The 72,089-nt window shown below is 46.2% G+C and overlaps 1 long non-coding RNA gene across 2 annotated transcripts; it reads right to left on the bottom strand.

Annotated features, from left to right (window-relative positions):
• Positions 1–41,532: 41,532 nt before the first annotated feature.
• On the bottom strand, positions 41,533–53,636 carry LOC144370295 (uncharacterized). 2 transcript variants are annotated; one of them, XR_013430239.1, is made up of 5 exons: positions 53,501–53,636; positions 44,931–45,015; positions 44,368–44,451; positions 43,772–43,919; positions 41,533–42,626 (listed from the first exon to the last, which is right to left on the bottom strand). It is a non-coding gene; the product is annotated as an uncharacterized LOC144370295 (long non-coding RNA). The 2 variants fall into 2 exon arrangements; XR_013430240.1 differs by lacking the exon at positions 44,368–44,451.
• Between the last annotated feature and the right edge of the window lie 18,453 nt (positions 53,637–72,089).

Genomic DNA, 72,089 nt, shown 5'->3' with positions numbered 1-72,089 from the left:
GGAGACTAAAAGACCAGCCCCAAGTCGTCTGGCTGCTCAGAGACGAGCCCTCTACTTGCACCACGTTCACGCTGCTCCAGATCCCATGTGCTCATTGTGAACGGACAGCAGGGCCTGGGCCAGAGTGAGGTCAGCAGGTGCCTGATGCAAGATGGGATGAGGTGCTCGCGGGTGGGCAGCATCGGGACCTGGGAATAAGGGCCAGGCACAGCCCAGGCCTCCACTGCAGCAGCTACTTCCAAAAGCCTCAGACGGACTCCCTGGGGACAGTGGGGACAGAATTGTGGCTGCCTGCTCCCACAGAGCCCTGCAGAGCTGACTGGGAAACAGACTGTCAGGGACCAAGAAAGGAAGAATTGCACATTTGTTACCAATTGCTCAGGTGAGTTTTCCCTGGTGGCCACCCTGTAGGGGCGTTTGCCACATCAGGATTGGCTTCTGTTCTCCACCACAATTCTCCTCCCACTTACCCAGTGCCTGAAGCTGGAACACTGTCCCTACCTTCCTTCCTTCATTCATTCTTTTATGTCTATTCCTCCTCTCCTCGCAGACTTAGTGAGCAGCTACTTTAAGCCAAGGCTTGTGCTGGGCAGTGGAGATACGGAGGCGATGAAGCCCAGGGGCCCCCATCCCTGGACACCAACCAGGGAGGCAGATTGTGGGGTGGTAATTAGAAGTAATTAGCAGATTTCTTCCAATAAGGACATGCAGATGCCAGGATTGGGTGCCAATGTTCTCTGGCTTTAGGGAGTCCTGTGAAGGAGAGCTTTCTCAGCTGGACACCATGGCCTCTGAGTCCTCACCTCATGAAAGTCCTATCTATAAAAGGCGGTTCAGAAGCCTCTCTCCCTATAGACAGCTTCTGACACGGAGTAGAAGTATAGGCTCTTACTTCCCCACGTCAGATAACTCCAAGTCTCTACAGATCCATAATTTCTGCTTTTTTCCCCCTAATGTCACAACAGGTCAAGGAATTTCTCAGATTCAAGTACCTATTGAAAGTTGACGACCAACACAAACTCGGTCACACGTCTCCCAACCTGATCTTGGTCTAGTGTTGTCTTCAGGTTCATCCCATTCCATGCCTAAGAGGCCTTATCTATTTCCAGAGCTAGCTAAGGGTGCTGCTAAGGCTCGTAGCCCTGTTTGCTGGGGATTGATTGTCCCCAATTTCTCCCTGGGGACAAGGACTATTGGGGGAGAAGGTGGTCTGGCTGGGTCAGGGCTGCTCTCTGTCAGTCCCAGGACCAGTCCCACAGGAAGACGGAGCCTGTGGGCTTGCAGAACTGCTAAACCTGGTCAGAGCAGTTTTCTCTGTGTTGGGGAACGAGGCTGCACACTCCAGGACTGGGAGACCCCAGACGCCGATTTCACTCCACTCTATGCAAGAATCTGGTCACTTCATGGGAAGGAATCATGGTGGCCCATGCTGTCCCCCTCTGCCATTCATAGGTGAAGGGCAGTAAATGGCAATGTATTATGGGGACATCACTCAGGTTGCAGGAAGCATACATAGGCATTGACATTAGAGCTGGGTTCAAATCTTGCCTAAAGTGTCACAGCAGCAGTGTTTTAGGAAAAGCAGTTGAGGCTTGATTTCCTTCTCTGAAAAAAGAGCACAAACCAGCCCTGCCCTTCAGGGTTACAGAGCCCATTAATGATAAAGTACAGGTGGCTTGGCCCTTTTTGTGCCCAAGACAGGTGAGCAGTGGAAGTCACTGCTGGAATTGGGACTTGACATAGTGACTCGAGTCCAGGATTGTGTAAGAACGTGACTGATCTCAGAAAATACTACAGGGAGCTGTCCTTGGGCCCGCAGAACCAAGGTTTGCTGAAAGCTTCCCATTTCCTTTCAGAACAAATCTAAATTCCCAGGCTTCTCATTTTCTAGACAAAGTGGGTTTTTCACAGGTAACTCAATAAAACATCCTACCATGAACTTTCAATACCAACCTTGGCCCCGATGACAGTCCTGTTGCCTTCGAAACTGATAGTCCTCCATTTTTTCCCATACACTAGAATCACCTGGAAAGTTCATCAAATATCCAAACTCCACTCCACACCCCAAACCAATTAGGTCCGAGTCCCAGTCACAGGTATCAGTGAAGCTGCTGGAGCCAGTTTATCCTACTGGTGACTGTGGTTGTCTTGGCCATCCTTCACCCCGCCCTCCCTATTGGACCTCTCCTAATTAAGTACTTTTAGGCCATTGCATAGCTTTGCCTTTTTAGTATGTGCATCTCACTGTTCCAGACTTTATATTCAGGAAGTCTTTCCTGCAACACATTTATCCACTTACAAGAATATATTGAGTTTGTGCTCTAGAAACTAAGAGTGCGTTGTTGGCCTGATCTGTGGTTTCTTACGGGAGTTTCTTATGGGCCTCCCCCTCCCCACCTACAAAGCTCCCTCCCTCCCTCTGTCTGTCAATTAACTCGTGGTTCTAGGCAGAGCCAGAGGGTCCCACTGTTTCCTCCTTTATTACCAGTTCCCTGCCCACCAAGAGCATGCTCAGAGTCCTTCCCCTCTTTATGTGGGCCCACATGTAACTATCATAGAGTCAACTATCCATTTTCAAACATTTTGACCATTTTGTAGGGAATAACTTTGAATTTTTTTTTAGGCAAAAAATAATTCCAGGAAGATGCCCTGAAGCGTCAGGGTCCCCAACATGGGGATGCAGATCCCTGGGTCCCAGTAACCACGAATGAGTCCTGGCTACTCAAATGGGCTCCAAGTTCCCCCATAGCAGTGATTTCCATTCTCCAAACGACAAGGTGAAACATTTTCCCAGGTATCTACTGAATGAAATGTAACAGACTGTGTGTGTGGAGGTTGATCAAAAGAAGAAAGGAAGGAAGAAGAGATGGGGGAGTTAATAGAAAGGAAGAAGAGAGATAAAGACAGATCAGAACTGACTGTGGGCCCTGCTTTTCCCACCTCGCCAAGTAGGGAGGACAGAGGAAGGGGCATTTGGACTCACACTGCCACCTTGATCTGTTCTGTGCAGTCTCCCTCCCACACCCCCCACTTGAGCCCATTGAGGAGTTAGCCCCCTGTAAAAGCCTTCTTCCGAGTGACGGCATCTGACCTCTTTTTCCCTCTAAACACCCTGTGTAGTGAAGCACTTGGTCCCTCTGGGCTCTCGGCCCCTCTGGACTCTCCCACCAAGCCGCAAGAGTGCCCAGGGACACTCTTCTGCTATCTTGACTGTCATTACCTGCATTGGTATTTTCTTTATTACTTTTCTCTTGCCCAGGTTTGCCAGTCTGTTTTATGTTGTGACTCTAACTGGTCATCAAAGTACACAGCACAGGGAAGGAGTCACAGAGCTCATGTCCCCCCAGACAAGCTGAGGTCAAGGTTGAAGCACCTATTCAGGGTCATCTAGCTCCAGGGTCTTGCAGATAAGGTCTCATCTCTAAATTTACTACACTTCTGTCAGCCCCTTCTTGACTTGCCCCGAGAAGCAGACTCCTGTATAGGTGTGACCTGTCACTCACTTGTCCTTCCCTGAATTGTAAGCTGAGATGGCTTCCTGTGCATGTCAAAGCACCGCAGAGGAGGGACCCCAGCTGTGCGTCTCTGAGGGGGTGTGCAGGGCTGCGCTGGGCTCAGCAGAGAGACCACAGCTGAGCTGCCAGATTCCGCTTCCACAATGGCACGTCCTCGGGGAATTTCTGTAGAATTAGATATATTGCTGGACGTGAATAATTAAGGATTCTGATGTGGTCAGGTAGATTAATGTCCCTCTGAAAGCTTCGGATCAATGTTGGAAGGGAAAAAAATAAAAGACATGCATAATTTAAAAAAACCATCAGAAACTTTGCTTGACATGATGACATTACTGATTTTTTTATGATCTTCTCAAATATACTCTATAACCGTTATTAATTTAGTATCGTTAATAGCTCATCCTTCAAATGTCAAGCAAAACCCAAGCCTGAGAAATAGAACTGCTTAGGACTGGAAAAATCCCCGGAAGGAGCAAAGGATGCTCCAAGAGCCTGAGGCCCTTGGTTGCCACCAACTTCCCCAGAATACCCAACCACGGTCCCTGTCACTGTGGTTTCTCTCTTGGCTACTTAATTTGTGGTTCACAAAAATAGCCAAATCTGGCCCACTTGCTGAATGTCTGCCCCAGCATTGGCCAGGTCCTGTGCATGACGAACACTGACCAGGTTTAGGTTGGGAGAAGCTGGGTGTGCTCCATAGTCTACATTCAAAAATAAAGACCTCTGATGGGGCATGGTATTCATGTGCTCAAGAAAGGCTTAAGGCCTCTGCTGGGTTAAGCATCATCCTCTCGTTCTCAGGTCACTTTGAAAACACAGATGCCTCTAGAGGCAACCTAGTCATAGTATGAGTAGCGAATGTTCACGGGGTACTTATTAGGTGGTGGGCACTATTTGAAATACTTTACATGAAATTCCTCATTTAATCTTCACTGCAAGCAAGAATCTCACCTCTTGGTTGAGATTCTCTATCAAGAAAGCACTTGACTCTTCCAGAAAAAAGGGGAGTTGAAAGCAGTAAGGGCATGGGTGTGTGAGATGGGATGGGGTAATGAAGGCGTATTGGACAGAGGTGCAAGAAACAGTCCTGTCCCTTTTTCCAGCCACAGCCCCATCTCTAAAAGATTGGGGACGCTCATCCCATGAGGTGTCATGGTGGGATGGAGCTGCCCTCCCCTCCTATGTGCTCCAGCCTCATGGATAGCTGTTGGTAGTAAGAGTTGGAAGCTTAGTTTCATGCTTTTATGATTATGTCAAAATTAACCCCAGTATAATGTATAACTACAGTGTGCTGATAACACACACACACACACACACACACACACACACACACACACATACACCATCAAAAACTCCCAAGAAAATCTAATTATTTCAACATTGGAGACCTAAGGTGTGGCAAGGTAGGAACAGAATTTTAAGGAAGAGCATGGTAAAGGGTGAGCTTAAAATCAGAAGCCTTGGAGATGAGTAGAGGAGGTTGAGCAAACTCTCTGGACTACAGTTTTTGCAAAATGATAAAAGATTGTGGTCCTGAAGGCGTCCACCACCTTGTTCTGTGGCCTGAGTAGTTCCTCAAGGAGCAGAGTGAGCTCCCAGCCCAACCCAGAGCTTGGACCCTGGTGCAGAGGAACTGTGGGAAATCAAGGTAGGAAAAATGGTGTTCTCGGCTTGGCTTGCCCAGCACAGTGGATCACGCAGCCTTGTCGTAGAGGACCTCCCGGTGTTGTGTCCTCCCGGGGACAAACTTGAAGAGTCCTTAAGAGGAAGAATGATTCATCCTACATTGAGCCAAAATACAGATTTAGTTTATCTACTCAGTGCAATTCCTCAGGGGGGGAAAAAGCAGAGTAGTCTGACAGATCTAAAGAGTCTTCAATACAAATGAGCAAGCAGGGCTGCTCACATGGACCCAGGCTGAGTCAGCTGGGGAGTCCACTCCTGCGAAGCTGGCTGGAAGTCTCCAAAAATTACAGTGTATGTGTATACACATGCCTATGCACGTGCGCGCGCACACACACACACACACACACACACACACACACACAGAGTCTCTTACTATTAAATTAACCAAGCTGGATCTCAGCTGTAGGATATCTGCATTTTAATATTAAATCAGTAATTAATAGCCAAGGTACTTATTGCACTTTCCTTTTATTGGCTCACCATAGATATGGAACGGACAGGGTTGTCCTTTCTCCAGGCAGCAAGCTGTCCCCCCCCTCCCTGCACAAGCCCACCTCCCGAGTATGACTATGTTCCTATCTCATTTGCATCTGATTATTAGTGCATCGAAGCAGCAGTCACGTACACCCTCTTTATATTCACTGGAAAATTAAATTACAAAAGTTTTTCTACATTGCAATTTATGTTCTGGTTGGAGACAATTGTTTTTTTTTTTTTTATTCCAGCAAATATCACAGTCTCCAAGACTTAATGAATTCATGAGCATTGATTCCTAGAGGGAATAGCATGCATAGTATATTGGAAAATAGAGACGCTCAGTCTAATGTCAAAATGTTTTACTTTCTCCCACCAAGCCTTACATACACTTGGGAAATACTTGTGGATGCCAGGCAGCTGAGGGCTGCAGGCACCTGTCGATACTGCCTGCAAAAGTAGAGGGGGTGCCTGCAGACAGCCATGTATTTTGAATGTATCAAGTGATGGATGCTATAGGACCTAGATATGTTTATGCAGTCTATTGTTTTAGAGAAAAATCAGTACTCCGTGACAGTCCTCACTCTGGCCATTCTTCAGTTCCCAAAAAACAAAGGTACTGCTGTTGCCAGGAATGGAAGTCACAGTCCTGCTGCCTACTGATATATTTCGTGGTGCTTTCCCTCTTAAACTCAATATTTAAAATCTTGGAGATCTTCTAAAACAAAATCCAGATCTGACAGTCATCAAAAAATCTGAAGGTCTAGAGCACTGAACTGATGTCCAACAGGATAGCCATTCAGTAGAAACAAGGGGCTCCCTTTAAGCAATATTTTGGCCAATCTACTATTTGATCTTTGGCCCCAGTTCCTGACACAGAACTCCTAAGCCTTTTGTAATTTCCTGAGTGACAGGAACTTCTGACACGGGGCTCCTAAATCCCTTAACATCTCCTGGATGATAGGAGCATCTTTTGTTCTAATGAAGCACTCTTTGGTGGGCTTCTGGTAGCCTCAGAATGGGTGTTGGATGCCAGGAAAAACGACCATGTGATTAGAAGGTTTAACTTTCAGGATCCCTCCATCCGCCTTGGGGGATGAGAGGGTCTGCTGGTGGAGTGGATCCTCAGTGGCCAGGCAGTCACGTCTTCCTAACCATGCCTCCACAGAAACCAAAAAGGACAGGGCTCGAGGATTTCTGGGCTGCAGAACACGTACAGATTCCCTGTTCCCTGTCCCCATACATGCGCTATGTGTCCACCTTATCTGACTGGTCATCGGTATCCTTTAAAGTACCCTTAGTCATAAGTGGATAAATATAAGTAAGGGGTCCCCCGAGTGCTCTGAGCCATCCACCAGGGGAGGAGACTTGGGAGCCCTGATTTATCGATTTTCGATGCTAAGTCCAAGTCCAAGTGTGGGGCTTTCACTGGCATCTGAAGCAGGGGCAGACTTGTGGGATGAGCCCTTCACTGTGAGACCTGACAGGGGTGTGACAATTGGATTGAATCCTTAAACTCTCAGGTGAGCCACCTGGAGAATTGCTTAGTGTTGGGGAAACACCTTCACACACCTAGTGTCAGAAGTGAAGTGTTGGGTGAGTACTGAGCGTGAAAGAAGGACAAACGGTTTGGTTTCTCCTGCCACTTGTACTTGCAGACATCCTTCCACTGGTTCTCTCCACTTGCACTCAGACCCAAGACCTTGCATTTCTTTCACCCGGGTCATCCTGAGCTTTTAGTACTTGTCCTACCTCTTTGCCTATCTCAGCTCACTGTGCATTCATCTCTCCACCCCTTTTCCTGCTGAGTGTTGCCAAGGAAAAATGTCATGAGGCAGAAATCCAGGGAGGATAAGAAGAGGGGTATCCTGGAGCTGCAAGAAAGTATCAAGTTCAACCCAAAGAAAAAGTGACTGGCAAGAGGCCTCTCCAGGTGTGCTACAGAGCTCAGGGCTTCTAGCTCTTTCTATGGTGGTCTCTGTCATCTCACATTCCTCTGCGCTCCAGCAAAGAGTGCTGGGCATAAGAACCTCCATCAAGATGATAATGCTGCTCTTGAACCTGTTTTTTTTGCCAGCAATGACAGCTTCCAGGGCAGGTCCACATTCCAATAGACTTGGAGCCTTATGAGGGACTTCTGTGCCAACCCTGTCTGCCCACTTTTCTCTGCATCTCCCAAGGAATCGGTGCATGATCTGAAGGTTACATGGTTTAGACCTGGAATCACAGTGGCAGAGAAGTGTTTGTTCTCTCTCCTGGAAAGACAGGTACTCTCAACTGACTCTCAGCTGAGCCACCTCTCTGCTGTGCTCTCCTTGTACCTCCGACCAAACATCATGGCGGACCCCAGCAGCAGCTGCCATGATTCTTGAAGAGGAAACTTCTGTAGCAGAGTCTTCATAAGATATTTTGAGAAAGAAGCCTGTCAAGGCATAATTTCTCATTTGTCTCAGCCCAGTGCGTTATGGGAAAGAATCCATGCTGCAAGTGGGCGTCTCTGCCGCCTCCTGTCTGGCACCATCTTGTCAGGGCAGAAATTCCAGAGACAAACCTTGGGGAGATTTCAGCACTGCTGGCCATGTCTCCTACATGGCAAGAGTGGGTGTCCACTAGGAGCCTACAGCAAGTAAATTATAGGACAAGTTATCTGTAGATGGAGTTGGTATTGGCAAGTACACATCCTGGTTGAGGATGCCTAATTGTTTTTTATCTAGGAAAGCCAATCCAGCCTCCTACTGACAAGTCCTCATCAGAGCTACATGGCACAGAAATGGCTGCCCCATAATGCTGAACTCCATTCTTGCTCTTGGTCTTTTACAAAGAACACTTACTGTCTATACCTATAAGGAGACCCAATCCTCTTTCTATTGAGTCTCTTGGTTTTGCTTTATTTCTTCTCGATTTCTAACATCTGACTTTATCTACGCTGCCTCCTTTGTCTCTTTTCTTATTTGGCATCTTTCCTCCCACCTAGCTGCATAGATATGGGGATTAGTTCTACCCCATAAAATGGCAGTAAGTATCTCCTAGCTGTGTATCCAAGAAGTCTATCATATTACACAGTTGTCCCTCATACATACTTCCATGTCCGTATTTATGTATACAGCCTCCACAGGAGTTTGGTTCCAGAACTCCCCACTGATAACAAAATCTGTGGATGTTCCAGTCCTGGTGCTGTCTTTGCATACAACTTATACCCATGCTCCTGTACTCTTTAAATCATTGCTAGATTGTTTCTAATATGTTAATGCTGTGCAGATAATTGTTATTCTATGTTGTTTAAGGAATAATGACAAGAAAGAAAAGTCCATGCATGTTTAGTACAGGTCTAATTTTTTAAAAATTATTTCCAACCCACACTAGGTTTCATCTGTGGATGGAGAACCCAGGGAAACCCTAGGCTGAATGGACATGCGCATACAAATATTTGTTATTTCTTCAATAGCTGACTCAGTGGGCACAGACCTTTCTCCTTATTCTTACTCTTTCTCCCTGAGCAGAATGGACAAGATATCTAGGGATACAGAGTTCATTTTCTGGCTTTCTAGGAAAAGCACACAAAATGAATGGTGGAGAGGAATGATTGAAGGAGACGGGCTCCTGCGTGGCATCTTGCAACCGCAGATCCAGTCCTAGACTTCATCCTAGAGTTCTTATTGGGTAAAAAAAATAGTTTCTATTTGTTAAGCTTCTGCTGTTAGTCTTCTGTTAGTTGAGCTGAAAATCTTAAGGGATACATAAGTCATATCCATTTTTCCAAAGGGTTTTTAGAAACACTGCCTCGTATGAATTGTTGACTGAATTGTGTTCCCCCAAAATTCTTACGTTGTAGTTCTAACCCATAGTAACTCAGAATGTGGCCATATTTGGAGACAGGGTATTGAAAGAAGTCATTACATTACCAGGAGGTCATTAGGACAGACTTTAATCCAATAGGACAGCTGTCCTTATAAAAAGGGACATTTAGACACAGACACAAGGACCTAGAGGAAACAATAAGAGGTCACTGGGAAAGGATGACCATCTCTAAGCCAAGCAGTGAGGCTAGGGAAGATCCTGCCCTCACTCTCTGAGAAGACCAGCATGGCTGACAAGTTGATCTCTAACTTCCAGCCTATAGAATCGCGAAGAAATAAGTTTCTGTTGTGATTCACCCCGTCTGTGGCACGTTATTATGGTGAACTTAGTAAATGACCCCAGAGACTTACATTTCCTCCCCCTGGGCTTCAGATACTCTACCTGTAGCCCTGGAGGTACCTGCTGCAGATGGGGTGGGGTTCAGGAATCCGCATTTTAGCAAAGCCCTCTGGGGATTCTTCAGCGCACTGCAGTTCAAGAACCACTTGAAATAGCTTAATTCTGAAAAATCTTATAGAACAAAAACTATGTAGAGGAGAGGCGGCCATGCCACTGACAGGTTGGGGAGGGAGAAGTATTGGGGGCAGGAGACAGGCTGGAATGAGACCAAGAAAATGAGAGACTCCAGACAAATAGCATGAGAGGAGACTCCGAGGTGGGAAAGACAGGTGTGCTTAGGACCATGACATTGGATTTTATAGAGACAAGACAGTCTTGATTACATTATTCCTTACCTAAGATCCTTGCAGATGAGGTTGTAGGTGAGGGTTATCTGTGAGGTTCACAGGTAAGGCTTAGAGATGAGCATTCCAGGTGGGGTTAGAGGTTATTTTAGACCTACGAGGAGACTCATATTCCATCATCTCCATTCTACACGGGGAGGGAGACAACATTACAGTCTAGATCCTAAAAGAGTGTGCAGGGTGTTGAGTTCTGCATGAATTTTTAGGCGACCAGGAAGTACAGAGGTGAGTGCCAGCTCAGATCATGCCGTCCCAGATCACGGTGGCAGAGAACCCCCTGGGCCCCCTCTCTGCCTGCACAGTCCAAGGTTGACAGGGGAGAAAGGAGCAGAATGAAAGAGTCACAAAAGTGGTCCCTTCAGAGTCCTAGACTAGACAGAACTTCAGTGGCATGGGAAGAGGTGGCTTTCTCTGCTCCATTGGTATATTCAGGATCCCTTTTAAAGAAGGGTTTGTGGCAGCTCTGGTGACAAATACACTGGCAGCAAGTGGCACTGATGGGCAGAGAGGGACCGGGCGTCCAGGACTGATGGGTGCACCCTACTCCCTAAGGAAGTACCTCTTCACTAACGTCCTCAAACCAACCCACCTGGGGTCTGGGGGTAAAGCCGGCCTTCAGCCTAAGGTCAGTGTTCATTCATACCCATGTGCAGCAGGACAAAGTCCACTGGGAGTGAGGCTGGCCATGGAGCAGCTGTGTTACTGTGCCCATGCCATGGAATTTGGAAAAATAGACCCAGCACTACTGGAGAGTAAGTCAGTCTCTCTCTCTCTCTCTCTCTCTCTCTCTCTCTCTCTCTCTCTCTCCACCTATATATCTGTCCTTGCCTCTTGCTATAAGTATTTGAAGTACCTTCTAAAATGCCCACAATATAAAATATTACTGGCCTAAGAAGACACTGAGGGGAAAATTGGGGAGTGAAAATCAAGGGTAAAATAAACTTACAGACTCTCAGATGCTGAGCGTAAGATCTGGTATGCTACCACCAACAGCTCCAAAATGTGACCCAGGGCCTCCCAACAGCCAAGAGAAAGACAGGAGAAAATACACAGTTACACAGTTACACAGTTACAGAAAGCAAACTCTCTGTAATAAGGAGAAAACAATTTTGAAAGAAAGCCTGTCGTCACAGAGAATCAGAACTCAGCTTTTCAGGCTGATAGGCCCAGGAGACTCTCTCCCAAGGGTCTTCCTGAGGGAGACACAGTCCACAGAGGAAGCATTCTTGGCACTGTCGCCGCAGTGACGTTTGTGGGACTGTGAATTGGAGCCTCTCCATGGCACAGTGCCAAAGCGTGGGACAGAAAAGCCTGAGTGTCCTGGAAAGGAAGCATTTCCATGGTGTTCTGGAACAAAGCAACACTGAGGGGGCATGTGGCCTTGGGGACTCTACAGAAAAGTGTGTCACCTCTACAGATGAACACAGGCATTTCCTAACCTCAAAACTTTACAGATGACTTAAAAGATGGGTAACAGGCAACTCACACTCCAGAAGAGCACTCACAGACCTTAAATGGGGTCAATCTACCCACTTTGGGAGGATGAGGCTAAAAATTCTACCTGAAATGCTGCTGGACGGACGTGCCAAATTCCACATTTTCTGCCACTCTTTTATGTATTCTTCATAGTTTTTCTCTAAGAATTTGGCTAATTAATTGAAATTTCCCTCAGGAGAGGAAAAATATATATATAGCTGGGATTTTTATAGATGACACATGGTTTTCCCTTTTCATCCAAATAAGCCTAATGAAAATCCCTGGACATTATACACAGACAAAGCATTTTTTAAAAAAATGAAAGGTGGAGCAGAGAAGGCAGACTGGCTTGGGGCCTCGGGACCTGAGGAACAACATGGTGACGTGTTCCCTGGATCTCCTTGTGCGTGAGTGTTCATTCTTAGAGCTGAAGAAACCAGCAACCCAGAAAAGCATGTGGGTGGGGAGAAATAAAAACCTTCAACAAACGTCTGCTATCTTTAGTCAAACGACCAAGAAAGGGATACTTTAGAAAGACAGAAAATTTTGGATAATAAATGCTTTATTCCAGTGAAACACTATAGGAAAAGCATCTGCGTCTCTGGTCCTACCCATATTAGTGCGCCTAGGTTTATGACCTTCCTAATAATGGGCACCTCTAACTCTGGGTGGTGTCAGAGAAAATAAAGCAGGGAGCCAGAACTTCGTCTGGGATGGCTTGTGAAGAGGTAATAAGCCACCCTGGACCTTCCACAGAGTCTCAGTGGAGAACACAAGAGGGAAGCCTTAGGAGTTGGCCCAACCCCTCCCAAGCAGGATTTTATCAGTGGGGCCTGCAAGGGGCAGAGCTGCCACTCAACTCTAACAAGCAGCACTCTTCTTGGATATCCTCAGAGGATCAGTGCAGAACCCAGACTACTTCCACCAGGCAGTAAGGAGATGGGCCGCCGTATTAGAGGAAGCTAGCTAAAATAAGAGGTTCCAACAAAATCCATCGTCACCGAACGTGACACCTAAAATGTCTAGGTTTCAATGGGAGATTATTCGTCATACTGAGAACTGGGAAGGTCTCAAACTGAATGAAAAAAGAACATCAGTAGATGCCAACTCCAAGTATGACAGAGATGGCAGGATTATCTGACAAAGAGATCAAAGCCGCCATCATAAACATGTGTCGCTAGGCAATTATAAGCACACTGACATGAAAAATAGTCTCAGTAAAGAAATAGGAGCTAGGCAGAAAAATAATTGCAATTTTAGAACTGAAAAATGCAACGATTAAAAAAAAACTCAATGAAAGAGATCAAGGAAAGAATCCATAAACTGGAAGACAACAGTACAAATTACTTCATCTGAACAAAGAAAAAATCTACACTAGAAGAAAAAAACTTAAAATAGATACTCAAAGACTTGTGAGATTGTGGCAATGATCTAAAGTTCTGTTATGGGAATGTCCAAGGGAAAGGAGGCAAGGTGGAAAAGGTACTTAAAGAATTACTGGTTGAATAAAAGAATCCCATACTGAGGAAAAAACACCAGCCTACAAAGTCAGAGAACTAAGGGAATCCTAACGAGGCCCTCCCCTGAAACCACTGTGATCTATGAAACTTCCGAGTCAAACTTTTGAAAAACCAAAGGCAGACCTTGAAGGCAGTGAGAAAGGAACCACAGCTTACCACGAGGAAAACCCACGTACGTGACACCAAAGCCACAAAGAAGTGATTTATTTTTCAAATGCTAAAAGAAAATAACTCAATCGGAAAGCTACATCCAGAATACAACAGAAAAACAAAAATCTTCATGAAATAAGACATTCTCAGGTAAATGAAGACTTGGAGAATTGGCCAGCAGATGTGTCCTAAAAGAATGGCCAAAGGAAATTCTCTAAAGAAAAAGGATTCAGGAGAAAGAAAGAACATGGTAAGGAAAAATACCTTAGCATTCCATTTACTTCCTGAGTTTTCTAAATCATGTTTGAAGCAGTTCTAAATGCATGCAGACACAGCACTTAAAATAATCATATAATAACTAGGATATAGGGAAGTAAGTTTTCTTTTCTTGAACTGGTACAATGGTGCCAATAGACTGTGATAAATCTACTTGACATAATACCCAGGGAAACACTAAAAAGCCTATTCATTCAAAAACACTATAGATAAATCTCAAATCAAATTCTATAAAATGTTCACTTAAATCACAAGAAGGCTGGAAAAACAAAACTGAAAGGTAAACAGAGAAAAGAAATAACAAAATTTCAGGCTTAAGCCTCGAGCATATCAATAATTACATTAAATGCAAATGATCTAAATATACCAAATTCTTTTAAAAAGAATTTGCAAAATCTATTAACAACATGACTCCAATATACACTGTGTGTAGTTATATCTCCAGTATAACTACATAAGTAAGTAGAATGTAAATGAAAAGGAAAAAGATAAATCATGCAAGCTTTAATCAGAAAAGTATAGGTATGGCTATTGATATTCAATAAAATAGAATTCAGAGCAAAGCAAATTACCAGAGGCAGAGGCGTTACATAAGAATAAAAGTGCAATCCCACACATGTCTGTGTTGCCAATAGGGCTGCAGTTCAGGGGAAGCAAAAACTTATAGAAGTGAAAGTAAAAATATACAAATCTATGATTATGGTTCAGGGCTTCAATATACCTCTCTCAACAATTGCTATAAAGGCTGGACAAAAAAAAAAATAGAAAGAGAATAAAGAACTCAATGATGCCATTAACCAACAGAATCTGATCAACATTTATAACACTCCACCAAATAACAGTAGGACACATGTACTTTCCAAGCTCTCCTGGAACTGAACCAATGCAGACCATATCCTGGGCCATAAAATAAACTTCAACAGTTTTAAGAGAATTGGGATCATAAATAGTGTGTTCTTTGACCACAACAGAATCAAACTAGAAATCAATAGCAAAAAAATAAAAATAAAAATAACCAGAAACACTCCAAATACTTGAAAACCAAACAATACACTCCTAAATGCCCATGGGTCAAAGAGGAATTGTCAAAGGGTGCTTTAAAAATACATTTAGCTAAATAAAATCAAAATACAGCACATCAAAATTTGTGGTACATAGCTAAAGTAGTACCAAAAAGGTAACTTATGGAACTAAATATATCTATTGGGAAAAAGGGGAAAAAGTCTCAAATCAATAATCTAAGTTTCCACATCAACAACTTTGAAAAAGAAGAGTGAAATAAATCCAAATCAAGTCAAAGAAGAAAACAACGAAGAGTAGAAATCAATAGAATCTAAAACAAAACAACAACAATAAAAAAGCAAACTCAATGAAACAAAAAATCCTAATTCTTTGAAAAGATGAATAAAATCGACAAACCTCTAGCTAGCTACAACAGGAAAAAAAAAATAGAGAAGACTCAAAGTGTCATTATCAGGAATTAAACATGGGCTATCACTGCACAGAAAAAATAATTCAGAAATACAATGTGCAATCTAGACACATTGATTTACTCATTAGATAAAATGGACTGATACCTCAAAAAACGCCAATGACCCACTCACCCCATATGAAATGAGAAATTTGAATTCCTATAACAACAAAAGAGATTGAATGTGCAGTTCACAAACTCCTAAAACAAGAAAACTCCAGATCCAAAACATTTTACTAGAAATTTACCAAATATTTGGGGTAGAATTAACATCAGTTCTACATCATCTCTTACAGAAAATAGAAGTGGGATGAAAGGGAAGTCTTCCCAATTCATTTCATAAACATGGTATTACTAATACCAAAACCAAAGAAAGACCATAAAAAGAAGGAATAAAAAGTGGAAAGAGTAGAGAAGTGAAGGAAGGGGAGAGGGTGGGAGGGAGATCACAGAACTATACCATTAATAAATATAGATCACAAAATATGAGTGTATAGGGTTCAGCAATATAAAAATAAATTTTATACCATAACCAAGAGGGCTTATTCCAAGGATAAAAGATTAGCTCATATTAAAAATCAATGTGACTAAAAAAGAGGAAAAATTATATGGCCACATAAATTTATGCAGCAAAAGCATTTGAAAAATTAAATAGTCATTTATGATAAAATCATTCAGAAAATATTTCAATAGAAGGAAACTTCAGCTTCATAAAGAGTATCTACAAAATCTATCGATTATATTTCACTTAATGGTGAAAGACTGAAGAGTGAGAGACATTTTCTCTTACTCTTCCTGTTTGATATGGTGCTGGATATTCTAGCTAGTGCAATAAGGCAAGAAAAAGAAATAAAAGACATACAGATCAGACAGGAAGAAATAACACCACTCCTACTTACAGGTTACATAATTGACTACCCAGAAAACCTTCAAATGAAAAATAAAAGTACAAAATCATCTCAAAAAAAATCAGTGAGTGAGTTCAAGATGATTCCAGGATATAAGATAAACATACAAAATTTGGTTTTCTTGCAGATCAAAACTACATTCATATTCCATTTCACCCCAGTCAGAATGCCAATCATAAAAAATACATACAGCAATAAATACTGGTGAAAAGGCTGAGAAGAAGGAACTCTTGCACATTGTTGGTTAGGAATATCATTGGTACAGCACTATTGGAATCAGTATGAAGGTTCCTCAAAAATGCTGAATATAACACTAGCACATGATTTGGCTCTACCACTCCTTGGTATTTCGCTGAAAGGATTAAAGTCAGTGTACTTTAGAAATGCAAACAAACCTATGATTATCACAGCAAAATCACAATAGTCAAGTTATAGAATCAGTTTGGGTGTCATCAACAGATGAATGAAAGAAGAACATGTGGTCTATTTACACAATGGAATTCTATCAGCATACAAAAGAACAAAATCATGTCATTTACAGGGAAATGGATGAGACAGGAAAACATCAAATTAAGCAAAATAAGCCAGACTCAGAAACCCAAGGATCACCAGACATGGTGGCACACGCCTGTAATCCCAGCAGTTCAAGAGGCTGAAGCAGGAGTTCAAAGTCAGCCTCAGCAATGGGAGGCCCTATGCAACTCAGTGAGACCCTGTCTCTGAATAAAATACAAAACAGGCTGTGGATGTGGCTCAGCGGTCAAGGGCCCCTGAGTTCAATCCCCAGTACCCCCCTCCCCCCAAAAGAAAAGAGACACACGGATCACATACGTGGAAGTTAAGGACAGAAGAAAGAAGGAAAGGATTGTGAAGGGAGATCATCAGGACAGAGCAAGGGGACCAGGAGGGGGCAGATGGGAGCAAAAGGGGAAGTCCTGGGGTGAGAAATTGACCAGATGTATTATATACATGTATGAATATGCTGCAATGAAACCTGTGTAATTGTTGTACATGGATAAAAATGGAAAAGCTAGTCACATTCCTGTACAAAGACCACATGGACACCAAAATGACAAACTTAATGCCATTTACAATCTCTCAAAAAGCACTGAAAATTTAGGTGTAAGTTTAGTAAATTATGTACAGGACTTGTATACCAAAAACTGTTGTATACCAAATGCCATTGAAAGAACTCAAAGGTCCATGCACACAGAGAGACGTGGACCAGGAAACTCCATGTAGTAAACTATCAATTCTCTGCTTATTGGTTTACAGGTTTAGTACAATGCCGATTAAAATACTAGGAAGACCTTTTGAGGTTGTAGAGAAGATTATTCTAAAATTTAGTTATATTAAACTTACATGGAATTTCTATAAAATGAAAGTATACATGGAAATAAATCTGTCTATTTAATTTTGAGAATTATCACATTGTAGTAATCAAGACTTGTGTTGGGACAGACCCAGACTATATGCAACAGAGCAGAGCGTGCAGAACACAACTACACAGATTCAGCCAACTGACACTGGGCAAAGGTACAAGAACAATTCAGTGGGGAAATGACGGACTTTCCAACAAATGGTGCTGGAACTATTAGATTTCCACAGCCCCCCCCCCCCCCCAAAAAAAAGAATCTTGACCTTAAACTTGTGTTTTATAAAAAAAAAAAATAGCTCAAAATGTTCTACAGACTTAAATATATAACTAAATATTTCAGAAAAAAAGGAAGAAAGAAAGAAATCTGGGATTGAGGCCAGGCAAAACATCCTTAGGTTTGGTGTCAAATGTACAACACATTAAAGGAAAAATTAATAAATTGCATCTCATCAGAGTGAAAAATCTTTCTCAGCATAAAATCTGTTAAGACATGGGAAAGATACTCCACAGATGGAGCATACACATTCACAAACCATGTATCCAACAACAGACCAGCATCTAGATTATACAAAGAACTCTCAAAACGCAACAGGAAAATAATCCAATTAGAAAATGGGCAAAATATACAAAGATATTTCACCAAAGAGGACATACAAATGCCAAGTGATCGCATGAAAAGATGCTCCACATCATTAGCCTTCGGCAAATGTGAATTAAAACCACAATAAGATATCCCTAAGCACCAATTGCAATGGCTGAAGTGAAAACTAGAGACACCAGCAAAAGCTGGCGGGGATGCTGAGGACCTGACGGGAATGTCAAGTGAAAGGTTCAGCCGCTCTAGAAAGAAGTTTGGCAGTTTCTTAAAATAAAGCGAAACATGCTACTACTGCACTCCTGGACATTCATCACAGGGAAGTGAAAACTCATGTTGACACAGAAGCCTGTAGGAGAATGTTCATAGAAGCTTTGCCCATAACTGTCAAAACCTGGAAACAACCCAGATGTCTGTCAACGGGTGATTGGTTAAACCAATAATGGTGCGGTGAAATACTCCTCAGCTGTAAAAAGGAACAAATTATTGATACGTGCAACAACCTGGACAAACCTCAAAGGATTATGCTGTGTAGGAAAAAAAAAAAACAACAAACTTACAAGGTTACCTGCTGTGTTATTCTATTTATAGAAACTTCTTTAAAAAATTTGAGAAAGGGAGAACAGATCCGAGGTTGCCAGGGGTGGGAAGAACATCACTGGGTGTGGCTATATAAAGATACCTGGTGAATATTTTTTTTAAAAAAAAATTTAACTTATGATACTACATAGTATTAAAAAAAATACATGGTGGATCTTTGCAGAGGGGTTAGTGCTCTGTATCCTGACTATAGCAAGGTCAGTTCCCTGGTTGTGGTATTATACTATGGTTATGTGCAAAATTACCATTCAGGGAAACTGGGTAGAGGGTACAAGGGAATCTATCATTTCTCACAAGGACATGTGCCTCCATAATGACCTCAAAATAATAAAAAGTTTAGTCCCAAAACATAGAGTACACGGCCAATCTGCTGTCTAATACTTCTAATGGAAGCGAGGGGCATGAGGACAAACTTCTTCACTGCCTGTAACAGGGCATGCCATCTGAATCAGACCATGGACTTCCTGGGTCTCAGAGGACTCACCTGTTATAGGAGCCATTCAAGCCATCTCGTCTCTACAGGCTTTCCATTTCACATAGAGCCATGAAGACAGTAAAGGATAAATAATAGAGATACACTTCAGAGTGACCCAAATAACAGCAGGGTTCATTTTGACATAATCATAAATGCATAAAATATAATTCCCCATTTTAGACACCAGTGCTTCCTTTTTCCTTCCCCTCCCTCTATCCACTATTTTTCTTCCTCTGCTCTTTTGGACTTCCTTCTATTACTTTATTGTTTTTTAATTGGTACTTTCTAGATATACATACAGGTGGAATCCAGAGTGGTATATTCACATATGTGCACAGCATAATTTGGCCAATTTCATTCCACCATTCCTCCCTTTTCTTCTTATAGTCAGTGAGGAAAATGGGCCTTGAAAAGACTGTGTAACTTGACCACAAATGTATGCTTTGTTAATTGCAAAGTGTGAATTAAAAATCCTCCATGTCACTTGCCAGCAGAATGGTAAATTATTCAACCTCTGTAAACCAGTTTCCTTATTAGTAAAATTGACATGAAACTGTTTCTGTTTTCCTATGAAGATTAGTTGGGATTAAGTATGTGAAGCCTGAATATAAAATCTGGAGTATTATGAGCATCCAAAAGTGTAGGGAGATGGTGGTCATCAGCTTCATTGCCACCATCCTCATCATCATTGTCATCATCCCAGAAAGCAAATGACAGACCAGAGCTTCAGCCTGGGATGTTCAGATTTTGAATCCCATATTTTGAACCTTCATCCCTGAGAGCTGATGAATTGTCTCTTGGCAACCCCACAAAGCTCCTCCTGCTAAGATGAGAAAGAGAGAAGTATAGAACACCAAGTTCCAGCTAGCTGGGCTCCCAGAAGTGTTCCCAACTCCCACTAACAATGTGAGATCCCAGAAACCAGCATTCTGCAGAGCTTCTCCCACACCTCTTCCCTGGATGCCCGGCTCTCGCTTCCACACTTACTTCATGGATGAGGGAACAGGAATGGTGAAGTTCAGGGATTGATGCAGGCTGCACAGCTTGTCAGAAGATCCAAGCTAGAGCTCCATCTTCTTTTCTCTTCCGTGTTCCCTGCCACTCCAGCAGCCAGTCTCCTGACACCGCCCCCCCCCTCCTGGTACAGCATGTGTCCCTGGAACCCACAACATTCAGGGAAATCCAGGAAAGAGGAGATGGATGGATACCACTGTAATCACTCAAGACCTTCTGGGAAAGAGGAGACTTGAGTTGGGTCCTGAGCAAACAGAGGACAGGGGCATGTGCAGAGAACAGGGAAGACAGAGCAAAGCGACTTGCAAAACAGTATCAAAGAGCTGTGAGCACGTCCTGCTGAAGGCACCTGCAGACCTGGTTCAGGATCACGCTCCTGCCCTTCCATGCAGATGAGCTGACCTGCACCATTCTCCCTCTGTCCTCTCCCATCTTCAGAAGGACAGACTAGCATTCCTAGTGTGGCTTCCTCTCATGGTGGTGGCAAGGAAAAAAAATGAGGTCAGATCTGGAGTCAAAATATGAACCCCTAGGCACTGGGGGAGGACAGGGCTCCATCTAGGCATCAAGTCCAATGTAAAGATCTTCAAGGTCATGGGTGGATCCTCTGGGCTTTGATTTCCCAGCAAACGGAGCACCAGCATCTCTTCTGCCCCTGGCCCTGTGGAGTGCAAAGTGTGAAGACCTGCACCTGGGAGGAGCCTGGTCCCTGTGCCCGTGGTTACAGATCCCACTGACACTCCCAGGCTTCCTTCCTGGTCTTCAAAACAGGAATAAAAACACGTGCCTTTGCCGCACATTCAAGGGGACCTGGAAAGCTCTAAAGTGCTGTCCCAGCGGAAGCGATGGTTACTTCTGGGATAGCAGAGACATCTGAGCCTCTTTGATGCCAGGTGCCTGCCGGTGCTGGCCCTCCTGGCGCTCCTCTGGGAGCCCAAGCTTGCCCAAGTCCCAAAGGGGATTACGCTGCCGAAGAAGGCAGAGTGCTGCTCAGGCTTAACTGAGCTCACCGGCTGGTACTCTCCCCCCATCTTCTAATTAATAGTCAGGATTAACAGCTGCTGCTGCTGGGCCTAAGCCATCTAATCACAGCCGCACAGACTCCTGGGTGCTCAGCATTCCCTCTCCTCCCGGACTCCCCCCAGCTGGTGGGGGAAGGCTTTCAGAAATTAAAACAACAAAACAAGAAGAAATCCATCCCGCTCTCCAGACTCAGAGCCTCCTGGGATTGGAATGGTGCTCGCCTTCCTCCTCTCTGAGATGAAAGAAGGTTCCAGACCCTCAGGGACCCTAGGAGTGGGGAGCGTTTCTTGAAGCTGCACTAAGAAAGGACGGGATGCCCGTCTCTCCAGCTCCCAGAAAGGCATATCCCAAGACAGCAGACTGTCTATGTAAAAGTTTAAGTAATAATAATAATAGTGCTATCATTCTGATGGTTAACATTTGTTGGGTGTTTTCTAGATACTGATAATAATTCTGTTTTTCATGAAATAACTCATCTCATATATACAAAAGACTAAGCAATATATGCCACAATTACATCCCCCAACCGTTTGTAAACCAACAACTGAGCCACAAAGAAGTAAAAATCACGTGACCAAAGTCCTCTGCTGGTCATGTCAGCTGTGTCCTGGAGTCAGGCACAGTTCTCCTGAGAGCTGGGCAGGAGACTCTACTGGAGACCACGAGTGATGGGTGGGTGGCTGGGCCTGCACAAGCACTTACAGATGCCCCTATCAAGGCATTTCCCGCTCCTCCCAGGGTCCTGCCCACCACACTTCATAGTCTACACTCAGAATGGAGAGAACTCTGTGGCGTTCTTAAGGACTCCACTTCCTCTTGATTCACCCTCCCTCTCTGGTACTGTCTGGTGCACTTGGGTTCCCTCCCTCCCCCGATAGTCAAGGACCATTTACCAGATACTGGACACTTCTGAGGGCCGATGGTAAAATGACCAGCCAGTTCGCCCTCAGTCGGTGCCCTGCTGAAGGCTCCAGTTCTTCTAATCTGGCTTCTCTTCCTGCCCTCTGTCTCTCGGGGCTTCCACTGGGCCACTTCCCAGTGCAGGTTTTTCGATTTCTCATCTGGTGCTTTGCATTTCCCCGTGGGAACGGCTCAGGGCCTGTTTTCGACCAGCACCAACTGATAATAATGTGGAGTCACCCTGTATCACCCTGCATTCTGTTGGATCAACCTGATGAGCTGATTGGAAGTGAAGTGCTGCCTGTCAATAGAGAATCCATGAGGTCCCTGAAAGCAGCAGGAAAACACGAGATGGATTTGATGTCAAGGAGAAAAAAACGTTGGGAGCCCAGCAAAGGCACTTACTCACTCGGAGGGGCTCCCATGGATCCCTGACTCCTGATGTTGGCATCCGTGTGTTGTTCCCTCCCCTGGAGTGTGACAGGGCTCACTTTCTTCCTTGAACAGAATTCAGTAGAAATGATGGGTTGTCACTTCCAAGACTAGGTTGTGAAGGGCCGTGTTTTCCATCTTCGCCACAGTTTCCTTCTCTCTCATGGCTCTGGCTTAGAGGAAGCAGGTTTCCATGCTGTTGGCAGGCTTCTGGAAAAGTCGACGTGACAAATAATTGATACCCCTGTACAACAGCCAGGGAGGATCTGATCCGGGTGAGCTTACAACTCTACCCCGCCCCACCAGCCAATGAGAGATGGCTACAGCCTCAGAAATACACTGACAGCAGCCTGCGAGACCCCAAAACAGAGACCCCAGCTAAGCCAAGCCCAGATTCCCAATCCACAGAAAATGAGATGACAGTTGTGTGCTGTATTGAGTGATAGGGTTTCAGATAATTCGTTATGCAGCAATAGAGAACTAATACACTACACGTTGGCAGGAGACATGTTTCTTATTTTATTGTAGAAAAACCTCAAACACAACACATTAAAAATTGGGGAGTACAATTGACCCTCCAGATTCACAAGTTCTATATCCATGAATTCCATCAAATTCTGATCAAAATATGGGGGAAAAATCACAATATAATAAAAATAATACAAAGTTTAAAAATACAACTATTTTTATAGAATTGACATTGTATTATGTATATCATAAGGAATCTAGAAATGACCTAAACCATATAGGAGGATGTGTGAAGGTTATCTACATATACCATGAGCTGCCATTTTACTTAAGGGACTTAAACATCTACAGATCTGGGTGTGAAGGGGGTGGTGGCTGGAACCAATCTCTCACAGATACCGAGAGGTGACTAGTAGCCAACTCTGTTCACCCATCACCCTGTTTCAGCAGTTATCTACACATAGCCAATTTTGTTTTATCTCTGTCCCTGATGGACAAGTTGTTTAACCTTCTTTGGCCCCAATTTCCTCTTCTTTAAAATAATGTGGTTTAAAACATTTACCCATCAGTGATCACCTGATTTAATGTATGTAAAGTGACTGGTGTGCCTGCACATACACAGTAGAAGATCAATGAATGTCTACTCCCACCTGCTCTTCCTTTCACATCTTGGATAACAGAATTTGCAGAGTGATTTATTCTAAAGGAGTGACCCATAGGTCATCATAGATGACAGGTTAGTGGAGATGACCTTACAATGACATAATGGGAAGGCCCTCGCCCAAAAGTTTTTTTGTTTAGATTTCTTATATATGTATCATGATAAAAAATATCATGAAAATCCCATTCTCTTATTCTTCCATTCATTTAATTACAGCATATTACCTGAATGACTATCTTTCCAGAACTCAATACCAAAATGACTAAGAAAGAGTCCCTTGCTTTCATAGAACACAAAACCTGGAAAGGTAGGCCTACTGTGATAGCGCTTTTCTTGCTAGGTTACAGAGGTGTGTACAAAATCCTATGAGCTTTTCAATTGTACCTATGGGGAGAAAGAGTCTCTCCTGGTGCATTGGGAGGCATAAGGGAAGAGGCAATATTTAGACTTTTAGAAGAGGCCCTTCTAGAAGAAGCATCCCAATGGCCCGTGGAGGCTGAGAGTACGTAAAGTGTGTGACATTTCAGCGAAACAGCAGAAGATGAGAAAGCAGAAGCAGGAAAAACAAAATACTCTACAGAGAGCTGGATGCTGTGTTGAAGGTAGACTAGGAGGGGAAGCAGAGTAGGATAGAGCGTTCTTTGGGCATGTGTGTAGACGAGGAGCCACAGGAGAGAAGACAATCAAAGGTGCGGGAGGGGAGCTAATCATGGAGCTAAATCCAGATGGGGATGTGACAGTTGGGTGAGGAACAAGGTAGGGCACAGCAGGTCCCCGCTCTGAGAGTGCTGAAAGGACCACTGGTGACGTGGGTATCTTCAGAGCTTCCTGTCCAAAGGATTCTATTATGGGAGGTAAGTCATCTGCTGAAAATGAGGAATGGGTCAGAGATGGGCAGGGAGACCAAGAAGCATTCCCCATGGACAAAGAACATGAGTCAGTTCATCAGTGCCACCTCCTGGGTCACCTAGTAGGAGACAGGCAATGAGAAGCACCAGATTCCATGGACTTGGAAAAAGGAAGATGCATGGACCGAATGTTTGCATCCCCACAAAATTTATATGTTGAAGTTAGAACCCTGATCTTGGACTTCCAGAACCATGAGATGGACATTTCTGTTTTTATAAGCCATTCTGGCCATGCTATCTTGTTACACCAGCCAGAAATATGACAGAAGAGGTTATGTTTGGAATCTGAGACTAACTAACTAAGGTAGTTAGGGAAGAGAGACAAGGTGGACGCTCTCTTGGGTAGAAGGAATAACTCTAGGTTGAAAAGAGAAAGAGCATGAACCGAATATTTGTATTCTATCTCAAAATCCCTATGTTGAAGCCCTAATCCTCAGTGTGATGACATTTGGAGGTGGGGACTTTGGGGATGTCATTAGGCCATGAGGGAGGATTCCCTCATGGATGGGTTTAGTGCCCTTATAAAAGAGATTCCAGGGAGATTCTTTACCCATGCCACCTTGTAAGGACCCAGGAAAAAAGGAGGCTATTTGTTAATGAAGAAGAGAACCCTCAAGAGAAAAGAAACCAGCTGGTACCTTGATCTCAGGACTTCCCAGCTTCTAGAACTATGAGCAATAGCTTTCCATCACCAAAGCTGCCCTGTCGTGGTATTTATTATAGCAGGCCCAACTGCTGAAATGGTATGGAGAGACATGAAGAGGGACAAAAGACAAGCCTCTTTTCCCCCAAGAAAGTTTATATGGAACATGCTTTGAGACATGGCAAAGAGAAAGGTTTCTGAGCACTTGGGGGACTTGCAGAAAGCTGCCTGTCCCGTGGGGGAGGGGATGCTGGTGCAGGACTGGATGTGAGCAGCCCCAGAGGCTGATTGGCAGGGTAGAGAGGGGTGCGGACCATCTCCCACAATGCACTTCCCTCGGTACACTGGCACAGATGAGCCCAAGATGCTTTATCACTTTCAATCCTCTTTTTATGATGCTCGGAACTTGTCACCATCTGCTAGGCAGGGCTTTAATGCAAATCTGAGTTTTCTTTTATGGTTTCAATTAACCTAATAATAAAGCAGGGCAGGCAGCCTCCCGGAGAATCTTCTCCTCCCACCCACTTCCAAGCAAATTTCCTCCCTCCTCCTCTCGTGTAAAAGACCGTGATGGTCTGGTCCTGCAGCTAGAGACCCTTCGCCATGTTAACCATGTGCTGTCTGTACAAATTAGACACCTTGTCATTGTACCATAATTGCCACTGGGGATCCCCATCAGAGCCCATCTACCCCAGGGTTTTGTGTGACAGATATTACATCAGCCCAGAGGCCACTCAGGCCAGGAAGGGTTTCCCAAAGCACAAGGTAAGGGAAGACCAGGATCCCCATTTCATAGCAGGGTCCCTGGGACCATTCTGGAATAAGAGGGCAACTACAGACTCCTGGTGGGATGTTGAGGGGAATAAACGTGTGACAACCAATAAGTCCGTTTCTGCTTTCCATGGGATCTAGGAACAAGGTAGGAGGGTGTGTTAGGCATGACCAACCATTTCAGTTTGCCCAGAACCAAGGAGTTTCCAGGCTTACAAGACTTCTAGTGCTAAACTCAGAAGATCCTGCACAAACTGTAAGAAGCTTGTCACTCTCAGTGTCTCCTCACCACATGTTCTCCTCGCCCTCCATAGGTAAGTAGGTGATATAGGGTCCCAGTTCCAAGCCATTCTCTTACTCGCTTATGACTTGCTTTGAAATTTAACAAAACTTTTGGTAGAAAACTTTCAATAGTAGAATTACTATCAATTCTTCCCTCAACTACAATTTTAAATGATGTTATTAAGATCCTTTGCATTTGTATAGTATTGTGTATAACTCAAGCTGCACTTAAAACTAAGAAAATCTCTGCAAGGTGAGGCCAAGTTATCCAAAGCTACATAGCAATAAAATTATAGGAACCCTCAGTCTTGACTTAGTGATTTAATCACTCTTCTTCCATATCCTCAACTCTAAAGTAGAGCTAAAATATCTACCTCGGTAAGAATGGGAGATAATGCATTTAAAGTGCCTTATTTTTGTAGGTGATTCATTAAAAGGTGGCACTGGCTCATTATTGTTTTTAACCTAATAAAATTGCTATGTGTATCTATAAAAAAATATCTGGCATTTGGCTTTAGGTGTTCAACCATTCTTTCTTTGGATGTGTATGTCCTAGTATTTCTAGCACCTGTTTGATTAGGTAGGAGTCCGACAGTGTTTTTCAGATAAACAACAGTCTTTGATTATAATTTCCGAATTATCTTCTTTTGAAGTGCAGGTGAGATGTGGGCCCCTATTTAAAGCATATAGTCATTCATTCACTCACTCTGTGAATATTTTACTGGGTCTCTTGCTCCCAATGTGATTGTCTAGGCTACACATTCCTTCACTCACCAATAATACCCTGGACTTAGGGGTTTTTGGCGGTTTTTTTGTTTTGTTTTGTTTCTGTGCCACTTTATTTATTTATTTTGCTTGTAAACAACATCATTTTACTCACAGACCAAAAGACATGTGTCCAATAGCAGACAGACTGTGTCATCGATTGAGTCAGCAGGGGGTGTCTCCTTGGACTGGGTCTTCCTATGCCACTGTGTGCTCCTTCCTTTCTTTTTTTTTTTCATTATTTGTTCTTTTTAGATACCTATGTATTTTGACATATTATACATACATGCAGGATGACTTCCCATTCTTGTGGCTGTACATGATGTGGAGTTTCACTGGTTGTGTATTCCTGTTGAACACAGGAAAGTTATTGGACTTCGGTTTTGAAGCTGAAATCACCTTTGGATCCAGATGGTCTCCCAGCTAAAGACAGCAGGCCCAGAAGGATGAACAGGAGCACTGTTTGCATCTGGGAGCAGAGATTAGCTTGAAGGAATGCTTTCAACTTTCATCACTATAGGCATAGAGCTGAGGTCCTTAATAGTTTTAGGGCTCCGCAAAAACGATTTAATTTCTTTTAAAGTCAGAAGTATCAAATGAATATACTGCATAGTATTTATCTTTATACTATCACAGTTATAAATATTCATACACATACATACATAATTTTTGAATGTAGGAAAGGAGTTGAATGAAGACCAAATGCCTTAGGTCCATGAAAGTCAATACAATACTGATCCCCTGGTTCTTTGAACTACATTGTGGCTAGCAGAGGGACCATCTTGAAGAGTGACTCATTAATACCAGGCTTCCTGAAATATAGAAAGGGCATGGAAGCTATAGAAAGATGGATGGATAGATGGATGGATGGATGATAGAGAGATAGGTAAACAGAAGAACAAACAAATATTTATGAAGGTGCAATGATGATAAATTATCAGGACCAGACGTAGAGGAGATTTAGTACCCTGCAAATTCAAAGCAAGGAGACATGACCTTGTATTCTAACTAGACTCAGCTAGAAATGGTATCATGATTCTTACTTCATCCTTCTTAACCAGATCTGCACATGCTCTTTAAAGATCATACTCTGAAGCTGGTATGTAAAGCAGGCATACAAGTCTCATTCAGGCATGAAACCTAGTTGTGTGTACAACAGTCACTCAGATGAGGAGAATTGGCCCCAAGGCAGGTAAGTGCCAGGTACAAGCCCCGGGCATCCGGTTCAAATCTTGTCTTTCCACAGGTACAGTCTGCCGTTAGGGAGAATGCCCTCCCAAGGTTTCCTTCCCTTAATATTATACACCCTTTCACTTGGATTGAAGACAAGAACCCGTTTCAACTTGCAGGCAGGAAGAGAGTAGTGATGGTACCAAAATATAGAGCGTGCATCTGCATGAACACTAGAGAGGATTTTCATTCCTATTTGGACATTTGTGGCTTCTCCCTCCCCTCTAGAATAATCACGGAACAACAGCCCTCTGACTCCCATGCACTCGACCAGGATCTGCCTGGGAGTTCCCAGAAGCCAAGAACTCCAAGAGACCCGAGCCTGTTGCTTACCTAGCTACCCTCCCTTCATGCCCACCTTTGTCTCCACATCCACACCCCCATTCCTACTCCCACTGTCACAAGTCATATTTAATAAATTGGAGACCACCCAGAATGCTATGGTGAATGATGACAACATCTCTGATCATAACTCGGCATTGAAAGGGACGCATTAGCTCTAATGAATAAATGGGCCCATCTACACTAACATGCAGCTGTAAATAAGCAACCTCAGAAGCGAGAAGGGCAGGGGCTGTTTGTTCTCATTCCCAGGAAAAGGCAGAGATAAATTGGGTGCAAATCAAGATCCAATAGGTGCTGACAGTAACAGATGAGGATCTATGAAAATTGGGAATACTTTAATGAGTTAGGTTGAACAGATTCAAGAGCTCAGTAGCCCTTCCTGGGCTGGGGTTTGTAGTGTGTCTCTCGGTCATGAGGTCTTGGTAAATAAATGCTCAAATTTTATTGCAGGAGCCTCTGCTGGTCTCAGGTTGAGATGCCAAATTTGTGGCTTTCCTCTGTTGCAATCCGCAAAGTCTTATACACATTATTTTTCTCCCCATGTACCTCAATTGTGTTATCCCTACAATGGGAATAATTATAATTGTGCTTCCTAACTCAAGGGCTTACACAGGAATAAATATGACAACTAATATGCAAGCTTCATCTGCATAGCGGGAAATGTCCTAGGACCAGGAGAAAGCTCTAACACAATCTAGTCATGCGACTACTGGGGGGCTATTTATGTCACCTCTGGAGGCCTAAAGTTTCCTCATCTGTAAAATGAAGAGCTTGGATTTTTCAGGAGTTCTCAAATCTGGCTGCATTTTAGGATCACTCTGGGAGCTTTTTAAAAATTGTGATGTCTGGATGCTTCTTCCAACCAATTAAAGTGGAACCTCGGGGGAAGGCCCAGACATCAGCCTACTTTAAAGCTCCTTCGGCGACGCCGTTGTTCAGCCAAGGTTGTGAACTGCTGAACCAGGGGGTCTCTGAGGTCCCTCTCTCTCTCTTGCACACCATGATGCTGAAATTTGTTTTATAATTGATTGAGATATATTGGCTTTGATCCAGAGCCATTCCTATTTGAAGGGGATATGTCCACCAAATAGCAGTGGAAGGGCACAGAAGGGCAAGCTGACCAATGGACAGTGAATTCCATCTGTTCCAGAACCATGGTCCCTGTAGATAGTTAGATGTGATAGTTGGCTCACAGAAACACTCTTCAGTATTTTCTCCTAAAAAGGTTGGAATTTTATAAAAATGGAGTCACACAGCATGTACCCTGTTGAGATTATTTTATTCACTCAGCATAGTGTCTTTGAGATGTTGCTGCATGTATCAATAGAAGGTCCTTTATATTGCTTACTAGTATTTCGTGGTGGGGATATACACAGTTTGTTTAACCATTCATCCACTGGAAAACTTGAGTCAATTTTAGTTTTTATTGTTAAGAATAGAGCTGCAGTGAACACTTATGCACAGGTGTTTGCATGAACACAGGTTTTGCATTTGGTGGAACAAAGGCCCAAGAGCAATTTATACATCTTAGGATAAGTGCATTTTTAGCTTTCTAGGAAAGCACTAAACTGACCAAACTAAATTCCAGAAAGGCCATTTAACATTTTCACCAGCAGTGTGTGAGTGATCTACTCTCCCTGGATCCTGGCTAGCACTTCGTATAGCGTAACATAAGGGCATAGTCACCACTTTAAGTTTCTTTTATTTTAGCCATTCTGGTACGTATACACTCATATCTCACAATTTTAGTTTACATTTTCCTAATGGCTAATGATGTTAAGAATCTTTCATGATTTCAATTATTTCATACTTTAAACTTTTATTTCTTTTGTCCTGGCCTATAGTTTATCTTGATGAATGTCACAAGGATATTTGAAAATAAAATTATATTCCACCATTGCTGGATGATGTTCTCCATGAGCCGGTTAGATCCTATTGATTTGTTATATTGTTCATTTCTTCTATATCCTTGTTGATATTCTACATAGTAGTTTTATTAATTGCTTAGAATGTGGTGGTAAAGTCCCCAACCATAATTGGAAGATTGTCTGTCTATCCTTGGTTCTAGATCAAGTTTTGTTTTTTCTTTTTTTTAGTACTGGGTATTGAACTCAGGGCACTCAGCCACTGAACCACATCCCCAGCCTTATTTTGTATTTTATTTAGAGACAGGGTCTCACTGAGTTGCTTAGCACCTTGCTTTTGCTGAGGCTGGCTTTGAACTCTTGATCCTCCTGCCTCAGCCTCCTGAGCCACTGGGATTACAGGAGTATGTCACTGTACCTGGCAGGTTTTTTGTTTTGTTTCATTTTGTTTGTTTGTTTGTTTTCCATGGGTTTTTTAGGAGACTGTGTTGTTTGATGCACACACATTTAAGATTTTAGCTTCTTCCTGGTGGATTTATACATTCCTCATTACATAATGTCCTCCTTTGCCTCAGGAAGTTTCTTTTCTCTGAATTTTACTTTATATTAATTTATATAACATACTAATTATATATTTATATAGTACATTAACATATTGATTCACATAAGGTTTTTGATATGGCATAATTATAGAGATGAATAACAGATTGGTAGTTTCCAGAGGTTATGTGGCAATAAAAGGAAAGCAGGAGGGATTCCTGGAATAGAACCATGCTGTGTCCCAGTTCTGGTGCTGGTCATATGAATCCCAGAACATGCAGAATTCATACACACTGTAAATTATATAACTAAATTCATACGCACAAATCAGTATTCATAAAATCAACAAATTGTGGGTAACCTCAGCAGGTATATCAATGTTAACTTCCGAGTTTCTCTATCATCCTGTAGCTCTGCCAAGTGTCATCTTTGGAAGAAACTGGGTGAAGCGTGTACAGGATATTTCTGTACAATTTCTTACAGCTGCATGTAAGTCTATAATTATCTCAAAATATATCTTTAAGAGTTCGATGGGATTTTTTCCTACTTTTGTAGGTATTTGAAGTTTTCCGTGGTAAAATGTTTTGAAAAAAATGATGTGAAGTTAGCATGAATTCTTCTGTTTTCCATGTTCCTGGTGTTTGCTTGGTATTACAGACACTGCGTGAAGACATTTAGCCTAGGAGTTTGTGTGTTTCCCTAAGCATCTATGTCATTTTGATATTTTATTCTCAAATTCTACTTGGTCACATATTAAGCCCACTGTCCCCTCAGCCTGGGCAGGGGCTCAAATTGGAAGTGAACTTGCTTGGGGACCTCCCACGACTGCGATCCCTCCACTTTGGTGCCAGCCTTGAGCTTGTTTTCTTTGCTGGACTTGCTTCTCTTCTCTCACCTATTCATGTGAGTGTGGGGGGAAGGTCCTCAGGATTTGGAGTCCAAGGGCATGAACTCTGGATCACGGCTCACTGCTGAGTCCAGAAGGAGGCAAGTCACTGGCCCTCTTAGAACTCTGGTTTCCTTACCTGTCAAATGAGGATTACTGTATAGTCATCGCCCAGGGATGTCTTGTCTTAATAAACCAGTGAAAAGGTGTAAACCAGCAAGCCCTGCAGATTCAGACTGTGCTTACGGTTCTCCTGTCTCTACATAACAGCTCACTTAGAACACACAGATCACCCTGCGGTATTTACTTGGGGATTATTTGGTAGTCCTCTCATGTTGTTTCCCCAAACAGAGTGTGCGTTCCAGAGGGGAAGAACTGCGTCTTCTTTTTCGGAGACACTGTGGCAAAGCACATCCTCCTCAAGGTCAAAGTTAGGGATTGAAAGAGGGAGTCTAGGCCAGCCAGCTCATGAGAAGTGAGTGCTAAGCTACCCATGACCTACTGATTGACCACGGGATGTTCACTGCTGGGTGCCTGGGAAATGGGCAGAGTTAGTTAGAAAGAGACGGTCTCACAGAGAAAGTGAGTCTGGAGAGATGTAGGAATAACTCTTAGTGGAAGGACTGATTGTGTCTGGATGCAGGCAGAGAAATTGAGCAAGACTAAGGAGACATTCTTCAGGTATCTCTTCCTGGTATGAGTCGGGGTTCTCTAGAGAAAAAGAACCAACATGACATGTACAGATACATGGGAGGAGGTTTAGTATGAGGTCTTGGCTCACGTGGCTACAAAGCTGAGACGTCCCATGATCTGCATCTGCAAGCTGGAGACCCAGGAGAGCACCGACATAGTTCCAATCCAAGTCCAAGGCCTGAGAACCAGGGGACCAATGGTAGAAATCCCAATTCTAGACTGGAGGCCTGAAAACCAGAACTGCCCATGTCTAATGCAGCAGAAAATGGGTGTTCCAGCTCACGCAAACATGGGGAATTTCCCCTGTCTTCACCATTTTGTTCCTTTTAGGCCCTGGATAGATTAGATGATGCTCACTTCCATTTGGGGAGGGCCATTTGCTGTATTTAGACTGAAAATTAAAATGCTAATCTCTTCTGGAAACATTCTCCTCACAGACATTGCCAGAAATAAAGTTTTACCAGCTATCGGGCTGCCTTAGCCCACTCATGTCAATGTGTGGAATTAACCAACACAACCCTTCTGCCTCCTTCATCTGCAGCAAGACAAACTTCTGTGTTTTCTTTTACTCTTAGGCCACTCTGCCCCCTTATGTGCCTCTGTCCCCAGGGCCACCTGGGTTGCAGAACTTAACTGTGGGGCTTGGTCTTTTTGTGTTTTACTTTTCAGTCCTTTGAGGGCAGAAGGGCTGACTTTTACATCTGTGCCTCCCTTTCCTTGAAGACAGTGTGCTCCGTACATGTCTGTTGAATGAGTTCAGGATGACGAAATCAAGTAGGAAAAAAAAAAAAAAAACAGGAGGGAGGAGAAACAGAGAGCCAGAGAGCGTAAGGAGGAGTACAGAGAGCAACAGGGGTGCTCTGTCCAGGGTGGACACTCCGTGAGGAGAGCTGCTCAGTGGGCCGCTGGCCATTTCTCCTGGTCTTCTCTGTGCTTGTCTCTCCAGCTCTTCACAGCCAGGATCAAGGCGTTCTTCTCCCGTAGGCCCAGAGGGACTGGGATGATGGATGACCAGCCGACTGAGCACAGTGAGGGTCATGAGCGGTGGCCACTCTCCGCTCCTCACATCTGGGGCTTGGAAAGCAGTCACTCAGGGACCCCCAGTTCCCAGCCCTTCCTCTCCAGACGTCCCTTGCTGTTGGCACCCCTAGGTTCCTCTGGCTCCCTACCCATCCTGCTGGGGGGTCGCCCCCCAGTCCGGTCCCTTGGCCTCCTCTTGATGTGCTCTGTACCTGCCAGCTCCATGCTCTCCACCAAGTCTGAGGCTCATGGTCCTCCTCCTGGGCTCACTTGGGCCTCACCCACAGCCTCTCAACTTCTTCCTTAGATGGCCTCCTGCCAGGTCAGTCTTCCAGTGACCAGTGCCTGGAGTTCTTCAGCTGTTGTATGCCTGCTACCATTTAGTGATTCTCCAAAAGGGTCTCCAGCTAATCCAAATGACAGTGAAGCCCAAAGGTGAGACATTGGCCCAGACCACGCTGACTCAGACTGGCCAGCTCATGCCCTGTCCTCCTCGCCCCCGGACACACCCAGACCCAGCTCTGTGAGCTTTAGGTCTCCAGAGTGCCCGTGTTAAAGCTCAGATGAATCAGAACAGAAATGGTGTCACAGCTTTGTCATGGAGCGGATTCCTTGATGGCCATGGGAAGCAGAGATTTTGAAGAGCACCTACCTAGGCCAGGAGTCACCCTGATGAGAGCAGGACACGAAGAGTTAGGCAGGGAGGAGTGCAGAGGCGGGTCCACTCCCCCATCAAAGGACAAAAGATGAGCAGGACCCTGTGCCAGGAGGTGCAGGCAGGGGACTTACTCAGAGGAAGCGCCTGGTGGACAGTCACCAATGAGCTCACTGGACACCCTCGTGCCACCCTGGGAAAGGAGCAGAAGGGCACTTCCTCCCGTGGCCCCTTCCCCCCACCCCCCCATGAGGGGAAGTCCCTGGCTGTTCCGCCCCAACCCCCAACAGGAGCTGCTTCCCATGACAACCCAAGACACTGCCACCATCAGAGGAAGAATTACAGTCAGGCTTGCATAGCCTCGGGCAGTGCAGAGAGGGGGAATCAGCACCGAGTTTCAGGGAAAATGAGTATTTGTTTTGAAATGTATTTAAAAGCTCTGGCTGGTTAATTATTTAAGAACCAGCGGGTGTCTCAGCTACCATGGAAACCTCTGGCTCCGGCTCCTTCCTGGACCCTCAGACAGTCCCCTGGATCACACACTCACATAGACACACAACGCGCAGAGGCAGGCACACTCACATGGGCACACTCACACGCTTGTACACTCACACCCATTTACACACGTGCTCACACAAATGCTTTCTCTCCCTGACCCGTCCGTCACAGCCCTCAGGAAAGGCTGTCTCAAGGGCTGCGCTCTCCTGCTCTCGCTTTCTTTTCTCACTTTGTGGCCACAGGAGAGAAGAGGAATCCCATTACTTTTGCAAGATTTCTTTGGACTGGGACGTCCCTTCCAGCTCCTTTGATCCTAAACGTTCTTTGCGAATAGGACAGGGAACAGCATATCTCCCTTCCTAACCATAGTCAAGGGCCATAGTGAATAGATGTGCCACTAACTGACTAGGCCACTTCTCCCCCAGAGTGTAGGAAAAAGGAAACTGGGCTAAACTTCCTAGACTCCTTACAAGCTGTGTGACCTGGGACCAATTCCTTACCCTCTCTGAGTCATAATTTCCTCATCTATCAACAGAGGAGCACAACAGCAAAAACACCTTTTTATTTGGATGACCTCATTTCATCCTCTGATGCATCCTTGATGGAGGTGTCAGAGTCAAGTGCATCTGCTGGGCGATGAGGAAAGCCTGCTTCAGCAATAATGAGGACTTCCCCAGACTGACACAGATGAGCTCAAGCAATGCACTTCCACAGCCACTTTTCTGCACAGCCTCCTTCCAGCCTGGGGGTTGCCCTGAGGATGCTGAGAGACATGCGTGACAATCAGGGTGAGTTCCCTGTCCCTGTCCCTTCATCCCCTTTGTCCTGAGGCATCTGGAAAGATGCCTTCAGGAGGAGGCTCATACAGACAACAGCTGGTCCCTGGCTTAGAAAGGAGTCCAGCGCAGGGCTCGAGTTTCCTTTCCACGGAACTTTCCACAGGAGCTGGAGTGCGCCCCATCCCTCCCTGCACCTCCGCGGTGCGCTGCACCACTGAACTATATAATTGCATATTTGTTCCTGTTGGGTCTTGAAATATTGGGGCCCAGTGTACAATTCCAGAGCTCCTGCACTGAAGATCCTGCCATGTAACTACAAAATAAAAAGACAAACACCAGGGCCGCAGCCTGCGCCGCTCTGCTTAATTAATGGAGAATTTTATTAAGAGCAGGCAGAAAACAGTGAACCTCGGATGCTCAGCCTTCTCAGAGGATCCTTAAAGAGACAGTGATGCTTCAGAATAAATCCTGCATCCATTATTACTAAGGATCTCTTGTCGGGCCCTGCCGTGTGTGTGTGTTGGTAATGGGGCCCGCAGGCAGAGCAATGGCTAAGACGCTTGAGGCCAGGATGATGCTGGGGCAGTAAGCCGGTGGGTCTTCCAGAGTCAGGGACCTTCAGCTCAGGGAGCAAGAACATATTCAGATCAGGAAAAGCTGATAAGAGCGCAAGGAAATGGAGAAAATCATTTCACATTTAGATAGATGAGGTCCAGCCAAGCAATTTGTCAAATCACACAGGCAGAAAGTTCAAACAGCCCAAAGTTTTAAAAGTGCAGAGGAAAGCAGGTGTGCAGAAGAACACCCAGAGGATGCAGGGGACCTGAGCCTGAGCCAGGCACTGCACTGACCAAGGACTTCTTTCCTTCCCGCTGGTCCTGCCAGCACCCCTAAAGAACCCAGCACGCGGCTTTGCAGAGACCTAAACCAGGGAGGCCAGGTGAGGTTTTCCCTGCCTAGGAGCACACACTAGGGTGGGGAGAGCATGTGCCTAGAAAAGAGCTCTAGCCAGGTGCCGGGTCAGGTCCTGCGGGGCCAGAGGACACAATCATTGACCTGTCACTCCGTGGCAATTGCTATGGGCCAGGCACCAGCTCCGATGGAATGACCGCCTACCAGGTGAGTTCCACCTTTCTCTCTTTTTACAGGTGAGGAAGGTGATATAGGCTGCCCGAGGCCATGGTCAGAGGAAGTGGTAGAACTGTTTAGAAGCAGCCCCCAGCACCCTGCCTCCAGAGTCTAGAGCAAAAAGTTCATAAAGGACCATGGGCAATGCTGTAGGAGGACACAAGAGATGGAAAGCATGTCCCAGCTGGGAACAGCAGCCTAGACCATGGGGGATCAGCTTCAGGACAGGTGGGAGGAAGTAGGTCACTCGCCCCCCAACTTTCTCTTCTCTTTCTCCTGCTGTCTCCCTGTTTCTCTTTGCTTCTCTCTCTCTCTCTCTTTCCCCTCTATCTATCTGCCTTTCTCTCATTCTCTCCATTCTCTGTCTCTCTCCCTCTGTCTCCCCATCTGTCTCTGTGTCTCTCCATTTCTGTCTCCCTCCCTCTGTCTCTCCCCATCTCTCTTTTCCATTTCTCTCCCCTTTCCCTTGCTAGTAACAGGAATGAGGACGGAAGGAAAAGTGTAAACAGGTGACAGCATGTCCAAATGTCCCCTAATGAGGGTGTTTCTCAGCTTGTCTGGGGCCTGTCAGCCCTTCTTTGACAGTTTACATCCACGTGGCCCCCCATGCCACTGATGTCTGTTCAACCAGTCCTTGCAGGCCCCATCCCCATACCGGGACAGACACCTGTGGGAAAGTGGAGTAAGCTCTGGGACTTAAATCTTGCTGCCATTTCTGTCTTGCTTGAAAAGATACCGAACAAGACAATTTTGTCCTGAAGACTTGAATTTAGTACCAAGTAATTGAGGATCCAGGAAAGAGTGGGGTGTGTGGCACCAAGTCCTCACCTCCTAGTCTTTCTGAAGAATCTCAGATGTCCCAGCTTCCCTCTGGCACCTTTCATCCAGCTGGGAGCCGAGGACCCATGCTCAGGGCAGGAGGATGTCAGGGGAGCTGCTGTACAGCAGCATTAGGTTCCAGTGAGCTGGCAATGCAGGGGGCTGGGGGCCTTGTCCATAGGCAATCACTGCTTTTCCTTGGTGGTTTAGATGGGGCCGAGTCGCAGGCCACCAGTGCCCCCGCCCAGTTTCTGAATTAACGTCCAAAGCCCCTGAGCTCTCAGGCATTCGCTTCCGGCAGTGTCAGAAAATAATGATGCCTGTTCTCCGCTTTGGGGATGCCTTCCAGGAGCTTGTGAGGATGAATGAAGGAACTGGTTGTCAAGGGCCGAACTTGTTCCCAGGACGCCCGTTCTCCCAACCAGTGTGCTCCCAGTGGACAGGAGCACTGAGACCATCTTTCAGCACTTTAGCACAAGTCCAGCAAATGGACTCCCTGGGATACCCTGATGCTCTTTGAGATATGAGAGACAAGCAGAAGAAAAACTGGAAGCAATTTTTAATACCACAACCTAAAAGCAAACCATCAGGACATAAAATTCCCAAGGGCACAGTTCCCCAGCCATCAAAGAGCACAGGCGTGGTGTGTGTGACCTGTAATGAACCCAAGACCCAGTGCCAGGCCACTCCTGCTGTCACTCATCTTGTCTTTGCTTAAACTTCTCACATGCCCCAGCCGATGGTCCTCTTTACGGTAATTACCTCCTTATGCCCCTTTCCTAACCTGTAAAGCCATCTCTTCTTTCACTGGTCCTGGAGTTGCTTCCTTCGGGTGTCCAAGAGACAGCCTCGTTCTAGTAGGTATCCTCAGTCATCCTCTAGAGTGCACTTCATTCTCGAAGCATCCTGGGCAGAGACCAAGATCACTTTGCAGGCTCTTACCATTCGACAAGCTGAGACCATACCCATTTTCAGCTTAAATGGGAATAAGCTGAAGGGGTCTCCTCCACGTTTCCTCTAAAGATCTGAGGACAGATCCTGGGTACAACGGAAGGAAAAGGGCCAGAGCACCACCTGAGATGCTCAAGAATCACCTTGATCTGGTTCCTGGAGCCAGAGCCTCCTCCACGCAGCCCCCTGTGTAGACATCCCGAATGACAATAGCACAGAGAGGTCCCAAGTGCATTGATACTTATGGATGAACTGTGTGTGTGCACGAGTGTGCCTATGGCATGCCTGAGTGCATAGGGTTTTCAAAAATGGAAACACTGAGCTTTGACTAGGAAGATCTGGGTTCCGGTTCTGGGCACTGTTCTCAAAGAACTGGTTCCCTATGCCCTTGCAAAGTTAATTTTCCTTTAAGGCATCTCTCTTTTGAGTTTTCAGTACCTTTCATTCATGCCAGTGGAACCCCCAAATAGCCATTCAATTGAAGTCATTTCCTTAATTTCCTGTAAATTCTGTGACCTTATACGTAAATATGGGAATGAGAACATTGACCTTATAGAACTGTGATGAGTCAATGGACACAAATGCACTCTGGTAATTGTAGATCAGGAGAGTTACTCATACCCCGCAGACACCTGGATGCTCCTGCACGTGTACTCACCCAATCTACCACAACAGCACGACGGCTTCTCAATGTCACTGTGCAGATTGTAATTGCAGGGCTGGGTACTCAAGAGGGATCATGATGCCTCAGATAGGCAGGTATCTACGAGTCCTCTAGGCAGAGAGTTGGCATCTCCTGAAGCTAGTGGCTTCCCATGAGAAGGCTGGGACCCTCTATTCTAAAACTGGACCAAGAAGGACCTTCCGTTCCATTAGGCCAGAGGTCTCTCTTCCATGGGAAGAAACAAGCAAAGAAACAAAGGAGGAGAATCTGGTATTCATGTGGGGGTAGGAAAAGGGACGTGAAAGGGACAGCTGCCTGAGTTTTCTGGAAATAAAAAATGGGGGTACTATTTTTCATGCCTGAGGACCCCAAACCATTGCTTTTTCCATGAGGGGAGTCCTGCCACTTGTCTATTTATGATTCCATCAATGGAGGGCTTGTTGGCTCCTTTGTAGAAGAGGGTGGCATCCTTCAGTGAAAAGACCTGTACAAGCGACCAAACAAAAATCCAATTAAGCTGCTGGGTGAGGAAGGCAAATGTTATAAACAAAGCCCATCCGCTCTATAAAATGCTATTTTTAAAAATGGTGATGGTCAGAGAGGATTGTGTGTGTGGGGGGGGGGGGATCGGTTGGCACACCACAGTTTTTAAGGATAACAGGCTCTTCCAGGAGGTTGAAATCTGAAAGGTCACAGGTGGTTCCCATTACAGGAGAGGAAAGTTCTCACATGTAAGTACAAACTGAAGCCCAGTAGGGACTGAGATGCTGGTGATAGAATCAGCCTCTCTCCTCCATCAGACGACTCTCAAACATCTCCCTGGACAGCGCAGATGCATGTAGAATGCGGACACTACAGATTATTTGGAAGGTCAGTGCAATGGATGCCAGAAGTCCTCAAGCCAGAGACCTTTTTAAAGTGCGTAGATTGGAAAAGCCAAATGAATTATTGAACACTTTGTATTGAAGCTCCCTGTTCATTATTACTCCGACCACTTCCACACCTGTGGATGCCCAGTGGTGTCTACACTCTTCCTTGGGGCCAGGATGGGAAAGCATGGACATTATCAATGCCACTTCCATGCCGGGAGACAAAAGGGCCCAGACTGGGGAGGCAGAAGGCACACAGTGAACCAACGGGGAGTTAAGTGGATGCAAAGCAGGGGTTAAGTGGATGGATCTCTAGCAGTTGTACAAGCACTCAGCCTGGGGAGAGAGTGAGAGGACAAACACAGGCTTCAAACAAGGGCACACTAGTTGCTGGAAACCAGAAGTGGGGGTGGAATTGGACCCACAGTGCAAAAACAATGAGGCTTACAGCCTCATGGGGAGTGTCCCAAGAAGACTGGTCATGCTCTCCAACGCCTGCCTATCATTGTCCTTTATTCTTCCTCCTGGAGTTTTGCTCCCAGGTCCACTCCCTTCCTATTGACTCAATCACAGCTTCCCCTTCTTTGCAAGCCCTCTCCAACAGAAGCAGGGAGAGGAGTTCTTGGGCTTGGCCAACGGCAGAGCTGCCTGAACAGCCAGCCCCATGCCAGTCCTCTGAGCTGGGCTGTACCACACAGTAGCCAGTAGCCACTCTGGCTCCTAGTCACCTGAAATGTGACAAGTTCAAAATGAAGTGTTCTCTAAGTGTGAAAGACTCACCAGATTACAAACTTAGTGTCCAACAAAAGTACGAAATAGCTCATCAATCATTTTTTATAGTGACTACATGTGGAACTGATATTGGGGCTACATTGTATTAAGTAAAATGCATTAGTAAAAGTAAAGTTGCTGATCCCTTTGCATTTCAAGATATGGCTTTCAAAAATTTCAAATTTCAAAAAAAAGGTAAGCCTGTGAGATAATGCATATATCAATGAGCTTGGTTGATTTTAGCCACTCCGCAATACATACGTATTACAAAACACCATATTGTAAACTGCGAGTATATATAATTCTTATTTGTCTATCAAAACTAATTTTTTAAAAAAAATAAAGAAAATTTAAAACTATGCACATCTATACTAAAATTATTTTATTAGACCGGACAGTCCTCAACTCATTTTTGTTGTACTCATAATTTTCTGATTCTACATGGTGAAAAGGCAATATACATTGAGTAAGAACTGTACTTTAAATTTTGATCTTCTCTTGGGCTTGATATGTAGTCAACGCTATCTTGCCAAGCTGGGCAGGGGGAAACAGATGGTTTTTAGTGAGTTGTGTTGCGGTTATAATGCTCAGTATGATGGTTAGGTGCACTAAGTACATAAGTAGATTTATGATATTTCCACTGATGATGGGTTTACTGGGACCTAACCCCATCCTAAGTCAAGGAACATCTGTGTTGCTGCAGGCACTTCTGCCCAGACATAGAGAAATCAGTTATTAGTTCTTCCCAGAGAGCAGCGGGCAAATTTGGGGCAGCCCATTTTATACATGTTATTAGGGCTCTATAAAGGAACAGAATCAACAGGAAGTATGTTAATAAAAAGAGGATTTATTAGATTGGCTTACTCGACCAGAACCTGGATAGCCCACAATGGCTGTCTGTAGGCAGGAGAGCTATAGGAAACAGTAGCCGTGCAGTCCAAGAGGCTGAAACCTCAGAGAAAGAGGGATCCATGGTGCTACTCCAGGCCAAGACCAAAGCCCTGGGAACTCCCTAGGAAATCACTGTCGGAGTCTGCTTTGGAAAAATGAAGGAGCGTGAGTCTGGTGTTCTCAGGTGATCACAGGAGCAATCAAGAACCCCTTCAAGAAGAGCCAAGCTTGCATCTACTTCCTTGTTCTTCCAACTTTTATCTCATTTGAGCCACCATCCTATTGGATGGCAATGCACAAGCTTCGGGAGAGTCTCCACTTCAGTTTGTTATCCCTTATGCCAATCATTCCTAGACACACCCTCTTGGTCATACCCAGAAGCCTCTTAATCTTCCGCATCTCTTGATCCAATCACGTTGACAATTCAAATTGACCATTACGGTATGTGACTGCCTTATGCTCTGGATGGAGCAATCTTCTACTCCCATTGAAAGCGCAAAATGGGGCCCAGAGACCCTGAGGGGTTTGCTCAAGACTCCAGAGTCCCTGAAGATCAGGCCTGGGCTGGGCTGGAATCTCCTGACTCCTAGACCTGTGCCCTTTCTGCTAGATTGAGGATTTTCTTTGCTGTTAAAACTACGCTGTTAATCTTTTTGCTGGACTCATTCTTCAGCAGGGCACAGCCCCAGCCATCTGTAGCCAAGATCAGATTCACCGAGGCCCTGGGGCTGCAGGGAAGCCCAATCTCATGCCTCCAGGCTAGTGAACCCTTCCCACAGCTGTAGAACTTTTTCCTCCCACCACAGACCCCGACTTTCTCCCGAGGTCCCTGACTTGCGCTGAGTGGTAGGATGAAGCAGGCCACCTCCAGCATACACTCAGATTCTGATCTGTGTGCAGTTGTGTCCACTGGTGCCAAGTCTTCCACAGCTGTCCAAGGTGTTCTGTCAGAGGGACAAGGAGCCAGCAGGCAGCACCGTCTCTACCAAGCAACAAGACCCTTTGCAGAGCCACCGGATATCTGCATTCTCTGAGGAGCAAACAACAGTATCTTTGATTATCTGCTACCAAGACTCTCAGTTCCCTCTTCCTGGAATTGTTACTGCCCCAGTGACTGAGAAAGGGTACTCTGCCACGCTGACTCCTATCCTTTCTAGCAAGGTTCTTCAAGCCACAGACACCTGCCATAGGCCATTTTTTCTCCATGAACACTACCTCCAGAAGCCTCACCTCTCATGCCAATCGTCACCTCTGCTACCATTTAAAATGTCCTTGAAGGACTAGACTCAAGATGTTATTCTATTCCTTCCCAACTATGGAACCCTGCTTTGCAGGGATAGGTCAGAAGGGATGATCTCCATTCTTCCCTTCCATCCAGGAACAAGACATGCAACCAGGAATCCACAGAAGAACCAGGCAGATTGATCAACTCCCCAGTGGACCAAATGACTGGCGGAGTGACAGAACAGAATGGAGTTTTATTTGGCCCATCTGTCAATGGTGGGAAACACTCCATGTCTACGCTGTAGCTCACCTCCTCGGAGAGAGGGTAATCAAAGAAAATGAAGTGTGGAGGAGATGGCTGCACACCCTGCTAGTGTGTGAAGTACCCAGGAGAAAATAAATAGGCTCTTGAATGCCAGGCTGCAGGTACCAAGGGACAAGTGAAGTGGCACCGAGAGAAATGAAGCAGGAGCGCTGAGATGTGTTAAGCCTCTGAAATTGACGGAAAGAGGCAGAATTATTTTGTGGGGGGGCCTGTTGAAGATCCAGGGGTTGAAAAGCGTGCTTCGAGATTCTCAGGGCCAAAGAGTACTCCAAAGTCAAATAGCAAAAGCAATCTTAGATTACTGGAGACCCTGCTCAGCCAGGAACTTCTTGGAGACCCCTTTCAGCCGCCCCGCTCAGAGGCATTCCTGTCACTGCAGGCTAACCACTCACTGAGATTCTCCCTGCCTGCTGTAATGAGCTCAGCCCACTGTGGATGAGTGACTGATCCCAGGTCCCAATGGGTCACAGGGCAGAGACCAGACCTGACTTCCTTCACCTATCCCCAGTCCTTGGCACATTGGAGGTGACCAAGAACTGCATGTTGAATTGATGAGAGGGACACAGAGAGTGACCTGCAGCGTATAAGCAAAGCTAAACAACTGAGGAGAGAGTCAAGGGCCTTACCACGGGCAAGAAGAACGGGTAGCTCCGGGATTATGGGATCCTGGGGGTATGTGGAGGAACTGCTGGGAAGTCCTCAATGGAGAGTGTTTCCCTTCCTCTTGGGAATTACTAACCACGAGATCGTGAATTTTGAGAAAGGTAACATTGACTAAAAAGGAGGAAAAGAGAAAATAAAACATGAAAAATAAGAAAGGGCCAGAGTCGGGCCATCTCTGCCCACACCCTTGTGTTTCAGGCCGCCAGGTAGGTACGCACCACTCAAAGTTTAGCAAAGATGTGCTAGAAAGGGAGAGGAACTCATCCATTATTCCAGGTCCCAGGTGGGAGAGCAGGTGCTGCACAGACGGCACCGTTGGAGAGGACATACCTGTTTCAAAGATCTCTTTCTCCCAGGACGTGACCAGGGCTCTCTTCCTTATGTCAGCGCCTGCGTGTTGAGTAAGTGCCTACAAGGGGACTCGGCCTTGGGAGACTTGTTATGGATACAAAGAGGAATGGAGTGGTCTTTGCTTTTAAATTGCTTTTAAATTCTTTACCTGGACAGAATTCCTCTATGTCATGGGGGATTTAAAAAAAAAAAAAAAAAAGATTCTTACCATCAGAAGACCAAAAGCAAGTAGGAAAGGACTCTCCTCTTTCCTCTCTATACTTTCTGTTTTACTTCAGCAGAGCCTGTAGGCCTAAATATAATTTGTGAGAAGGAACACTCTAGAACAATTCCTGCTTGCTGAAGATCACTGTTAGGTGTTAAAATGAGAAGGGACAGTCTTAGGAATTAAGGTGGACCCAGGATGGAGATAGTGAAATCCAGATGCTGTGGTGTTACCTATTCCCAGAAAGTGGCAATCTCATAATTGTACCCTGGGTCGTCTTGCTGCAATCTCATTGCAGAGCAGGGCAGAAGAACACTGCAAACTCTCCCCAATCCAACAATTCCCAAGTGTACAGATCTATGTTCATTTGACATATTTCTTATCCACTAACAATGTGCCGGGAAATATTCTAGAACTGGAGATACAGGAATAGGCAAAGAAAACCCTCCTGTCCTCAGGGTGCTTACGCTCTAGTGGGCAGCAGTAGACAATGGACAAATAGACCAGGAAAACATGGAGAGTGGATCAAAGGCTGAGATGAGCAATAAATAAATAAAGCGACTTACCATGAATCTGGTGGACAGGGAATGGAGAATGAGCTGAACTCAAATATTCAGGGTTGTGTGTTACTGATAGCTTTTGAGCAGTAACCTGAAGAGATCAGAGAGGAATTGATAGGGCATTTGGAGAAAAAAAAAAAAAAAACATTCTAAATAGAAAGAACAACAAGCATAAATAAAGACCTTTCCATGATATTCCGTGGAAAAGAGCCAGGTTGTGACCAGCCCTTCTCCAAGTCAGGAGCCTATGCTGACGGCCTATTATTTATGTAAATCAGAATAAATTATTCAGTCCAATATCCCATGTCTTCCAGGACTAACCAGTCTCCCTTTCCTGACTCCCCAGCACAGTTCCTCTCATCCAAAGGGACCATGCTCACTAATAACCCCTCTACTAAACTTGCTCCTTTAATAGGCTACTGCCAGGTCCCACCCAATGCCAGTCACGAAGCACAACTATGTAAGATAAAATTGGGCTCAGATGTAAGAAGCAGAGTGCGTACCATCAAGAAAGACTCAGATTAGGAATCTCCTCTCAGAAACTGGTGTGGGGTGCAGTTTCTGTCTCTGGGTCTGCCCACCCCTAGCCTCCTTCACTCTGCGCCCTGCTGCCCCTCATCTCCCTGGCTGGAAGCAGAGTGTTCCTGGGTCCGTGGAGACATCCAGCTCAGCCATCTTGACCCTGCTGCTGGGATTGTGTCTGGATCTCCGTTTTCTTCCCATCTTCAGTGACGCTGTGGTTTCTCCTGGGTCTCTTTCCAGCCTGATGTGCTCACCTTGTGCTAGACTTGGGTCCTTAGTTTCATTTCCGTGAGCCACGTGACTCCCTCTTGTTTTAAGATTGCAGCATTTGAAGCCACCTGTGAAAACAAACTCCACCTATTCAACTGGGGAAAGCTGACCCTCTCCCTAAACCCCACATTCTTCATCAGTTAGAATCTTAAAATATTGGATTTGAAAATGTTCACGGTCTCTTCTGGTCCCGGCATTCTGAGGTCTCATATCTAATTCCCACCTTCTTGGCTTTGCTCACACTTCCTATCTCCCCTACCCCCACTTTGTGACCTTACTCTTCAGTGGACCTTTATGAAGTCCCTGCTCCTCACCAGGGACTTGGATAGGGAAAGGCACACAGAACACAGCCCTTGTTCCTAGAGAACACTGACCAGCCACCAGTGCAATGCAAAGCAATTAGTGCTGCCACAGGGGTGTGAACCCATGTGATGGACAGGAAGAAGCAGGCATCCAGGTGGACTTCCTGTGGGCACAGCGACATCTTGAAGACTAGGTAGGAGAGAGTTAAGTACGGGAGCGCCAGAGAAGATGTTCAGGCAGAATCGACAGTTTGTGCAGCAGGCACGAAAGAACGTGGGCTATTTAAGGAACTTCCAGTAGAAGGGAAAAGGGGAGGCATACGGTGGGTGTGGGTGCACCACGAGAGGTGACATCCAAGAGGTAGGCAGGAGCCAGATCATGTAGGTCCTCGAATGTCACTTGAAGAGTTTGGTTATTCCCTTAAAGGTAGAGAGAACCTTTAAGGAATTGAAGAGTAACACATTTGCTTTCCAGAAAAACAACTTCCACAGCCATTGAGACGAAGGAATCTGTGGGAGGGGAGGGGAGAGGCGACAAGAACAGTTAGAAGGTTCTGCAATTACCCAAGTCACAGGGATAAAGTCTGGACAGAGACGGGGGCAGGGAACCAGGCAGAGACATCCGTTTTCAGAGGCATTGAAGAGACAGAATCAGGAGAACATTCGTGACCACGAGGCTGGGCTGAAGTAGAAGGAGAAATCAGGTGGCTGGCTGGCGTGACGACGTCAAGTGCTCTGAACAGAGGCGGGAATTGCCAGAGAACAATGAGTGTCCCAGCAGAGAGCAGCAAGTTCAGACTTGATCTTGGTACATTTCAGGTACATTTCCCTGCCTGTAAACCTCCATACCTTTTATGTCACACGCTCTGACAGTCACTTTGAGGCCACACTCTGGTGGCTATCATTATCTCCATCCCTTTAGCATTTAGATGGGACCTGTTTCTTCAGCATTTCCTGGGATCCTTGAGATCCCGCATGTGTATCCATCTTGAATCTTACTGGCGAGATCACCTGTGTAAGCCCCACATCCTCACTCCCAGGTGCCCTCTCCACTGTCCAGGACAGTGATCAGCTTCCAACAAGTGCTTTCTTCCCCACCTGTCGCCAGGGCCCCAGGAAGGACGGGCGTCAGAAGCCCAAGTAGGTGGGAGGGACCAGATGGCCCTCCCTCTCCTCTGCTTCAAGAACACGGGTCCCCAGCATGGAGGGCAGAATCGAGCTGCTCAACTCATGTTCACTCTCTTACGTTTCATTTTGGAATCTGATGTTCCAAAGCTCACAGTCTAAAGTAGACAATCAATCCAAATGGAACGTACCGGGGGCCGACGGAGCAAGGAGAACATGCTTCTGAGGGTTGGTTTTCTTTTTCCCTGAAGATTTTTTCCTGTGCCACACAGAAAAATCTCTCTAATCACAGAGAGAAAACCTGTGAAGATGAACGGGGCGATGAACACCGTCTCCTTCACTAGGAGAGAGAGGCGCGGATATGAGCTCTTAGCTGCGCTGTGGCCAGGAGGATTTTAAGAAGGGAAAATGCCTGGGCTCAGTTTACCTCTGTGACCTTGTGGGGTCTGGGGAAGAGGAATGAGAGAGAGCAGAATGAAAGGGAACAAGGAAAGCGTCCAGGGAGGTAGGAGCCATCCAGGTGATGGGAAGTCGGGAGAGCATTTCGACGTAGCTCCTACTTTTCCTTGGGGAGAAAGAGGAGAGTGAACAAACATGGATTGGGTGACACATGCCAGGACCCTTTCCTCACTTCACTGAATTCTTCCAACAGTGCTATGGTGGATGCTGATGATGATGATGACGATGATGATGATGATGATGGTTGCCCTGATTAGTAGAGGTATCATCTTAGGGGCATCCTCTTTTCCATGAGAGAGTCTCCTAGCAGGTTTAATCCAGGTGCTTCTTCACTCTAGGTGAAGTCCACAGTCCCCCTAACCTTGGACTTGGTGGATGCTGTGTCCTCTTCCTCATGAGGCAGGAGGAAGAGGTCCATATGGGTCATTTGTTCAGGAACTGGGCAAAATCTCAGGGTAAGCTCAGACCACCCTCTCCCTATCCAAGGCTGCTGAGGAGGGGTCACCCACACAGGACCCCAAGGAAAACAATGGTCAGATAACAGGGGGAAGATAACAGGCATTCCAGCGGCTCGTGGGACCCCGTGGTGGTCTCTGTTTCCTGTAGGGCTTGCTGGAGACCTGGGGCTAGGCAATCCTCAAGCCCACCTCCACTCCCTAGGGATGGGCACACAGTCCTTAGGCTCTAGACTGACCACACTCCGCTTCCCTCTACCTTCCTCCCTGTAGCCTGAGAAGCACAGAAGGAAGGCCAGTCCTGCTGTCCCCAACTCGTCTCCATGCCTTTGGTGCCTACTCACCAGCCCCGTCTCTGTGGCCTTCTCTACAAAACCATCCTCCCCTCCATTGTCTGTTCTCAGTTGACCTTGGCTGGACCATCTCAGTGCCAATCGCAATAGAGAAAAGGCATCAAAATATGGAGGTGAGAAAACCCCAAAGTCTGCACATTACACATCAGAAAGGGTCTCCCAGGGGCCAGGTGTGCCATGACAACCATGGGTGGAGGGGTGAGCATCACCGGTCTTCAGATTCCCATGGAGTCACACTGCCGTTGGCAATGCCACGCACCTCATGTGGAGACCCTGGCAGCAAAGAGAGGCAGCTCCTCTGTCCCTCCTACCAGGGCTGACTGTCCCTTGCTGGTCTGGCCAATGCTTCTGGCGACTCAGGCTACCTTCCTGACTGCTCAGCAGGAGCAAGTCACTGGAAACAACCCATCACACTCCTGAGCACTAACCAAGAACCTGGCAGGTCAAGGCCAGCTTCCCAAGGTCAAGTCCAGGCTGCCACCCAGCAGACCTCAGTTTGGGCTTTGCTGAATGCTATTCTCACACCCCCCAATGACCTCTGATGGCCAGAGACCTGCTACACCCAAGGGTGCTTTTCTTTTCTCTTCAAAGACAGGGGAGGATTTAACTTCCAAATCTTCTAGTGAAGAATAGAAAGGAGGAAAAAAACCCAAACTTGTTTTAATTATAAAGCATTCTTCTAAAAAAATTTTCCTAACATAACATATGATTTATCACTATAACTATTTTTAAGTGTAAGCAGTTAAGTCGTATTAATAGAGCACCCCACCTATGCCATCCATAGGGATATATTCCAACATCCCCAGTCAATGCCTAAAACCATGCATAGTAGCAAACCTGTTTATATTATGTTTTCTCTGATACATAGATGTCTATGGTAAAGTTGAATATGTAAATAAGGCACAATAAGAAATTAACAACTCATAATAAAATGAAGCAATTATAACAACATTCTGTAATAAAAGTTATGTGAATATGGTTTTTTTCTCTTTCTCTCTCTCAAAGCTTCTTATTTTTCTTTTACTTTTTCACTTAAAGGAAGCACTTTGCAACATCTTTTTGTCATATCTGAATTGCCAGCATCCCTACTTTAGTCTTTAGGATCCATTATTAAAGAAAATAATAGTTACTTAAAAACAAGTGCTGTGATACCATGATAGTTGATTTGATAACCATGAGGGCTGCTAGTGACTAATGGAAGGGTAGTATATAAAAGATGGATACTCTGGATAAATAGATGTTAACCATCCTGCGTAGGAGAAGCAATACAGCACAAAGTGTCATCATACTACTCAGAATTACACACAACTTAAAATTAATGAACTGTTTATTTCTGGATGTTATCACTAAATTTTTTTGGCCATGTTCAATCATTGGGCAACTGGGCAAAACTGCAGATCAGAGAAGAACTATTATACATTCACATTGCTTTGTAACCATCATCACTATCAATGTCCAGAATTTTTCACCATCCCAAACTGAAATCCTCTGCCTATTAAACTGTAACTCTCCATTCCCTTTCCTCCAGATCCTGGCAACTACGATTCTACTTCTGCCTCTATGAATCTAACTGCTCTGTGTATATCATATAAGTAGAATCATATAATATCTGTAGCTTATTTTACTTAGCAATAAATAAGTCCTTTTCTCACCCAAGGGATGATTTAAATATTTCTGACTTATTTTACTTAGCATAATGTTTTCAAGGTTCATCCATGTTGTAGTATATCTCAGAATTTCATTTATTTCTAAGTCTGAATAATACTCTATTGTATGCATGTGCCACATTTTATTTATCCACTCATCTGTTAATGGGCATTCTGGTTGTTTCCACCTTTGGGCTATCATGAATAATGCTGCTATGAACAATTGGTGTACAAGTCCCTGTTTGAGTTGCTGTTATGAATTCTTTTTAGTATATACCTAGAAGTAAAATTGCTGGATCATATGGTGGCTCTATGTTTAGCTGTTTGAGAAATTCCACAGTGTTTTTCACAGTGGCTGCATCATTTTGCATTCTCATCAACCAGGCACAAAATGCCCCAATTTCTCCACATCCTCACCAACATTCGTTATTGTTATTTTCTATTGGTTTTTATAATGGCCATCGTAATGCACATAAGCCATTCCTAAAGATCATATTTTGCCACATTAGGGTTACTTTACAAATGAGGAAAATAAAATAAATCAGCATGGTTAACTGATTTTCTTGCAGATGTAAAGTTCACAAAATGACAATAGAACCTCTTTTTGACCCCTCCTGTACCCATCTGATCAACAGAGTCTCCTCTCTGCTTAAATCTTGGTTGGATATTCAGAGGGTTTTGGAAAATGTTTATACAGAGGTTTAAATATAACACGTATGTGACATGAATATATCTGAATGTAATATGAATATATGTTTATTATCCATTCGCTTCAAGCTGGTCTTTCTTCTGAGCACCAGTCAATAGGAAACAAGTCCTTGTCTTAGCCAAGAGATGATCTAAATGTGGGGGAAAAGAGAGAGACCCCAATCCCATCTAGGCCTCATGGATACAGTAGGTATATTGGAATCATAAAATGCATACAGAGTTCCTCCCTGCAGGAGATTGAGCAGCAACTTCATGACCCCCCAAAACAAAAACAGAAGCCCAGAGATGATCTGCTCAACCCAGTTTTGGACCTGAGCTAGTTACTGGGTGATGAAGGCAGAATTAGCCATAAATAGCCACTTGGAATAGGACCACTTTTTGAGGTCCTCCAAAGAACAAGGTGCCTCACTTCACTACAGAATGTGACCCTGACGGGCTTATGTCATTAGCTATGACTTAGTGATCTGAAAAGCCTGTGGCTCAGAGACCAGGTCACAGCACATGGTGGCAAATGGAGCCAGGATCTGAGCTCCGGATCTGGCAGATTGTGAAACCCACTCTCTTTCTACCTCCACCATTTTCACCATGGGGTACGGGAAACCTGGGGGCACTTAGGAGGTAAGCATGGGGTGAGCAGAGGATGGCTTCTTCCTGCGTCCTCCTCAAAGTTTTGGCAACAATCGCCCAAATCAAAACAACATTTTCATGTTAAAAACATGAAATTATGAAGTAGAATGCAAAATTCACAAAATTTCTCCAAGATAAAACACAGGGCTTCAAAGAAACTTCACACTGACAGCTAGCTGCCTGAGGCTACACTCCCAGCCCCCTGGGGGTCTGTGTTCAGGCCTCTGCTGCTAAGACTCTTTTGGTGAAAACTTGAAGCTATGGTGCCCCATATCAGGACCCGAGAACCTGAGCTTTGGAAAAGGCACCAGCTTAGTTTTGAATTTGGGTTTTCCTTTTGCCAGGTCTGAGACCTTGAGTTTATTATTTATTTGTTATTTTACCTTAGGCAAGTGATTTGACATCCTCTTTACCACGTTTTTTCCTATTTTCTATAAAATAGGGAAAAAACAGCACACCTACTTCATACGGTTGCTGTGAGGATTAAATAAAAATATAATGATGTAAAAATATAATGGTGCCTGGCACAGGGTAAACGCCGTATAAGGGCCCATTTTCTCAGCATTTTTTTACTCTGAGCCTGTTTACTTGTTTACTAAATTGGAAAACCTAATATATGCCTTGTAAGCATGTCAGGGAGCCTTAAATGAGATATCATATGCAATACATACAGCACACTTGCCTGGAAAGTAGCAAGTACTCTACGAATATCACAAATGATGGTAGACGTTCTGATTTTTTATTATTTCAGCATTGTTGCTATGGCATCGCAAAGCCATTCCTAGGAGAAGTTCAAGATACAACCCTTATCTGCTGCTGTCAGTTTCATGGACTCTGACTCCCTTGATATTTCACCCATTTTCTAAGCAGGTATCTACAGAAGACAGAATCCTGAGCTCTTGAGCCCAGAACCAGTCTAGCATTTCTGAAGTTTTTAGGAGGGTGATTGTTTTCTTTCTGATGTGAAGAAAAAAAAAAAAATCCAGCAAGGCCAACTCTCAGTCCTTACCTTTCCCAATCTTCAAGGCACCCTCGGCCTCCATCCCTCTCCAGAAGGCTGGCAGCCTGACCCCCAGCCTTCATCACACACAACCTCTGCAAGCAGCAGGCAGTCAGGTGCAAGTTCCTTTGTGTCTGTCTCATACCCTCCCCCCCCAGTAAGTAGAGTGGGAGATCCCTGTGACAGGAGTAGGATTTTTATCTCTGTGCAATGTGAGTCTAACAAAAGGCAGGGCAGAGACCGAAAATGCATGATCCCTTTGTTTAATTCTTGGCTCCAAGCAGAGGCCTTTTTGTAACTGGGGGCATGATTTTGCCATTTTTCTGGCCCAAGGGGGTACCTTCTTCCAATTTGCACTCAGCTTCCTGCTTCTCAGTGGTGCCCAGGGAAGGAAGACCCTCCTGTGCTTCTTGCAATACGGGCAGCTCTGGGAACATTAGGGGTGCTGGATAGATGTTTGAAGGTAGATTCCATTGGTCCTGAGTCTGGATTTTAGGTTATCTTGGTGTCAGGAAAAACCAATGATGTCATAGGCCAGAATGTTATAAGTTGACAGACAGGAAGCAGAGCCCAAATCTTCAACAGGTCTTCAGAATCAGAATCTCAGTCTTCAGCACAGCTTCCTTTGGGGGATCACTAGAAATGATAATAATCTACAACTGAATGTCTTCAGCTTTACCTCCTGCAGGTAGAAGGGTCCTGTCAACATGAATCCTCAAATGGCCATGGTCAGTGCCTCCACCATTCCATCTTAGTGGCCCTGAAAGTCTTCCCTATAGTGTCTGAGAATTCCTAGAGGCATCATTCATGGGTGCAGGAACAGTTTCAGGCCTGAAGGAGGTGGCAGCTGGAGAGCCTCTGTCCTGACCGTGCTGGCTCAGTGCCCCCACAGAACTGACAGGGGACACCTGCTCTGCCTGGTCTCTGTCCATAGCATCCACAGGGAGCTCCCAGAGCGCCAAGGCAAACCCTGCTCTGAGTGAGCCAGGTGGATAGGTGGCTGGCATCCCACACTGGGACCCTAGACTCCTCAGCAGAACCATTTAGACCCAGATAGACAAAGACCAGCTTCTGAAGCAGCTGCGCCCTCCTCCCCTGCTGGAACTCACGTGGAGAAATGCTACTTGTCTCCACCATCCTCCTCACCATGGCTGCCTGGCTCTTTTGGTCCCACGCCCAGCCACAACAGCAAGATCAGATGCAGAGGAGTGAACCTCCTGGGATCTAAAAGAAGAAAAAAAAAAATCAGTCATTTATAAAAGCCCTAGTGCAGAACTCATATGTAAATGGCAGCCCTGATCCTCATCTCACCTGCTGTGCAAACGGCCAATGAATGAGCTCAGCCAGGGCACGTGGCTGCATTTAACTTGTTTAGCCCTTTACACCCAGAAACACATTCACACCCACAGTCTCCATTGATCTTTATAAGACCTTTGTGTTGCGGTTGGTGTTTTTATTCTATGTACATTGATCAGAGCATAGAAGACAGTATCAAATTAAGGAGGCTTGAGCTTCAGGTGCAGAGGAAAAGTTCTCAGAAGGGAGCTGGAGTACCTAAAGCTTATGCAGAAATATTAGCAAGGAAACAAAAGGTTGGGCTCTGGGCCTAACACACGTGTGTGCCCCTGTGCATGTGTGTGCATGTGTATATGTGTGTGCCCATATATGTGTGCTTGCATGTGAGCATATGACTGAGATATGCATGTTGATTTGTGTGTGGGAGGATGCACAAAGGTGTGTATATGTGTCTGTGAGTATGTGTAGGTGGTAAACACATATGTGCGTGCATGCATTTGTGTGTATGCCTGTGTGTGTGTGCATGGGGACACACGTGTGTGCATGTGAATGCATGTACAAGCAAGGCACTGAGAACTGGCTGGAATGCTGTTGTGAGGCCCCAGGCTGGTAAGGGACAAGGTAAACTGCAAAGCATCCAAGGCTGAGAGTGGTTTCATTGTCTCGTATCATTACAAGGGCCCTCAAAAGCTCCTGGGCACTGTGCCACCCATCCTCTGGCCAGGGGACAAGCAATCCTGGCATGGTTTACCCACCTCCTGACGAAGGTGCCAGGGACCATTTCTCCACTGACCATCTTCCCCGCTTCTGTCTGAGAGGGGCCAGATGGAGGAGGTGAGCGGAGAGGCAGCCTTTCCCTGGGCGCTCCTCCAGGCTGTCAGCTTTTGGTGATTGGCACTTGGACAGCAGTTCAGCTAAGATGATGTCATGTGCTAGGACCGGATGCTAAACATGAAGAACTGTGGGGGAGGGGTCCTGGTAGGGTCTGGGCCCTCTTTGGGGGAGCAGTGCTGGCTACCATGTGAATTTGGGGAGAGGGGCTGGGAGGGGCCATCTCGGAGTGACAGGCCAGCAGAAAGAATGACAGCAGCTCTTGAGCCACCCTGGTCAGACACCCCTCCCACATCATTCCAAGGAGGGGCAGAACCTTCCGACCTGGATGGTGAACCTCCTGGACCAGCTGTGAGGATGCCAAGAGCAAGACACGGCGTGAGTGACGGAAAGGACAGAAGTGAGGGCATAAGAGTGAAGGTTGGACAGAGGAGCCGCCTCCCCCCTCCAGGCCCAGCTCAGGGTCTGGTGCACTAGGCCTGACAGAGGCCTGGATGAGAGGCTGCAAGTGGGGGCGTCTGGGGAACCGGAGGAATCAGGAAGCGAGGCACAAAGAGAGGAAGACAGAGCAGGGTGAGGAGAAGGAACAGGCCCAAAAAGCCCCAGGAGAAGAAGGAAGGTAGGAGGGAAAGTGAGAACAGCCCACGCTGGCCAGCAGCCTCCAGAGGGAGGTGACGGAGCCGTCATCGGATGCAGAGGGGGCTGCAGCCCGGGAGCCAAGGAATGAGATGAAAACACTGTGGGTCCCGGAATCCCCACCCCGCCCTGAGTGGCTGCCACGGTCCACTCACGCCCCAGCCTGTGTCCTCAGTCATCGAGGGGGACAAAAGAACCTGGCGTCCAGAGCTGCTGTGTGGACGCCAGGAAGGAACGGCTCCCCCAGAGACGCAGGGAGCAGGGAAGCCACAGCTCTGTCACCTCGTTGGGTGTCTAGTGCCATGTGACAAATGCCACGCACCTGGGGATGAGAACAGCCCATGTCTGTTAGCTCACGGTGTCTGTGGGCCTGAAGTCCAGGCATGACTTTGCCATGGGCCCTGCTCAGTGTCTCACCAGCTGGAGTCACGGCGTCCGCCAGCGTCTCTACCCTGACCAGAGCTCAGGGTCCTCTCCCAGGCTCCAGACGCGCTGGCAGGACTTAGTTACTGGCAGTTGTAGGACCAACACCCTCAGCTCCTAAAGGTCACTCACACTTTCCTCTCATGTGCTCTTTCCCACACATGGCGCCTCTGCACACTCCCCAGTCTTACGTAACAGCGTGATCCCGGGGGAAATGCCCGTCACTTCTGCTCTATTTTATTGGTTAGAAGCAAGTCGGAAGTTCCCTGGATTCCACAAAGGTATGGTCGTCACCTGTCACCCTAGAGGGTGTGGCTGAGAAAGTCCATCTCCTTGGTCTTTATTTTCCTTCTCTGTAAGTTGATGATTTACAATCGCATCTCCCTTACAATAATGGCGATGGTTAGTAATTCATTATTTGTAAAGCATTTAAAATAATGCTGGGGCGTCTATTGTATGTGTTTCCTAAATGTTTTTGTTTTTTTTTTTTAAATAAATTACTGAATGGATGACAAATGTCTGCCATGCAGCAGGCACTGAATGAGGGGGCAACTGCTGCAGGTCAGCTGCCCGGGGCTAAAGATCCAGTGCCCTTGAACTCCAGCACACTTCCCCAGGTGGCACCTGCTCCTCAGGGAGCAGGGAGATGGAGGATTGGGTTGAGGCCTCTGGAATTTGGGGTGAAGCTTTCTACAGGTATTAGGGAACATTCCATCCCTCTTTCCTGGACGTCCGACCTGTTTTCACACCCAAGGCCTGACCTCTCGCTGCCCGTGTGCCCTGCAGCTCCATGAACACCCGCTTCTCCCCAGCTCCCTTTTACTGAGGAAGATGGGTGTGGGGTCTCAGGAGCCAGAGCCCTGGCCTCTCAGTCCCTCCATCCCTCCTGCAGAAACTGGAGACGACAGCCTCCCCCACCCCTCCCCCACCCGCCTGTCCTCTCTAATCTAATTTATGCATAGCTTTTCTCTTATTTGCAAAACATAAGAAACCCTTAAAACTAAGAGGCTGTTTTCCATTTCTGAGGTGGGCTCCGCTGGCTGCCACGCACACTCACACGCATATATTTGAACAAGTTTGATTCAGTGTAGCTGACACAAAAACCACTTAGTCGTTTCTCCTACATCATCCTCAGTTAATACTCCTGACAGGCTGCAGGAGGCTTTTCGGCAATTTTTCTATTTCAGCTTTTTTTCCCTCTGCTTCCCGCCACCTCCCCACTTCCCCCTTCCCCTGCGATAAAATTTGCTTTCCGCTCAAAAGCTGACCAAACCTTTGCAATTTGTATCCATCGCATCTTAAGACGGAATTGAAAGGCTAGCCGCGGCTCTAACTGGGAAAGGGGCAGCCCAGGCGAGCAGGGATGGATTCTGTTTGTGCTCCGTGTGGGGGGATTTCACTGTGCAGGAAAGATAAGAGATGCGCTTGCTTAGGTCCCTTCATCTGGGAGCCGGGATACTGAGGGGGCGCTGAGGGCCTGAGCAGCTCAGCTCACCTGCTCAGCGGCTGCCGGCACTGCTGTGGCCTTTGTGTCCTGCAGTGGGCACCTGGGTGATTTCCAAAGCCCCAGGCTGCATCTCAGATGTGATCTCAGCCCCTGAAGGGGAGCTGCTGGATTGTGCTCAACAAGGACATGTGTTCTGTCTCCTGCTCCTTCTCCCCATCCCTGGGTCTCTGCCTCTGTCTCTATTCCTATTTGCTCTGTTTGTCCCTGCCTCTCTCTGTGTCTATTGCTGTGTCTTTTTATCTGTCTCTCCTGTGTGTGTGGTGTGTGTGTGGGGGGGGGGACACACCCAGGAAACGGAGATCAGTATGTAACTTGTGCCTTTCCCCTGCACCCCTCCTTCTCTTTGCACGACCCCCCCCCCCAAACCACCCACCCACTCTTTCTCATTTCTCAGTCATCAAGCTGCTCTGGGGAAGAGTTTTCAGCTGCATCTTGCAAGGGAGGAAGTGTTTTGCAGGTCCACCCGCAGGAACTCGGCTTTCCCCCTGACGTACAGCCTGGTGGAGGCGGGGCGGGGTGGGGGGGTACTCCAGCTCGCCCCTAGTCCTGTTCTGCCCAGACTCGGACTCCAGCTGTGGCTGAAGGCTGGCTGCTGACTTCTCAGTTCCTCAGCAGGGAAGCTGCTTGGCCAAGGCCCAGGGCTTTCCAGGGCTGGACGGCCAGCAGGGGGCAAGCTGGCCTTGCAGCTGCAGCCTGAGCGCCTGAGACAGGCAGCCAGAGGGGTGGGAGAGTGACAGTGGCTAACCTTGTGAGGGGAGGCGGTTACTTAAGGCCCAAACTTCTCTGCTGCTGGCATCATATTTCCTGAGGAGCCCTAAGACAGCGTCAGCCAGGAAGAGGGCTGAGCTGCCTGAGAACCACTCCAGAAGAAGCATCAAGTGAGCCCCTGTGCCTCTGGCTCACAGCCATGTCCAGAGGGGCAGGAGAGGGACCGGGCTGCTGAGGCCTTCCCGAGAACTCGGTGAAGCCTGGAGGTGGTGGACACTGGCTGACCCTTCCTGTGAGCTTTGTCTCCTCATCGTGGGTGTTGCCAGCAGCACCTCCATTTTGGAGATGAAAACATTTGAGTCTCAGAAAATGATTCATTAATTAACCCATAAAGCCACGTGCTTTACAGCCCCACATTGCTGCTTCTTTGGGGATCAGAGCGGACAGCATCTTCCTCCGCCTTTCCCTCAGCCTGCTGTCTACCCACCCCTGCTAGCCTGGAGCACTGGCCTTCTCAGAGGACAAACAGGAGGACTGTAAAAGGCTCAAGACCCAAGCATTGAAGGAAGACTTAGAGAAACACAAGCATTTGAAGGAGGAAGTGTTGGGTATATCTGTGATTCCGCTATTATCACTGGGCTGTGTGTGACCTGGGCCAGGTACTTAGCAGCTCTGCTTCTCTGTTGCCTTCTCTAAGAAATGTCGAGTAGAGATAGACCAAGGAGTGCTAATCTGGGACCCATGAATGGATCTTGGGGATCCACAGATTCCCTACAAATCATACGTGAGGATTCATGTGCGTGGCGGACATGCGCACTCACCTGGGGAAATAGTTGGTGACTTTTCCATAGGGTTCTCAGAGGGGTCTTTGAGCAGACAAGGAGTGAGAATAATTGCAATCAAAGGCCTCCAAATTGCATCCAGCTTTGACTTGCTGAGACAGATGAGTGACTCCAACAAAGGGAATTCAGGGCCCTGGCAGATATCTGAGCGGATCTCAGGTGGATCGCGTGTAGGACCAGCTGTGGGGGAGCCAGGGTCTCCGAGCCTCTTAATCTGATGGCAGATGTTCTTATACAGATTCGTGCCCCTAGATTCCCAGGGAAAGTTCTGCCACAGAGCTCTCTGGTCAATGGAGACACCCTTTCTCTACTCAGTCCCCAAGGCCACCGTTAACCAGCTGAATGTCATTTCGACTGCTTGCCAGTCTCACCTGAGCCAAGGCAGGCTCTGTGGCTGGAACTCTAAAGATAGCTGGAGGGTCTTCAGTAGAGGTTGCAGAGAGTGGTGATAAATGAGCCCAGGCCTTCATGGGGAAGGCAAAAGCTGTGCAGCCCTGGGCAGGGGAGGAAAATCTTAGTCTTCTATATCCCAATTGGATCTTATTGTCAATACGTCTGTTCTAAGATGGGATCAGGTTAAAATAGCCCTGTGAAGGAAAGGAGGAAGTTGTCATAAATCTAAACCAAAGGCAGCGGAAGGGTGGAAGGACTGGGCATGGAAGGAGAAGACGGTGAAACCAGGATGTTAGGTGTTCCCATGTCTGACAGTCTCTGATGCACTTGGCCCTGACTGGCAGGCGGAACTACATCCTTCACCCCAGGTTGCATCTCTGGTCCCTGTCAGGAGCCCAGTGATTGAGAGTCACAGCAAGACAGCCCACCTGCTGCTTCCCACTTTCTTCTGCCTCCAGCCTGGCGGAACTGTTTGCTGCTGCTGCCTAGAAACTGCTCTTCACAGACCTGCACAGACCAGGTACCAGGCAGCTCTGCCAGGCCGGCAGCAGCCACGTCTGGGCCCAGAGGAACCGCTCCGTGCTACGCTGTTTTCATTTATGTAAGCTAATAGGATATCATTTTATAATGACTCGACTCTCTCTCTTACTTTGCAAATATTGGTGGAATATGAAGTTTGCTCAAGTTTCCCTAAAATGTGTGCTTGGATCACTTGGGATTTAAAATTTAAATTTTTAATAGGGCTCCGAATCAGTCAGTGACCACCAGCGCAGGGAGTCCCATCTGCCGTGGCACGAAGGTTCCTGCTGTTGGCGGAGATTGAGAACAGGAGAATCAGAAATTTGTAGACCCAAACCAAAGCTCAGACAAGAAGAGAGGGTCTGTCTGGCAGGTGTGGTCCAAAGAGATAGACAGGAAGACACAGTCAGGTCCATGGCCAGGAATGAGAGAGCAGGTAGGGAACCTGTGATTGGACTCAGAGGGTGGGGTATGGGGAGGTGAAAATACAACTAGATGCCACCATTACTCAAAGATGGGTAAAGAAAGCAAGATGGAGATCCACCCCTGAGACAATAGCTGACAGAAAAATGGTCCAGATAAAAGTTTCGAGTCAGGTGCACCTGTATACCAATGGGGGTTTGGCCTTAGAAACCTCTACAAATCATCTCTGAGCCAGGGCAGAAGATCAGAGTAATGTTTGCAGCATGATCACCTTGATACTGAATTCTCCCAGTTGGTCCTTAGGGCAGAATTGGCAAAGAATGTCGGCCGGGGGTCTGGTTATAGGTAAGATAGGGCTTAGGTGGCTTCCAATAATGACCCTGTGGCCTCAGCTTCGGGCAGAGAAGAAAGTAGGGGCAGGAATGTTGTCTCAGGAAGAAAGTAAAAGAAATACACAATTGTTTATCGTTACATGTCAAGGTAGAATCCACCTTGATGCCATCCGGGGTCAGGAAACCCAGGAGGTGCCTCTTGCAGAGGGCAGAGAGGTGGCCCTTACAGGCATGATCCTTCACTGGATACTCAGGGAGCTCCCTGACCCTCGGTGGGCATGGCTTCCTCATGAAGGGGCTTACAAGGACCATTCAGTTTTGATTTGCAGAAGTGAGTGCTGAAAATCTTATGGATGAGCGACTCCTCCTAACCTCTCTAGCCTGGCACCTGGACTGTCCCAGTGCCCATTGGTCAAGATCCAAGAATCCTTGTCCTCACTTGGCCACTACATTTCCCTGGCAACAGACAAGGCTTTAAAATCAAAAACAGAGTTCAAAGGCTAGACCTCCAAGAGCTACCTACAGAATCTTGGAATAATAAGGTAATCTGAGTTTTAGTCATGGGGCCACAAAACCTATTCCACCCAGTTCTGATGAAGATTCCGTTATAACAGCAGTAGTCTTTACTGAACACTTAGTAGGTTCCAGTCACTTGCTGAGTGCCCTGTGTAAATTAACTCGTCTAAATGGATTATAGACTTCTTCTCAGTCCCCTTAGTTTCCTTTTCCTGGATAGGGACATAAATTGGCACCTGGGCTCACCAGGTAATAGCTGTATAATCACAGTTCCTGTGTCCTTGAAGAAATGAACAGTCTCTGTATTAGTTTTCTCTTGCTGCGACAAATACCTTAAGTCATAAAATATTTAAAAGAGGGAGGTTTGTTTCACTCACAAGTTTTAGCTCAAAGTCCCAGATCAGGCAGCCCCACTGATTTGGATCTGGTGAGGCTCCCTGGGTTGTATCATATCATGGAGGGTGGTGTCATGTCAGCAGCTCATGCAGAGGGAGACAACAGGAAGTCAGGTTGGCTCTTTTATGACAGCCCACCCTCAGGAGAACTCACCCCATGAGACCAACACGGGTCTCTTCCGAGGTCAATGCACCAAACCATCTCCCTAGGGGCTCACTTCTCAAAAGCCCAGAGCTCTACACAGCGTGTTCGAGAGCTGGCCTCCAACACACGCATCTTTGTAGGACACACTCAAATTATAGCTAGACCACAGCAGTCTGTAACAGGTCGGCCTCTCTGGCTCTGTTCAGAGAGGCCAGGTGTGCTGGCCAGGCAGGGCAGTTCTCATCCTGGGTTTCACAACTCACCTGTGCTGTACCACGCCTTCAACGTGGACTTAACCCCAGATCCTACCGCACAAAGACCACTGGGCTCTGTCTCTGTGCCCTCATTCCTGGCACCCACCAAGGGGCAGGGATGAGTTTACATGGGTTCTCTCCTTCTCCATTCTCCTTTCCTCAGTCTGCGGACCCTTCCCTTTCTCTATCTGGAAGTCTCCCTTGACAGTCAGGCCTTTCTTACATCATGTGCCCTCTGCACCTGCCTGGAGCCCAGTTAACTCCGTCCTCCCCAGCCTGCTCCCATTTTAAACTTACATGTTAGTGCTTATTCAATTTGGTCTCAGCCACTTGTGGATGAGTCTGCCTCCCAGACAGAAGGAGTGATGTATGTATGATGTGATTCTCCCCTGTGAGAAGGACCTACCAGAGGATACAATAAACATTCTGCAGTTAATGGAGTTGAGATTGATCTACATTTTTTCTTACTTGAGATAGAACCATGAAACTGAAAAATGAGAAACTTCGTGAGGCCCCAGCTGGAGGGACAGGGACCCGGAGGTCCTCGGCATTTTCACTGAGGCCTGAGAGCCTTGCAGGGGTACAACCCCCCTTGGGAATTTGAACCAAAGCTGCCTTGCCTTAATGGCTTTGGAGAAACATTGAAGTGGGCCCATTATTTGGAGTCTGCACTTTCCTTTCTGGGTCCATGTTTCTGACTCCAGGACCCCAGGCCACGCCCTGATTTCCAGGGCTGCCTGACTTGCTGTCTGCTCTGACCCTGTGACCTTCTGAAGACTTATCCATCCTGAGTTGCAGCTCCCACGATGCCACTATTTTATACAGACCTGGATCTGATGAATAAGGCCAGTCAGGTGGTATTGACTGTCCTTAGGGGTTGCTCCTGTGCATGGGGATATGCAGGAAAGCCTTGGTGGACCTCAGCTCCTGCCCACCATGTCCCCTACCTCCATGCTCGCCTCCAGAGGTCACAGAAACTACTGGATTGTAGGAACAAGAGAAAACAGTGCTCCATTGGGATGGCAGAGCTTCCCCTTGTCCAGATCAGAGCTGGCCCCCTGACTGTGACGCACCCTGCTCTGTCCCCCAGGTTCCAGCAATTACCTGGCTCTGAGCTAGATGCTCTCTGACAGGATACTCCTTCCCTAGCTAGCGGAGGTTTGGGCAGCACTGCCATTTTACTTGTTTCTTCTAGAATAGAGGAAGTTTGGCTCTGAAGCCCAGCCCATCCCATTCTCGCACAGTGAAGTCTGAACACGACCCCCTAGGTGAACAGACTGGCCGCTGTGCAAACTCAGCAAGCCCTTCCCATCCTCCCCCCAGGCTGTTGTCCCCAAGCCTCTGCTATAGGGACATTCTGAGCCATACGGACCTCCAGTCCCCAAGGGAGAGAGTAGGGTGGACATGTCTCATCTGAGACAGGATCAGGGTTGGAGGACACAAGAAGACTCCCTGAAATGGAACAGGGTGCTAAGGAAAGGCGAATGTACAAAAAACAGGGGGACATCTATGAAGATGGCCAGCTGCACCACTCACAGCTGCCTGGCACTGACTGGGCATGTGCAGACTCTTGGGAGCAAAGCCCGAGACTCAGGGCCATCCTGAAGGCCCAGGCTCGGCCTCCCTCCCCCCTGCCCCGCCCCCTTCCTCTCTGCAGCTCATCTCCTCCAGCGACCTCTCATTTCCCCATGTTGGCTCAGTCTCAGACGGAGACCCTGTTCAATATTTGTCTCCCCAGCTCCACTATTTGCTCTCATTTCCATATGTTTAACATACATATTAGCTGCCTGCTCCTAGCCCCACAGCTGTCACTGACTCAGGCAGCCTCAGCCTGGGTCCCAGGGCTCTTGGACACTCCCGTCTTCTGCCCCTCTCTCATCCCACCAAGATGACGTTGGCGAGCTGTGCAGCCTGTCTCTGGGAGAGTCCTGTCCCCACCCCACAAACAAAAGCCTCAGTCTGGCCCCCAAGGCCCAGATCCCTCCCCCATGCTTGGTTTCCCCCTCGGGTTGTCCTTTCTTCCTTCGAGCAGCACAACCCCAATGCTCCTCAACTCACACCATAAACTGAACATACGATAAGTCAAAAATGTATTTAGCACGCCTGACCTACTGAACTAATAGCTTCGCCCAGCCTGCCTTCGACGTGCTCAGAATACTAGCATTTGCCTGTCGGTGGGCACCCTGAGAGATGATCACACCGCAGGTTGCCAGCCAGGGAAAGATCAAAATGCAAAATTTGATGTACAGTTTCTACCGAATGTCTTGTAAAATAAAATTTAAAAAAAATCAGCAGTTGCATCACTATTAAGTTGGGGACTGCCTGAATTGGGGAGTATTCTAGAATGACCATTTCTCACTTAATGAGAAGTCAGGGTGAGGACACAAAGGGTCTAGAGCTGGACTCTGAAGCCTGCTCTGGTGGTCCCTCTCCTTACTGTAGTCGTTGTACTCTGCTGAGCTCATTCTGTCCCACAGTCCACCTCAGCCAGTTGCCATCCTCATGGGCGTCCAGAACCATGGCTGGAGTTCTCCGTCAGTTTCCCATCAGCACCCCCAAGCCCCTGGGGTGTACCAGGACTTGGACCAATTTGGGGGAATGCAGGGTGACTGAGGGATGGGCCCTCTGGAAAGAGCTCCCCAGGAGTGTGAGTAGGAGGGACACCTACCCATAATGCACCGAGACAAGCTGAAGACAGAGCTGCGAGAGGCTCTCAGAAGGGGACCCTAACCCAGCCGATGGCGCCAGTAAAGGCTTCCCGTAGTCCTTCAATCATTGATTACTCCAAGTCAGGGGGGGTCTCGGTACCTCCCCAAGTCACCTTATTTTCTCTCTGAGTTCTTCACACACACTCTTCTTTCTGTGTGTCTCTTTGTTCTGTGTTGTGCTGCTCGGACAATACTGGAAGCTGGGAAGCTTACAAAGAGCAGACATTTATTTGGCCCATGGTTCTGGAGGCTGGGAAATCTCCTATCAAGGTGACAGCAGGTGAGGTGGACCTCCATACCAGGACATCCCATGGTGGAAGGTTGAAGGGGAGCAGGCACACCCCCGGGAGGAGCAGGAGGGCGTTGCTTTTACCACGGCCAGTCCTGTCCTAATGACATTAATTCATTCAGGAGGCAGAATCCGCATGACCCAGTCACCACCCATGAAGCTCAGCCGCCCCACACCAGCATTGCAGGTTGAGAATCCAACTGATGGACTTGGGAGAACACAGTCCAACCGTGGCATTTCCTTTACCTTGTGATTAGAAATCTAAAGGTAGTAAAAAGCTATACCTAAATTTCTTCTCCTTCAATGAGCAGCGTCTCTCTTACTCAATGTTTTCCCCGTTATAGAAAGAAGATCTAGTTCCGTGATTTCTAGAATCCAAAATTCCAAAATTGGCTGTCAAAGAGGGTTTTCCCTCCATCCTCACTGTCACTTTCTAAAGTTGACTCTTGTCACTTTCACTTTGCTCTTCAATAATCCAAGGTTTCTCCTCCACTGAAGCCACTCCCATGTTTCTTCAGTCAATTTCCTTAAAATCCTGCAAATCATGTCACCCTGCCATCCAGGATAGAACCCCACGTAGTTTGGATTCAAATTCATTTAAGGTCTTTATGATCTGGCCCCAGTGTGCACAGTTTCCACCACATGCCCTGCTCGCAGTGCCCCAGACGTGACAGTCCATTCCAAAGCTCTTTGCCTTGGGTGTACTTTCCTCAGCTGAAGTGCTGTTCCCCACCCTCACCAACCAGCACACTTCTCTCTGTATTCAAAGCTTCGTCAAAGCCCAGGTATGATAAGCAGATCCCCTCTCAGTTCTCCTGAGTTAAGTTGTTCATAATTCCGCAATAGTGGAGGAAGCCATCCTCCAAGTGGGTTCTCAGTCCAAGAGTATCTGTGTCTTTGTCTAGTTCTGCCCACACTGATGAAAACTGACCTGTGGAGTCAACAGGATGCCAGTGTGAAAGTGTATGACATCTAAGACTAAGTTAGAAAAGATAGTCAGTTTCCAGTTTGTCCCCTTTGATGGCTCACTTGGGAAAAGCTAGCCGCCATGTCATAAGACCTACAGACAGCCTGGGAAAGACAATCCAGGGAAAATGCTGAGCCCTTCTGCCAACAACCTCAGCAACTTAGCAGCCTACACGTGGGCCACTTTCTCCAGTGAATCCTCCAGCCATGGCCAAATCTTTGGATGACAGGATCCATGGCCAACATCTCGACTACAACCCATGTGAGACCCTGTGCCAGGACCATTCACAGAGAGGTGAGAGATAATAAAAGTTCATTGATGTTTAAAACACTCAGTTTTTAAAAAAAAAAAAAAAACAAATAAGTCAATAAATGGGCAAAGGAACTGAACAGACACTTCACAAAAGAAGAAATATGATTGGTCAACAAATATATGAAAAATGTAAAACATCTCTAGCAATTAGAGAATGGAAATTAAAACTATGCTGAGATTTCATCTTATTCCAGTTAGAATGGCAATTATCAAGAATACAGGTGACAATAAATGTTGGGGAGGATGTGGAGAAAAAGATACACTCATACATTGTTGGTGGGACTACAAATTGGTATAACCAATCTGGAAAGCAGTATAGAGATTCCTCAGAAACTTGGAATGAAACCACCATTTGACCCAGCTATCCCACTCCTCGGTCTGTACCCAAAGGGCTTAAAATCAGCATATTATAGTGATGTGTCCACAGCAATGTCCACAATAGTAACTCAATTCACAATAGTTAAGCTATGGAACCAACCTAGATGCCCTTCAACAGATGGATGGATAAAGAAAACATGGTTCATACACATAACAGAATATTACTCAGCCACAAACAAGAATGAAATTACAGCATTTGCCGGTAAATGGATGGGACTGGAGACTATTAAGACAATCCCCCAAATCCAAAGGCATAATGTTCTCTCTGATATGTGAATGCTAACACACAGTAATGGGTAAGGGAAGGATAGAAATACTCCAGATCAGACAAAATGGAAAGAAGGGAAGGGAGAGGGATGGGAATAGGATAGACAGTAGAATGAACTGGACATACATTTCGTTTCCTATGTTCATATATGAATACATGACCAGTGTCACTCTACATCATGTGCAACCACAAAAATGGGAAGTTATACTCTATGTAAATATAACTTGTCAAAACACATTCTGCTATCATGTATGACTAAAAAGATCAAATTAAAAAAATTTTTAAAATGTTCAGTTTGAGGGGCACTTTATTACACAGCATTAGGTAACAAATATAAACTCTTCCCTTAATGCACTAAAATATATCTTTACTTAGACTTCTCTATCTGATCTGTCAGTATCTTTGAGAACATAGCCATATGTGCTTCATCTCAGGATCCATGAGTAATTAATTTCTTAAAACCCTGAAGATTGAGTCTGTATTTCCCCCTACTCAACGGTGTGATATATTCCCAAGGTCGGCCTCCTTTCAACTTGGCTTTTTTTTCAAGGTCAGTGTGTTCCCTACCACAACCTCCCTACCCCACAGAGCTATACATCATAATTTCACATTGCAAAAGCCCTCTTACCTGCCCGTTCATTTCAACATTGACTTTCTGAGGTTGGCAGAGCAGGTACGATGAGGCACATTTTACATAAAGCAGGTCAAGTTGCTGGGCCCAGTGTGTCAATGATACCTGTAAGGTTTCCTTACTGGTAACCCACTCATGTCTCTCAAACCACCCTGACTCCAACAATTTCCTCAGCTACTTCCCCCTGACAGCCCACTACTGGAGTCTTCTAAAGGAGCCCAGACTCCTGTTCCTGCTTGGAAGGTTTTCCTGCCTGGGATTCTGCTCATATTCCAGGCCTGGAAGCCTGGGGCTGGGGCTGTGCCTTGGAGTCCTGGCTCCTCATTAACACCAGCCCAGGGTACTCGAGTCCTGTTGGCTGCAGCTGCAGGTCTCCTGCAAGCACTGTGCTTCTGTTGGCTCGAAGAGATTACCTGGAAAATGACCTCTTTCCCCAGCCTCCAGAAATAGTTCTTGATGTTATCTTAAAAACAACTTTGAAACCAAAATTTAGGATAAAACTGAGTGCCAGTCAATGTCTCCATGAGTGCTTCCAATGGAAACCAGCGTGGGTACCTGCAGAGTCGCCAGCCCTCTCTTATAGGAGGCATGAGGAGCTGGATGAAAGACCATGGACCAGAGTGTTAGGAAAACTTAGTTTTCCAGTTCCATCTCCAGTCACAGGATTCGTGTGACAATACCGGAGGACTATACCTTTCTGGGGCTTGGTTTCTTCCTCTATGCACAGGAAGTCTTCCAAATTCCCATGTTAACATTTCAAGATGGGAAGTAGGAAAAATAATACTTCTACCTTGCATTTAATGTGTGCCACACCCTGTCTCAGACACTTTGCATCCCCTAAGCCAATCAAGTTTTGCAGCAGTCCTGTGAAGAAAGCATTTTCTCCACTTAACTACTAACCTCAAACCTGGGGTACTTCAGCAGACTGCTCACAGCACAGGAAGCAGTAGGAGAGCTGGGTGGCAAAGCCCAGGGTTCGCCACTTCACCAAGATGACGGGTCAGGGAGAAAGTCCTCATACAATCGAAATATCCCTTTAAAAGTAAGATGTAAAAACAAGGCCAGGGAACCCAGCATTGGGAATGGGCCCAGTGACACATGGCATGATCCCCCAGTTCTCCTCTTCCAGCATCCCAAGGCAGAGACGACATCCAGGAAACTTCAGGGAGAAAGCCCTGTTCCTGGGCTTCTGCAGGTGAGGGTGAGGAAGGAGGGTGCCTTGCCCCCTTCACAGCCTAGCCAAAGTCCTCTCTTACCTGCCGGGCGGCGATCCACCTAAATCCTGCACTGCATACAAAACAGGCAAGATTCATAGCCTCTCTGGGAGGCTACAGATGGCTCATTTCTGCATTCTTCCCATTTCTTAAAAGTACCGTGCATGAATTTTTTAAAGTAAAATTGATTTAAATTGATTCTATTTAAATTTTCTTTTATTTTAAAGGTTTCATAATGCCTCTTAGGAGAACTGCAGATTCTATGTGTATGCAAAAACAGGGTCAGGATCCTGTCCCGAACGCATATACAAATCCTCGTAGGTCGTGAAGTTTCTTCTTTGCAATTCTAGTATTCTGAATCCTGTCAACTCCTAATGCTCCTCTTGTGAATCCTGTGAATGGCATGGGGACCCCAAACCACAATCACTTCATACCTGAGCCAACCAGAATTTGATGTTTCACTTGCCTGACATTTTTTTTTTTCACCCAACCCAGATTTGGAGCTTTTTTGCACTTTTATTTAACTGTCCCTCAGAGAGCAAATCTGTTCTCAACCCCGGCTCTACTCAACTGTCTGATGCCACTGAGCTGTTTCAATGACTCAGTTTCCTCTTGGTAGAGCTTCCATATGTTCTGCCCACGGCTGTCATGACTATAACACGAAAGGTGCTACACAGTGAATCACACTGTTCTTGGCTCCGTGGTCACTGTGCTGAAAGCACTTGGAATAGACCCTTTTCCATCCCTCAGAAGCTAAGTCTGGGGAGAGAATCAGTTGATCGCTCAGCTTTTCCTTGCCTGTTTTACCCTCATGCCCAGGCTCCAGCCCCATGGTTCACCTGGCTAACTCAAGCTCTTTGTGACATGCTCCTCCTACAGATGTCATTTGGTCCAAGAAATGTCTCTGGTTTATCCTAGACTGTGGGAGGCTGCATAGTAACCTGCCATGGTCAACACCACGTGGAATAATTACCTATCTGCCTCTTCCCCCAACTCTAGACTCTGTGAAGGCCAAGGTCAGCTTTGCCTTGCTCACCATGATATGCTCAGAGCCCAGCAGAGCGTCTGCTAAATAGCAGGTCTAGAAAATACACAAGTACACCTGCTTGTCCTGCCACCTGCGCAGGGCTGTTCTGGGGGTGAGGGTGAGTGTTTCAGCAAGCCACCTCATGTCTTTTGGCTGCAATTTCCTCATCTGCAAAAAGCACGGTTTGAACTAGCTGTTCTCTACCATTCTTTCCTGCACAATAATCTATAATTCCGTGATTCTAAATAAAGTAATGTATTGAAAGAACAGGGAAAACGGTAGTACTTCACCCAGCATCAGGATTGTGTTGATCGTTACTATTATTATTCTACATGTGGTTTTATGGGGTTTTTTTAATAGAAAAAAATTTTTTTGGATAGAAAACTATCACTTCTGAGCTGTGCGTTTGGGCAGAACGGATGCAAACTTCCTCTTACGCCCGATGACTAGCCTCACCCCAGATGGCCCGCAAGTCCCCAGCAGCAGGACAACCAGGCCCCAGGTCTGCTCTGCCCTTTCCTCTTCCCTCCCAAGGGCCTTGGGAAGTGTCTGGCAATTCCTTCTTTCCTGACATCTGAATGTTGCCCAAGCTGTGTGCATTGGACTCTGCCTTTTCAGACGGTCTGTGATAACTTCACTGAATTTTCTCATCAGGCCTGTTGGTTTTGAGGATCTCTTTCTTTTTTAAAAAAAGAAAGAATCAAAAATCAATAATGCAAGGGGAGAAAACACACACACTAAAGGAGAAGACAAATCAGACAGTTGGTGCGCCTGAAGTTTAAATTAGAATACAACGGTTTAATGCTCCCGAAGACCAGGCTATTGTTTCTTATCAGATTTCCCCTTGAACGGGCAATTGTGAAGCCAGCCTGTCCAGAGGAATGAGTTGTCATTCCGCCAGATGAGCAAACACCATCGATTTTAATGTGTGTGATGGAAACAAACAACGCCGCTCTCCCTCCGCACGCCCCCCCCACCGGACGCCATTCAGTGGAACAGGACGCCCCCCATTTTGTTAAGTGTCTAGGCAAAAGCATTCACACGGTGGCCAGGGAGGGTCAGGCCCTGGAAGGAGGAATACTCCTTCAGGATGACTGGCCCCAGAGCCACCCTGTGAGGGAAAATGCTGAGTCATGCAACATGGCGGCCCCCTGTGGGAAGCACTGGAGAAGGATCCCCCTCCCTGTGGGGATCTGGAGAGAAGAGCCAACGTGTCATCTCCCGGAAGTCCACAGAGAGATTTGCAGTGGCCAGGGCAAGCACGGGACAATAAGTGGAGCCAAGAGCAATGGCAGGACCTGCCTGAGGGGCCTTGTCATCCATGTCCAGGCTCAGCTGCTCCAAACCACAAGGACTGCCTTCAAGGGTTTGCCTTGGAGCTTTGGCCCGTGACCATCAGAAATCAGAGGCCTAATGAGTTGAGATACCCAGAAAGCAGAAAGCCCACCCACAGCCCAAGAAGATTCCACGGCCTGCTGATGGGAGAGGGGGAAGAGAACACAGGGTTAAGGGGAAAATTCTATAAAATGGGGCCACAGTGCTGAGCGCCCCCCACACGCTTTCTTTTCTAAGCAACGATTTCCCGCAGCCCTGCCTGACAAGAGATGTCACATTCATTCCTCAGCAAACTCTCTGTTGTCCGCCAGGTAAATGCAGGCAGAGAATAACGTTGACAAGAGGAAACCAAGTTGCCCTGAAGGGACAGACTTTGGTGACCTTTTTCACGGACCAGATCCCAGAAGAAAAGGAAACTTCCTCCTAACCGTAAAACCTGTACAAATGTATGATTAAGAACCCAATTAGAACTGGTCAGCATGGGCCAAGGTGACCTAGAGTTGCCATGGCAGTGGGAAGCTGAAAGTTTGATGTCATCCTGCTGTCAGTCAAAAGCCAACAGATGGGCCTGGGTGGAATTCTCTAGAAACTTCTCTGGGATCCCCATTAAAACTGGAGTACAGAAGAGTCGCTCCATCCCTCTCTCCTCAGAGGACCCACTGTTTCACTTGAGAGGTGTCCCCTTTCCCTTTTCCTATCTCTTCAGTAAACTCATGCCTGTTACCCTAAGTGACGTGTCTGGAATCTTTCTGACTCGATCTTAAGATCAGGGTTGGAAGGGGGGGGGTCCTTCACACTGCCTCAGTTTCCTGAAAGACCCCATCCCCACAACGCTATCAGGTCCCCTCCCACCTTGCAGGAGTTCCATCTCTTCTCACTTAAATAAGTCCTCTTCCATTCACCCTTCCCTTTCATTCTTGTCTGTGGATTCCAGCCTTCAGATTTGTGATACAAGAACCCAGAAAGAAATCAGTGAGGCCTGCAGCCTGCACCAACCCCATCTGCCTGCGGACGTGGAGAATCTAGTTTCCTCTCAAAACTCCAGTTTTACTACCGTCACTAATCATTTCTGTTGGTCAAATACTCAGAGGCTTTCTCTTCAAAGCCCATAACCTTAAGGCTGTGGCCTCCTGTGCTTACCTGGTTAATTAGTAGGCATCAAGCAAATATTTATACGATTCACTGACAAGTGTACCGCACCCAAACAAGACAGCAGCAACCTTGGAAGCAGCTAACGTTAACAGACAACGGGAGATCAGCTATGACATAAGGCTTCTGTGTGAAGCCAAACAGAATCTGAAGAGAGAATATCGAACACTTCTGATTAAGTAGGTGTCCCCTGCACTTCC

The sequence above is a fragment of the Ictidomys tridecemlineatus genome, chromosome 14 (assembly GCF_052094955.1).
Source record: "Ictidomys tridecemlineatus isolate mIctTri1 chromosome 14, mIctTri1.hap1, whole genome shotgun sequence".
Classification (NCBI taxonomy): Eukaryota; Metazoa; Chordata; class Mammalia; order Rodentia; family Sciuridae; genus Ictidomys; species Ictidomys tridecemlineatus.
Note: the sequence above shows the minus strand (reverse complement) of the source record. Positions and strands in the feature narration are given on the sequence as shown.